Source organism: Diadema antillarum, unplaced genomic scaffold (assembly GCF_040938485.1).
Source record: "Diadema antillarum isolate AM-2024a unplaced genomic scaffold, OU_Dant_1.0 scf00000055, whole genome shotgun sequence".
NCBI lineage: Eukaryota > Metazoa > Echinodermata > Echinoidea > Diadematoida > Diadematidae > Diadema > Diadema antillarum.
The window spans coordinates 288,887-360,975 of record NW_027270944.1 but is presented as its reverse complement, the minus strand read 5'-3'; the positions used below and the strand labels follow the sequence as shown (position 1 = coordinate 360,975).

The 72,089-nt window shown below is 38.2% G+C and overlaps 2 protein-coding genes across 2 annotated transcripts; one reads left to right on the top strand and one right to left on the bottom strand.

Moving 5' to 3' along the window:
* Window positions 1-2,053: 2,053 nt before the first annotated feature.
* LOC139715787 (uncharacterized) lies at window positions 2,054-19,237 on the top strand. The gene is made up of 14 exons (XM_071627327.1): window positions 2,054-2,154; window positions 6,702-6,819; window positions 7,735-7,809; window positions 8,482-8,570; window positions 9,507-9,580; window positions 12,485-12,657; window positions 13,210-13,277; window positions 14,163-14,240; window positions 14,583-14,643; window positions 15,774-15,903; window positions 17,172-17,281; window positions 18,183-18,245; window positions 18,482-18,544; window positions 18,881-19,237. Exons 1-14 carry the CDS (start codon window positions 2,054-2,056, stop codon window positions 19,235-19,237), a joined length of 1,560 nt encoding a protein of 519 aa, XP_071483428.1.
* A 15,799-nt stretch (window positions 19,238-35,036) lies between these two features.
* On the bottom strand, window positions 35,037-59,471 carry LOC139715789 (proton-coupled folate transporter-like). Its single transcript, XM_071627329.1, has 6 exons — window positions 59,335-59,471; window positions 41,978-43,082; window positions 41,544-41,675; window positions 39,920-40,003; window positions 37,636-37,792; window positions 35,037-35,460 (listed from the first exon to the last, which is right to left on the bottom strand). The coding sequence occupies exons 2-6, from the start codon at window positions 43,011-43,013 to the stop codon at window positions 35,361-35,363; spliced, it is 1,509 nt and encodes a 502-aa protein (XP_071483430.1). The 5' UTR covers window positions 43,014-43,082; window positions 59,335-59,471; the 3' UTR covers window positions 35,037-35,360.
* Between the last annotated feature and the right edge of the window lie 12,618 nt (window positions 59,472-72,089).

The window sequence follows — 72,089 nt, the reverse complement described above, 5'->3', positions numbered from 1 at the left end:
CTTGCACGGCAAAGCTCAGTGTATTGTATCTTTTATTCCTATACTCAATTTCATGTTTTATTTGGGCTAGAAAGGTGGCAAATAACATTAGAAATAGGAAAGGTTTGTAAATCACTTGGCAGCCCGAAACAAATAGGCTGCACTGTGTAGTAAAACATGAATCGCTTACTATTTCAGGAAAAACAGAAATATAGTTGTAAGACTAGTGTCCCTATTTTCTGACACGTCTCTCATGAAAAAAAATACAAACAATATTCCGAATTATGTTGAAAAAAAAAACAACACGTTGGTATAGAGAAAGGACTTTAAAAAGAAATCACTCGCTATTCATTTTAGATACACTCAATTTTAATCAGCCAAAATGACAATATATAACTGAGTTACTGATTAAAAAGTTGAAAAGATTGATTGAAGAATGCAGCGTGTTACAATTTGGAGAAAACAAAAATCCACAAAACGATCAACATATTTACTATAATACGTGTCTAATCCAATGCAGAGGACTCCAATGCAAAAGCCAGCTACATTATTTGTAACATTATTTGTATAACAACCAGGTAGAGAAAGGGATGACGCTCAATTGTTAGCAATTCATTAATTTTGGATTGGTCATATCCGGGACTACGAGTAAGAAAAGAAAAGAGTTAAAGCGACTGTACAGTACTGGTTGAGGTAGGGATTCATGTTTTGAACATTCCTAAGCGAGATAATGAAAAGTCTCTTTTGAAATATGAAAGAGCATGTAATTCTAAAAAGGATTCAACGTTTATTTGATGAAAATTGGTTTTCAAATGGCTGAGATATCCAAAAAAGTGCTAATAATAAAAGGCGACATGCCCCAACTTTATTAGTATCTCTTTGTTTCACCTTGTTTTTGGATATCTCAGCCATTTCAAAACCGATTTTCATCGAATAAACTTTTGATACCCCTTAGAACTGCATGCTCTTTGACTTCTCATAGAGTGGTTTCTGAATATCTCACAAAACGTTAAAAGCTAAATCTTCACCTTGACCAGAACTGTACACACCCTTTAAGTTCCAATCCTTGACAGAAACAATTGACAATCTCACATTCACCTGAAATTGTAAGCCTATTGTCATTCCGTGGTTTGTATTTGCTCGTTACCGACGACATTATTTGAACAACCTTCGATTATGATGCCACCAGAAGGTTCGAAAAACCGCTACTCAAAGGTTCTCAATGATGCCCTGTCGAGGTTTCTATTCTGTAGGGGGAAAAAAATAAGTAAGAAAGAAAACCGAGATACCTAAGCGGGCATGAAGAAAGCGGCTTATACGGCAGTGTGGAACAAGGAGGGGAGGCAGGACCGTGCGAGGGATAGGGTGTTCTGTTATGAAGACCAAAAAGTTTGTTGTTTTTGTTATTTTTCTTCCTCTCTTCATCTAACAGTGCTGGTCTAAGCCGCTTACAGACGGGGTTGAAATATTTACCGAAAGGGCGCCGCGAGATGCGGACCACCGCCAACGGAGTTCCCGTGCCTCTGTGTCCGTGTATGTCTACAGTGCATTTCAAACTGTAGTTTGAGTTCTTGTCTGATGGACAATCCTTAGCGAAATATTGACTCATTATTTGCCTGTTTGTTTCACTGATATTTCGTCTCTTCCACAATGCCGTTCACAGCGAAAGAGGTAAGTTAGACATTCAGCCGATTGTAACTTGAATTACATTTCCGCCAAACTCATTTTTCATAACAAAGCAAACTGTAATTTATATGTATGTTGTGCCTGACCTTACCGATGTGATGGCTATTAGGAGTGAGACAGATACATGTATATGGAAATTGTTTTAGGTAATACATTTTGGTTCCAAGAGAATCAATGTACCTCATGCGAAATATCACTTACTCACAACGTGTCATTGTCGCAGTCAATCATATTCCTTCAAAAATACGTCGTTAAAACGATGGAAAAAGAAATCACGATGCAAAAATTATATATCTTTTTAACGTACAAAATGCAGTAACTGTTTTATTCAGCATGCAGAAACTGATTACTGTACAAACTTTTGACTAATGACAATATAGATAAAATAATGACGATTGATCGCAATTTTTGCACACTTTCCTTCATCAAGGCACGATGGAAATTTATTCGAGCTGTCCGAATGATCATCATGCAAAACTCCATGAATAGGTGAGTACATCGGCTCATCCATTTCCTCTCATCTTTCTCCTACTTCTCCTCTTCCTCCTCCCTCCATATATCTTCCCCCTTTTCTTCTTTTATTCTTCTTCAGCTCATCATCATCTCCATGTGTGCTCCCTTACAAAATGTTGATCTCACCAGGGGACCGTTTCATGAAACTTTTTGTCAGTGATTTACACTGACAACTGTTAAAAGCTAGTGAAATCCTTGCGTCTGATTGGCTGATAGCAAATTTGTCGGTGAAAACCTCCGACGAGCTCGTTGATGAAACGCCCCCCTGATCTGCGTATAAGTGCCTTACGTGAAACAGTAACAATATTTAGACAGACCATGTTTAATACAAATACAATTTAGCTCCGATTTTATCAACTGTGTTCATATCATATTTTCATGCTCTATTCATAGGGGCAATGTTTGAAGAATGTGGTCATTGTTGTGCGTGGAATAGGAATTAAAAAATGACAGTTTCCTTATAGTTTTCAAGGTAATTATGAATCGTATAGGGAAATAACATATACTGTTTTATCAACTGGTGAAGTGTCTACGTATACTCTATAGTGATTGATGATTGATGTCATAAAAGAGAGTTACAGAGGAGAAGGAAGAAGAAAAGAGTAGTATAGTAGTAATAGTAGTAGTAGTAATAGCAGCAGTAGTAGTAGTACTACAAGTAGTAATTGTTGTTGTTGTTGTTGTTGTTGTTGTTGTTGTTGTAGAAGGAAATTAGATAGCCAGAGAAGAGAGGGTAAAGAAAACAGGAGAGAGGAGGAAGAAATAGAACTGGAAGAGGAAAAGAGAAAGAATGAGACAGGAGGAATAGAAGAAAAAGAGGAAGATGAAGAAGAAAGAGTAAAAGAAGACAGAAAAGATGAAATCAAAAAAGAGAAGAAAATTAATGCAATAACTCAAGAGAAGAAGCAATGAACAAAATGACGTTAAAATGCATGTTCAGAGAGGAAGGAGGAGAGTAGTGAGAAAGAGAGAGCTGGGGCGTCATCTTGCCAGATACCTAATAACTTTTCTACTTATTTTTTTGGCCAAACGAAAACGTGAGCTGTTGACATCGTCTTTTCTTAACAGCAGCATACTGTTCTACCAGTCTCTGCTCTCTATCCTCGTTTATTCAACTTCTGTTTTTCCTCCGATGCCTTTCTAACAATCGCATGTTTTTTTTTCCTTGTGTGGTTCGTGTACGCCTGCATCTCTCTCGTATATATCCATTCTTTCAATTGTCACAAAAGATTTTCTTTTTTTCCAGTGCCTTTGTGCCCGCGTTGATTACGAAGCCGTAGAAATCTTTCTTGCCATTTCTTTCTTGCGTTCATTTACCCTTCTTTACACCGGGCTTGGCGGCGGATGTACTAGTAGCTCTTGGGTGATCAAGCAACCCATTTATCGCTGTCACCATGTGTACGGGGCATCGTGGCAACTGGGATAAAGCAAATTGGTATATTTGTAGCCGTCTGACGAGATCTTTTTCGTCACGTGAACATATTGCGACATCTAACCATCTACTGTCGTAACGTGATATTGATTTGATAGACTCAACTTCCCTTTCTTCATCATAATTCGACCAGGGGAATGTATCAAGCGGACAAAGGAAATAAAACTTTCGTACTAGAACGAAACAAAGAAATTTTATTTTATGTCATGAACGAAAAAAAAAAAACATAACAGAAAACTTGAGACATCATATTGTATACAAGCAAACTACAGCTTTATTCGAAAATTTTCGGATACTGTGAAGGATTTCGTGTTGGTTTTTTGTTTGACTGTTTTGTTTATTTGTTTGTTTTGTGCTTGCTTTTTGTTGCTAATCTGTTCTTCAACTGTTCTTTACAATATCTTGGCAGGAACACTAACCCATGTTATTTTTTGGATCAAAATGTATACGAAGGCGAAACAACATTCAAAATCAGGTGAGTCATAGTGTAAAACAGACTCACGCATTGATGCACTTTTACATTTGTGCACAATTACGACATTTGTGATTCTAGTGAAATAGGTGAATAACTCTTTCCGTGTGAAATGGGTCGAACTTTTTATTGCGCAATAAGTAAAAGCCACGAGTAAAAGTTTCGTGTAAAGCTACACTTTTATCACCATCATCTCAGTGACATAAAAAAGATCCACCGCCACCACTATCATCACTTCAAATGTTGTCGTAATCGATGTCTCCTGCTACGTACACTCGTTATCGTATCTTTCTTCGTAATATATAGGCCTACATACCAATCTTAACAAATCTCAGAGCCTAAATTCTTGTCATAAGTGTCCTAACATTCAGCTCTCCCGTCGTCAAATATACCTGTACGTTATATTGTTTCCTCCTCTTACACGTCTAGTTTCAACCGTTACATCGATCGATGCGTGCGTCATCATTTCTTGTTTCGATCCCTTTCCATTTCCTACTTTTCCTTTAAATGCTCTGACTTCCCCTCAGTCAACTCGTTCTCGTTGTCAATCAAGTTGTAATCTAGCAATTCAAACTTTGGTTTGTTTGGGGCTTGTTTATTCTTTCTTTTATTCAAAACCGAGCCAAGTGGAATGTCATTCTCTCACAGACGGACTAATCACCTGTAAACCGGGGGTGAAATGTTACACAGCTCCTTCTTGTAACCCCTTGTTTGCACCTCGACCGACTGCTTGGAGTCACCGATTTTAAATCTTCCCTTCTTTATTTTTTTCGCGGAGTATCATTTTGACAAACGTTTATAAAGCTCTTTTCTCGAAAGAAAGAGAGTGAGAGGGCACTGGCGTTCTCTTCACTCCGACGCGCAAATATTTGCAGAGCTGTCGCCGAGACCGACATGGTTTCATTAACGTTGCCATGGCGACGTATAATGTTTGCGCTGAGCACCTGTAGGCCTGGTAGAGCAAAACTCTATACTAGCACCTTCCCAGCGCCAACAACTCCTTTTACAAACAAAACGACATAGAAAAACACACATCGAGACAAAACAAGAAGCGATTTCGAAATTGTTATCACTGTTTCTAAATGTCAGTCGTCATTCAGTGACTTCAGTAAGTCACTCAGTAATTCAGTAAAGAGCTCATTAAGTTCTGATTTCATATTACAGCATCAGGCCATGATGTCATATATAAACGTCATGAGAAGAACGGATAGGAAATTCACCATTTGGGTATTGTAAGCTCTGACGTAAGATGCTACCTGCGTCCTCGATCTCTGCCAAAAGAGTTGGAAATATCCCTAAAAAAACCTTTCGGGTAAAAGTTTTCATGGAACATTATTATGTGTTGTTGAAACATTATTCAGATATCCAGTCATCTTATCTTGCGGATGAATCTGAGCAATCTTAAAGACCCGCTTTCATGGAGGACGGCAGTACACTGTATTTTGTCCCCCCCCCCCCAAAAAAAAAAAAGAATCCCACCAGAGACCAAGAATATACAATACACTGACCGACAGTGTCATTTTTTCTGCTACTCTTTGTTGAAGTGTTGCCATTAGTTTTGTGGAAGGTTTGGGCTAGAGATGGCATAGTCTTGGTTGAGGTGAAGATTAAGCTTTTAACATTTTGAAAGATATTTAGAAACTACTCTATGAAATGTTAAAGAAGGTACAACTCTAAGGGGAATTAAACGTTTCTTCGATGAAAATCGGTGTTAAAATGACTGAGATTCCCCCAAATGAGGTAAAACAAAGAGATCCTTATAAAAGTCGTGGCCTGTCGAATTTTATTACGATTGTTTTTATGTTTTTGGATACCTCAGCCATTTCAAGACCAATTTTCATCAAGTAAACTGCGAATTCCTTTAAGAATTACACGTTCTTTCATATTTCATAAGAGGTTTCTAATCACCTGCTAATTATCTCACAAACACACACACGCACACACACATACGCACATACACACACACACACACACACACACACACACACACACACACACACACACACATACACACACACACAAGTTGGAAACCTGCAGTCCCAGCTTAACTAGAACTGTAACATCTAATTTTAAACTCTACCGTAAAGTGTAAGCTTAGGAATTGATGTGCACAATAACAGAATGCGTGCGTCAAAGCTGCTTTTGACATTTTCCTATCATCCTATAATAGTAAAATAAAATAGATGTTTTCCGGACATTCTGTCGATACTCTACAAAGGTTAGGGTGCCGTGGTAGAGTTGATGCGGGTCTGGACTTCTACGCAAAGGTCATGGGTTCGAAACCTTTCCCTTGCACTCATCCTCCGAAGAAAAGACAGTTTAGCAACAATATCTCTCTTGCTCAGAATGACAGAGTCCTCGTATATGCCAGTGGCAACTTTGGAAAAAAAATCCCCCATACCATATCGCTGGTTATGAATTTTGTCATCAATAACAAAAATACTGAATCGTCTAATTTAACACAACACGTGCCTTATTTAAACAAACGTTGCAAGTCAAAATAGTGTATGTTGAAACCAACAAATGAGCGCTTGGTTTGCTGATGCAGTATCCAGTACATAGCATTGACCTACCATCGTTTCTCTATTTCTCTCCTGTTGCTGTACATGGATACGACAGGAGTACCGCAGAGCTCGAGGAAGATGATCAGGTTCTCTCATTTGTGTCTCATGTCGATGGCTCAAATCAACCGGAAGAACTAACGTTCGACAAGAAGTACTTCCAGGTCAAGACAGAAGTACGTAGAGCGAGGGTAAAGGTATCATGAAAGAGTAAATCAAAATTGACTTTGATATGAACTTTGAAATAAGGTTCTAACCCTGTTTTGTCAATTTTCTGTTCTCCTATAACAGTTTTTTTTTTCATAATCATGTCATCTCTCATAAACATCATTGCACACAAACCTTTCTATCTATTTTCTTCTTCCTTAACAAGAGATCTACCACGTGATTGTCAATGTGCGTCTGTGTGTATGTGTATGTGTATGTATGTGAGTGTAATACTCAGTCTTTTTTCTATTTATTAGGCGATTTCCCCAGTTTTATTTCAGTTTCCCAATTTGATTTCTTTTTTCCACTTTTTTAATGAGGGGACTGCATATTACAAGCTATACTTTTTATCAGTCCCCTCCATTTCCAACAACATTGTTTCGGAGTTTACCATAAAGCATTTGTTTGTATCGCTGTTAACAATTTCATGTTTCTTTTTTACATTTTATTATGTTTATTAAATTGTTGTACTGATCTTGTGTCATTATAGTATGTATACTAACATATTTCATTGTATCATCAATTTAGAGATTTAACAACTTGAACTTGAATGTGAAGTATTTATAAAGGTATTTAGTAGTGTACAAATATTCCATCTCTTACTGTCAAATATTTTTTCGTCGTTTTAATTTAATGCCCTTAATATCGTTAACGAAGCTTTTAAATCTATCTGACGAGATCATAAAAAAAAAAACCGGCAGATGAAGAGAAACGCGTTTTGCTATCAAAAGAGCAATTACTGAATCGCACAATGGGGAAATATCTTTTGAGTGCATGTACGTGTACATGTTCAGTCAGCAAAGTTTAGCTAGATGGAAAATAATATCTGATGAATATATTGAGAGCCATCATTGAACCACATTCTTACGCCATGTTCATTTCAGATCATGATGACCCAAGAGGTCAAGAACGCCCTCTCTCTGGAGCCAGAGGAAAGACGTCCCGATCAACTGCGGCTGGTAAGTAATGAAAATATGGAATTTTATTGGACAGGTAAGTTGCTATGGTCACCTTTTTCGGAAGTGCCCTCAATAGGAGGCCCTCGTCATATATCATTCAGACATTTAAGTGGTATGAAATTAAGGGTGCACACAACTTGCCTTGGTATTCCTTCTTGGTCTTCTTTCGTAAATGTGAAATAGATAAGGCTTATTATTATCTCACATTTTCGATTGAGATTCGGGTTGATTTTATTTCAGTTCACTTCAGTTTGGTTCAGCTGATTTCATTCTAACTCAGTTCATCACCAAGCTTCCATGTGGTTACTGTTTCACATTGTCGATTGAGATTCGTGTTTATTCTTCATGTATTTCATTTCAGATCAGTTTTGTGTAAGTGAATTCCTTCTCTGAACTGATTTAACTGAATTCAGTTCATCATCTACATGTAGCTTCCATGTCTCTTTAAATATATCAATCAATCGACTGATCCAAATTTGTCAGTTATATCGTCTCCATGTCTGCCTGTCAGTCTTTCTGTTATATCACGTATACTCTTGCACCCCCTTATCATTGATTGAGTGATTGATTAAATAAATGAATCAATAAAGTAATGAATTAAAAAAATAGTAGATTTCTACCTGCTCCAATAATTTCGCCTGTCTTCTTCTTGCCTTTATACCATGTTTACAGGCTCTGAAAGGACTTCAATCCATATCATCGTTTGCAGAATATCCGCTTCACATCCAAGAGAAGTTGGTCCGAGTTGCTTTTTCGTACAGGTACTTATAAGTCTACAAAAATACGTCTTACGTTTTCAATCCAGGCGTTCGTTGTAAACAATAGTATAACTTCCGGTGACTGCATATCAACTGATTCAAGCTATCAAGCGTGGTCAGATTCGACCTCGTTATGACAAAGAGTGCATTAAAAAAAGGCGTCCGTGCTCAGACACGTCTTGGGAAAATGAAAAGGAGTGTAGCAGTTACGAGTCGAGTAGCACGCTGGATGGTGACATATGTTGATGCAAATGTTACACCATCAGGAAAAGTTGCTTTAACAAAATCGACTTTAACCTGACGTGAAATCGGCAAACCTGTTTTTTTTTTCCTCACTGCTTCGTCGACCTTTTTCTATTCTCTTTACGCAAACAACCCTGTCTTTCGGCTAAGATCAAAACAAACGTGAGAGTCTATTGCCTTGAATTCAAAAGTTCCTGAAAGATTCCACATAAGAGAGATTGACCATAGGTTGTTTATCTCTCTTTATCCGTAGTTGTTGTGATTTAAAACAATTGCTTGAAAGAAATAAACAAGCATGACAAGAAAAGCAGTACTTAATTTACACTTGCAGAACGTAGCGCAAAATCAAGACGTGAAAACCTGAGACCGATGACTTACGAACTTTGCCAATTATTATTTTACGTCTATAATGCCGGTGAGATGTCTGTGTGTGTCTTAGATATGATAATCTATGTTTCCGTTTGCAACATTTGTCATGGAATGTTAGAAGACATTGTTCAGCAGTATTGAAGTGAACATCTTTGTTTTGTTGTGTTTTCTCTTGAATTTTTGTCTATTCCGGGAGATGCTTGAAGTTGACACAATGATTGTTACATACGCCTGGTAAATGAACGTTGGAAAGGATGTAACGGATTGGGAGAAATTTCACTTATTATCTCTCTTTTTTTTTTTTTTAATTCTACTCTGATTTGATAGCGTCCCGGAAAAGAAAGTTATCATCCGACAAGGTCACATTTCCGAGAATTTTTACTTCCTGGTTCAAGGCGTCGGTGAGTTTACTTCAATTCAATTCAATTCAAACTTTATTTTCACTTTTTCTTTCCAACAGAATGTACAAGATACAACATTTTGAGTTTGACATGGGAGTAACAATAATATACATAACCAGACAGGATTAACAACATGTTCATGTTTGTTTGTTTGTTTGTTTGGTTTATTTCTGCATTTTCTTTCTCCGAATACAATTGCAAATGAAAACAAAATGATACAGATACATACAAATCAATACAAAGAAAAATCATTTGCGTAACAACATTCAGTCTGAAGTGGCATAATTAAGAATCAAAATAACATATTAAGGCATACTGTATCTATTAACAAAGGAGAAATCAATACAGGGGACCGTCATCATAAGCAGAGCTTGACGTGGATGAGGCCCTATCTGAATATGTAATACCAATGTAATACAACACCAATTATATATGTACTCATAAAACTCTTAATCTTAATACACAAAACACATTTTGCTACAGAAAAAAAAACAGAAAAGAAAAATAGTGACTTGGCGCTTTAAAACTAGAAAAAAAAAACAGCACGCAGCACCATTGACTGCTGCATGGTATAGTAGACAATAAAGTGTAGGTGTGTGCGAGTGACAGTGCGTTGTGTGTGCAGGTGACAGTGCAAGAGAGAATAAAGGCTGTAGCATGCCTATTTTGGGGGTAAGGTATACGCTTTAATGAATGTATGCAATATCATTATCAAGGAAAGGAACGGGAGGGAATGAAAAAAAGATTAAAAAAAACACTTTGCATGGATCAGGGCTTACTGAGACTTCAGAGAAAAAGAAGAAAAAGTACATTGATCAAAGACTTCTAACTGGAAACATATTTCAATAATAAATACTTTTTTAAATGAGCTTTAAAGGAAAACAGTGAAGTACACTGCTTTAATTGATCAGGGCCCCGTTGCTAGAAACTTTGCGTTTAAACGCAACTTGTAACTGATTGTCACTGGCCAATCAAAATCATTGTTGCATGCATGTCTTTGTAATAGGGCAGACCCTGAGCCAATCAGAATGGTTGTTTCAAAATTAGCAATTATTTGCAATTGATTGCAACTTTCTTGCAACACCCCCCAGGTAGGTTATTCCAGACATCGGGACCGTAATGTCTAATTGATTTCTGAGCTAAAACAGTTTTGGGGTTTACAAGGTGAAAATCTGTCGAACGGCGAGTTGGATATGTGTGTATATTCGAATTTAAGTAAAAAATATTATGAAATAAAGAGGGAAGTTGATTTGTTGCATACTTGTACATAAATATACCTGTTTGTAAAATGTGGATGTCCTGAAGCTTCACAGTATGCAAACGATGAAATAAAGGATCTGTATGAGATAAATATGTGGAATTAGTAATAATACGAATAGCACGCTTTTTGAGTAAATACAATGAATTCAGTTTAGTAACACTACAATTTCCCCATACAATATTTGAATACAATATATGAGGCAAAATTAAAGAATTATATAAAATAATCAGGGATCGTTCTGATAAGAGATCTTTCAACTTCCAGAGTACACCAATATTTCTTGATAGGGTCCTTTGTAAACAGGATATATGTTCGCTCCACGTCAAATGAGAATCGATTGTAATGCCTAAAAATCTAATAACCTGTTTCTCGCAAAGAGAAAACCCATCAATTGATATGTTGACATCAAGATCCTGTGAGTAGGGTTTTCTAAAATGAACAAATGTCTACATGATCAATACAAAAAAGATACATACATTCTATATACACTCTGCGAAAAAAAAAGTGGAGGTACCCACTCAAAAGACCAGGCGTGTATCATGTGGGTACCTATGACAATGTCTGAGGGAAAGGGGAAATAAGGGGGGGGGGGAAGCTTACAACTACAAAGAATGCGGGAAACTGGGAAAGTCGGGAATAGAGAGAGAGAAAAAAAGCAAAAGTGTGAAAAGAGGAAACAAAAAAACTTTCCACATTGCTTTACATGTATTGTAATTCACGCTCGACAGAACATGAATTGGACAAGTTTCTTGTCAAATACCAACTTGAATTGCTAGTAATGGCTTGTAATATTTGCCTTTTCCACTATGCTTTCCAATGTACTTTACTTTTCTAACATTATTGTTTGCATTTGTATCAGTGCTTCACGACATTTCACCTTTTCACCTGTTTGTACAAATCGATTATGCTACTTTGCAATTATTTTGTATTATTTGGATATGGAAAGAAATAATGACATGAAATAAAATGAAATTAAATGAAATAATGTTATCGGATTTCGGGAATCAAAATGTAAATTCAAAGATTACTTAACCTTCTACTCTTTTCCCTTCGGATTTTTGTTTGTTTGTTTTTTTTCATCTGTGATACCGCTTTCGTACTCTTGCTCAGACCATCAATGTTCAGTAATCCTTTCTTTCACCCGTCATTTTTTTTCTTTTCTGATTAGATTTGATTTGCTTACACTAAGTTTTCTTAAGTGCTATAATTCATCTTCCACTTTGAATATTGAAGGCAAAATCGCTTTGGGAATATTGTTGGGAAGATGGGGGTGGAGCCGAAGGGAGGGACGTGACAGGTACCAATCGATACCTTTATCATTGTAAAAGTTGAAAAAATTATGACTAATGACGAATGATTGTGGAGATTATAATTTTCTATTCCCCTCATAAGTGATAATTTTCATTCAACAAAATTTGTTGAACGATCGATACTCATGAAATTCTAGAACCTATCACCAAAGATAGATACTGTAGCTCGGAAGAAGGATAGTAGAGTTTAAATATCCTAGCGAAAGGCGATCAATAAAAATGATGAACTTCGCAGGCTGCATCTTCATTTTGTTACTCATGTTGGCTATAGTTTCTTATTTCAACATATTACGGAGGCCTTCGTTCTTTGCCCCCTACCTCGACCTCCTCAAGTTTCCGTGAAGAAAACCGAGTGCGATCCGATGAATAACGAAGCCGTCACGACAGAGATCGGCAGGTTTCGGAAGGGCGACTGTTTCGGGGAGCGCGAACTCCTGCACGGGGATTTGAGGCCCAACACCATCACTGCCGAGACACCTTGCCAGTTGATCGCGATCGAGAAAGAGGTAGACAGTTGTCTTGGGAGCGACTTGTTACCAGGCTTTTTATGTTGTTCTTCCATTGAAACGATTAGATAATGAGAAATAAAGCAGAGAATTGAAAAAGAAACAAAAAATGTCTTTCGGATGAGCGCATGTCTTCATCAGTCAGTGTGTATGTAAAGCAAGAAATTGCGGTCTCCGCAAGTTGATAAAAAGCAATACTGTAATACAAAAATTTGAAGTCGGTCCCTGATGTAAAATTCATGGGTTGTCTGGTCCACATTGTGCTTTTAGTAAGCAGAAAAACTTTTACACAATTTTTGGTAAAGACCTTTAGATCGGAAATCCCAGCTCAACTATTTTTGAAGAGCGAGAGAGTTTGATACCGCTGTAGACTTTGCATTAAAACATAATAATATCTATTTGTCCTGTGTCTTAATGCTGAGCATGCATATTATGCTCCAGATACAACACGAATCAATTTCCATCGCACTTAATGTGCACTTTATCTCCTCATTCTAACTCATTCCGCACTGAAGTCAAATGTTTCCATGTTTGCCATTCTTCCTTGTACAGGATTTCCTCGATATGTTCATGGGAGAAGGAGAAAGCGGAAAGGAATTCGAACATCTCACATTTTTACGGTAAGCAACGCCGTTATTGTCTTATCGCATGTATCTCACTGCAAACGCAAGATGGCGTTGTTCTGCATCGTGCCAGAACTCGTGACTACATTTCGCCCCAGACCTTTTTTATGTGTTGAACGTTATTGACTGTGGCAAATACAGATTATTGACACACTATGCTGAATATAAACCTCATCATTTGCAGAGCATTTGAGGAAAGTAACATCAAAGAGCGTTTCTAAAATATCCTTTGTCTTCAAACCAAATAGGGACATTCGTGAATTTAGTCATTGATGGACCCAAACCATTGCATTTCGATGCTTGCATACTGCAAAAGAAGCTCTATATGTTATGGTACCTTCTACAGTTGATGCATATCATCAGAATATTATACTTTATCGTGAGATATTTAGCCTTTCAAAGAATTTTCATACGCTGTTAAAACATCAGGAAAACACGCAGTACTATTCATGAACACTGGGACTTGTGTGACGTATTTTCATTTATGTATTTCCATCGACTTTAGATATGAACACATGAAACCGATAGTGGTAAAAGTAGTTGCAGTAGTAGCAGTAGTAATTACTACAGTTATAACAATAATGATAATAGTAATAATAACGATAGTGATGATATCATTATTATTATCATCATCATTATGATGATAACAATACTAATAATGATAATGATAATAACAATAATGATAATAATGATAATGATAATGATAATAATAACAATAATAATAATAATAATAGTAATAATGACAATGATAATGATGACTAGGGAAACATTTTCACCGAAAGGATGAACGAAATTATTTAGTGCTCCGTCTATCTTTTTATTTTATTTTTTTGTATCGTGATATAAACGGTCCTGTGTCTATCATTTTGTGTTGCTGAACAGGACGCTGCCCTTTCTAAAAGGCTGGCCGGTGACGAAACTCAATCATCATCCCCAGATGTGCCTCATACATTTCTTCAAGTAAGTTCCCCGACAAAACTTCTACGCAGAGACCAACAATGCTATTATTATATCATATTATATCATATTATATCGTATTATATCATATTATATTATAATATATTATGTTATATTATATTATATTATAATATATTATATTATATTGTATTATATTATATTATATTATATCATATTATATCATATCATATTACATTATATTATATCATATTATATGGATATATATATATATATATATATATATATATATATATATACAGAGAGAGATACATGCAAATGTTTTAAAACTGTATACTATACACTAAACTTTATATCTCTACATGTATTTCATCCTTTTTTTATTAGAACCGGTTCTGTGATTGTGAAAGACAGCAATGCGTCGGATTGGCTGTACATTATCAAGTCAGTAAGTTTGAAGTCAAGAGATGTGCATTAGGTGGCATGGAGATCCTCCCAGGTTTGATATGTGTAGTAGTAGTGATTGTGATGTTAGAACTGATTCATCTCTACAAGCTGAAAAGATCGAGCGCAGCAAGCCAGAAGAGCAGTTATCGTGACAGACTCATGATCCCAAAAAGAGAAAGAGCAACAATATTCATGACATTAATTGCACATCTGTCAATTTATAGAGAAGAAAACTGACCAGAAATAAATATAATTTATCAGCGGAAAATGAGCAAAGAAAATGGGATTTAATCGGGATGCTCGGGTTTCTGGGACGAACGCTGTACTAGAGCTTTCTACAGCTCAGTCGAAAGAGCACAAGACTGGCAATCCGGAGGTCTCTGGTTCGAATCACGATGGAATCCCATTGTCTTTGCTCATTTTTCCACTAATAAATTATATTCATTTCTGGTCAGTTTTCTTCTGTTTGCGTTTGTTACATACTCAAAAAGCTGCATCACTTCGGTGATCCCTCGCATATATCCCAAGTTGAATTATCCTTCGGGTTTATGCCAGGTTTAAGTGTGTGCGTGTGTGTCACACACAAACACACTGCTATATAGCTTCTGACCATCCGAGCATTTAGAATTTAGGGTTTCTGGGAAGAACATTGTACTAGGGCTTTCTGTAGCTCAGTCGGAAGAGTACCGGGCTGGCAATCTGGAGGTCTCGGGTTCGAATCCCGATAGAATTCAAGTTTCTTTGCTCATTTTTCCACTTATAGTTTATATAGAGGTTACGGAACCTGAAGGGTCTGGATATGGTGGGGGCCTACCTATTGTGATTACATCATGAACAGAGCTAACAAACTCTTTGAAGTTATCTACAGTCGAGTTATAATTTAGTTGATTTGTTTTCAGTCACTCCTTGTCTCTGTTGGTAGGGCTGATAAATCGTCAAACATGTATCATTCTTTTCAATTGTTTTTCCTAATTGTGGAAGACAATATCATGGAGAAGACTATTGAGGAATTTTGGACACCTAAAGATCTTTAAGTTGTTACAGATTTTCATTCCTGGATCAGAACTGTAGAAAAGAAAAGAACAAGAAGAGACACACTATAACTGATTATTGTTTCAAATTGCTCCTCAGGGATCCTGCCACGTGATCAAGCAGCTGAGGGAGACGCAGAGTACCGTTTTGGCGGGAAAATCACGAACGCTTTTCACGCCTGACGCGGACAAGTCATCATCATTCAGACCTCGTGATGGATTACACATAGGTAGGACGCCCCCTCGTCAGACTAACGGGATAGAATATCATTTACCTAAGTGCTTTCAATTTGCAGTTTCAGTTGACCAATTGTGACTCAGGATTTAAAAGATTGGAGGAAAAAAAGCAGTGATTGTTGACGACTCAAATAAAAGGGAAAGAAAAGATTGGAGGAAAGATAAGGGAGACTGTCTTGTTATCTGTCTATCTATCTATCTATCTTCTATCTATCTATCTATCTATCTATCTATCTATCTATCTATCTATCTATCTATCTATCTTCTATCTGTCTATCTATCTATCTATTTATCTATCTTCTATCTATCTATCTTTCTATCTATCTATCTATCTATCTTCTATCTATCTATCTATCTATCTTCTATCCATCCATCTATCTATCTATCTATCTATCTTCTATCTATCTATCTATCTTTCTATCTATCTATCTATCTTCTATCTGTCTATCTATCTATCTATCTTCTATCTGTCTATCTATCTATCTATCTTCTATCTATCTATCTATCTATCTATCTGTCTATCTATCTATCTATGCTATGCTATGCTATGCTATGCTATGCTATGCTATGCTAGTATTAAATTGGGTTACATCCTTTGTCAGGGAGGACACATTCCAGTATTCTACTTATGTTTTACATTAATCTTATTCATATCAAATTTAATTCAAGGACCTACATTTTCGACGTTTTGGATCAGTGTTTTCTGATCTCTATCAAGGAGAATATTCTTATCTTCGAAGAAGAAGAAAATATCTAGATCCAGACATCTAATGAACCGGTCCAGACTTGCCAAGACCACACTCATTTATAAAAGAAAGGAATTAAGGTGGTTACTGCAAACCAACTGAGCTAGACCCTCTCCTTACATAAACCTTCAGTGAATACTGGATTAACTTAACAGTGATACATGCATACAAATTATTTGTTTTGTCACTTTTGTAAACTTTCCATTGCGATATACTATCTACCATAAGACAACGGGAAACTCCAGTTTCAAAAAAAAAATATCAAAATTATATCAAGTGTTCAAGTGATCATGGATCACAATTTGGAAAGAATTTTTCATGGTTTTTTTTCTTAATGGTTGAAGATATTAAGTCTTGTAATGATTTTAAAATATGACTATATTTTCACATGGAAAATCAATAAAGATAATTTGCAATGATGCTCGAATTACACACACGCATATATATATATATATATATATATATGTATATACGATTAAGGATTTAAACGGATATTTTAATTTCCCTTTATCTAGGTTCGAAAATCGACAGCAGAAGACGGAAATCATCGATATCGTCCGAGGCTCCGTCGATCTCGATCAATGACATGACGCCACGACGAAGAAGATCAAGTCCTGGAGATGAGGTTGGCTTTGCTCGTGACTTGACATTAGATGTATTTGTACTGTGTTTCTATGTACATACATGAATGATTATTCATATACACGCTATCAATATATCTATACCAGTTCTATCTCTTACTCGTAAACCAAGATAATGTTTGATATAAAACTATTCCTAAATATGATGTGAAATCATGTCAAATTTTCAAGTAAAACAAACACAGTATATATCATTATGTTACTTTGCATGAGTTTGTTGGAAAGGTTTGACGAGCATACAGTGAATAGAGATACTCGTTTCAAAGTTCAAACCTTATTTTCATTCTTCTTGTCAACTGAATAAACAAAATAATGATTGCAATTAAACATGCATTTGAATATTGTATACGCTATTATATTCGCGTACAGATATTTTCACAAATGAGGTCAAGGACATTTTCGCGAGATGTCGTTTTCGCGAACTGACACAGAGGCCTTCATAAGTACATTACTACCCTAGCGCATTGTGACATTTTCGCGTCTTCGTAATGCACAGGAAGCAAAAATAACGGTATGTCCATGTCTATGATCGATGCAGGAAGAGAGATATGATATGAAATGAAATGAAATGAAATGAAATGAAATTTATTTACCAAACAAACAAACATCGTCAACAAAGTCACAACAGTGAATAGTTGAAATATAGTTTAGCAAAACTATACAGACACAGTTAATATATTCCACGACAGAAAAGACACCCGCTCACTGTTTTGTTGACTCTGGAATGCACTTAATATACTGACATAAAGATTAGGTCAACGTCAAGTCAACTTCGTGCAGAAAACCGCTTCTCATCAAATTAGCTCATCTCAAGTTTAAAGTTACTTCCTCCTTTACAGTGGATTGCGGCCTCAGATATCTTACTTACTGTTCATTTCTCTGTAGGTGAAACAGGCGGAGAAAGTGGTCTTTGTGCAAATTGACGTGCTACGCCAGAAGGACGTCTTCGTAAGTAACAATAAGAATATTGATAACGATTGTAATATTACAGATATCAAGAGAATAACAATTACGATTGTGTTGACGGTGGATTTGTAATTTTGGATAACAATGATGATGATAATGATGATATATGCAAATGGCAACAGTAATGATTATGATAATGATGATTATATCAGTGATAATAACTGACATCTTATGAATTTGTTTCAAACAAAGTTTCTTTGTGTCGTATTTCTCCACAGGGTCTTCCAATGTTGTGTCGTGAATGTGGTTTTATTGACGTGGATCAGCCTAGCTTGAGCTTGGTGAGTTTCCAAAGGAATGACAGTCTTCTAAACCTACTACCATCACTGCAACTGTATTATGAAAATATTCTACACATTTTATAGTCACTGAGTATTCATATCATCGTCGTTGTAGTAGTAGTATCTGCTGTTCTTATAATTATAGAAGTAGTAGGTGTTCCTGTTCTTTTAGTAGTGGATGTAAACTTTAAGTGTCGACTATTTAGCTTAAAATGATTTTCCATTTGACGTGATAGTAAATGAGTTTATGACTTGTCGTTGTTGCTGTTGTTATTGTTGTTGTTGTTGGTGGTGGATTTAAGATTCTACCTTCGCTTTATGTTTTCCCCTTGGCAGGTCAGTCGGGGTGCCGAGTGTATCATGATCAACAAGCGGTTCTTCCTCGAGCAGGCTAACCAGTACGTCTACCGACACCTCAAGGAGATCGTCCGGCCATACCCGCTGGGGGAGACTCTGCAGGAACACCTCCAGCTCCACACGGACTGGGAGGACTACAAGAAGCGGGCCGTGTCCGACGTCCTCGCCTTCAAGGCGACCTTGAACTCATTATCCGACGTGTCGTCAACCTTCACTTTTTCTCCGACCTCGTCCGAGAACGGAAGGATGTCGAGAAAGCTGTCGGTCGACAGCAGCGTGTCATCGACGAGCCGACGCAAGTCAAGGATTAGTGGTCGAAAACATTCGACGCCGTAGATTCGATCACGGCCTCCATGTATACCACAATATCTACCTCTTAGTTAAATCGCAGTTACCATCCTCACAAAGACACCACATAGATCTAAACTGTCTGAATTGCCTATTCTTTCTAAATGATAATAGAGTTAGACCGGGGGCCCAGGAGGTTTATTCAACCGAAAAACGACAAGCAACTGACCTCATAGGAAGTTTACATGGAACCTCATGTTTCTCATGGCGGAAACTGTGTAGAACTGAGGAATGACAACAACCAACTGCAAGCAGATATGCCGAGTCACTTGCAAGGCCATCATAAAGAAGCTAATAGGCAAATAGGATTTCAAAGGGCAATATCTTGGTGAGGTCCAGTGATACAGACGTCTTCATCATCTTGCTGTACTGTACCAGGTCGGATGAAAAAAAAAATGATTATGGACTTTGGTTCGGGCAATAACTGAAGGTAAGTTGATGTCTCAAAAATTGAAGCAGTTCTAGAAAAGAAGCAACCTGCCATTACCGATGCACTTATATTGGTCTCCCTGACAGGTTGCGATTTCACTTCACGTTTCCCCAGGAAAGGGAAAGTGAAACCCTATCAAAAGATGAAAAATAGTGCAACACACATCAAAGCTTTCCAGTCTCTCTCAAACGAGGAAGTAGATATTCTAGCTGCCACATTCTTCATCTGCTCACTGTATGGATTTGCAACATCCGACATAAACGATGCCAGATATTATACAATGTCTTCAAGCGAATGAGCAGTGAAGATGACAAAGGTCCCCTTGCAAGACTGAAGAAAATCAACTGCTCTTCTCTTTCTGTGCCACAGCACTAAAACATCACATCCGAAGAGCTCAGTGTGTGGCCAGAATGCGGAAGAGAGCCAGCACAGCAGTCCTTTAGACTACGGGTGGAAATCTACGCAGAACTACTCTGAGCAAGACTGGTATACCAAGGAAGTGCAGTCCTCGCATCTCTCGAAGGCTCATCGTTGAACCCCTCAGATAATGCAAACCGAGACAATGAGGAATCCGAAGGGACATGGGTTGAGCAAAGCGATGAGAGTGATCGAGGCGTCAGTGAAGACATCTGAAGGCTGTATCGCGTAATATTGCGAATTTAGTATGACTCTTGATCATAATGATGCAAATACTGTTTGCCCATGTACAAGATATAGATATTGCCTAGTTCCTTTACTCTCTTCCATAAATCATCTAGAAGCTGTAAGTGACGGGTATTATAATACTCTGACGAGATAGACAGTTTTTCTTGCGCATTACGAACTTTAACCTCCAACATGTGTCCATTAATGCTTTGTTTAAAAGTTTAGTTTTTGTGTTGCAGAGGTTCGGATCACAGAGGGCGCTACCCTAAATGATGGAAAGGTTATATTGTTCAATGTTTGAACAGACTATACTTATCTCAAATCACAAGAAGGGCTGGATATAGATTTTTACAACAATCAGACAAGATTGCGATATTTATAGAGAGTATTGACAATTATCTTCTAAGTGATCAAAATCTAGGTGCCATTTTCTGTAAGACAGCGACGTCGACACTGATTGCCATGATTATATTCACCCTCAGCAGCATCACCACATAGGAAATGAGCAATTAGATGGTTAGAATAATTTCGATTCAAATATCTGTCCTTATATATTTCCTTATAAAAACAGTCCCAATACATTCTGTTGCGATCTGCCAATTTTGCACTCTTGAAATGACACAGGGAATGCGAATAATACCCTTGAATCTATTTAAGGCCGTATTCATTTGTAGCCTCCGGAATCAGTATAGATTAATGACCAATACATCACATATATGTACATTATATACTTTCATGAGTCATTCACAAGCAATCTCTTCCACACTTTACCCATCAGATCTCATCATGGATATAATACAGAGAAATTGACAAGGTTGATGCGTCATTCTTACCTACGTTCAGAGCACATGTTGCCGCCAAAGAACGTGCCACTTTTCAAATTGTGTTAAACCCTTTAAACGAGAGAGATCTTCTTGATTATGTGCCTTTCTTTCTAGAATTCCAAGCAAAAGTGACTTTGAAGCTATCTTTGTTGTTTGTGGAGATTGTTATGTTAAACTCCGCCATAGGGTCTAGCTATAAATGTATTTTTCTTTGTTATTTGGCTTGACTTGTAATAATTGTCTACATGTTTGAAATCGGAATGATTTCTATCCCAATCTTCCATTCCCTCATTTGCTCTTTGATTTAAGGATTTATCTGTTTGCATGCTGGCTTTTTAAATCATTATATCAATTTCCTAGTCACCTGTCAACTTGTAACTTCGGTCTTTTTAATCTCCTTTTTTTTAATGCATGACACTACGTAAATGTCATAGTTGATAAATATTGCCATGTCTTGCCAAATTGTTCTCCTGAAACTTACTTGTAAATTCTAAATAAGCGTTCTATAGATATATAGAGAAGCACAGTCAAATCACACTTAACTTCTTTGGTTTATTGCCAATTAAACAGGACAGAACGCGCACGAATGGATACGAAAGACCGATGATATCTCCGCGTCAATGTTAAATGAAAGGAAGTATATGATCATTGGGGCCCATTATAGAACGCCAAACTCCCTGAGTTTTCATCGTCTACGTGAGACAATTTGTGGAGAACGTTGGCTATAAGTACATATTTTTTGACAGTTACATGTTATTGAAATGCTCGAAGAAAGATATGAATTGTGATCATACACTGTCATGTGCACCAAACTGAGTAAGATTGATCAGATGATATGGAGAGAAATAAAAACATTATTTGCGTTATGCACTGCAACTGGAAATGACAAAACAAAAATTAAACTAACTGCCGGATTTCTTACTTTTTGTGGTAATTTTGAGGTGATTTTATTACCATTCATATTCACTTCAATATGTCTTTCATTTGCCAACAGAACAGCTGAGAATAAACAACCAAGACATGTTTACGGTCAGCTCTATAAGAAATATACATCACTTTTCATGCAGTTTTTAATTCTCTATTTTGAACTATACATACTTTAAAAAACCAGACAGACCAACTAAACACCAATATAGTAAATCATGGATCCTTCAAATAGAATTTATTACACTACGAAATTAAGGACTATGGGACCAAGAAGAGAAAGTACAAGATATACGGATGGAAACCAGAAAACACGACAAAGACTACTATATACAAGATAGAAACACGAAAATAACACAGGGACATCAAAACCGAAACAACGGTATCTGAAAGGGAAGATTGGGGAAAAATATCACCATCACATGTACTTTTCCTGATACTGTTTATTCAGTAGAAGATTGATGGACAAATATATTAGCACATATGGGACGTAAATTCACAGGGGAAAAATGACAGAAATGAGGACGGATGAGAGGAAGGAGGGATGAGGAGAAGATATGGGGAAAGACAGAATGAGGGAGAGGTGAGTAAAGGAAAGTTTAGAGAGAGGAAAAGATGGAGAAATAGATAGATAGGTAGAGAGAGAGAGAGAGAGAGAGAGAGCGAAGGAGAAAGTGTTCGCGTGAGGGAGCGAGGGAGAATGAGAGTTACACTATTGGATTTCTGGGCATGATTACATGGTAGAATTGCTCGCCAATTATATCAAATCCACTATTCTTTTAAAAGAGGTCAACGCAAAGTATTGATCGAAGTGGAGCGATCGATCAGCCTGCCACTGATCAATGTTTTAATTAAAAAACGAGCTGACAGTTCATCATACTATCGCTGATAATCATTCCGCTCGACTTATCAATACCTCAATTCGGTGAATAACTCTTCAAGGTCTGTACTCCATGCAAAACAGCCTCACTTTCTAAATACTGTACTTTAACTCGGGCGTATGCGTGCCCCCTCATTGGTCGGAGCTATGTTCCGAATGCTGCCCGACGATTTGAAATTGTAATACACCGGTTTATCGAATCATTCATATTTCTAGCATATACGTTTACACCACAAATTGCTCGTGACAACTATGCTGACATACTGTGGATTGCCCAACATAGGAACTGTTAATGTGTGCGCACCAAATTCCCGAGCATCACCTTGTGTTGAGTAAGAACAAGGGTGTTCAGAACTTCGGGTCATTTTATCCATATAATTATTAATCTACATTTTGTCATCCTATTCCACATGGATCTCGTAAGGAATCATCCAATGCAGTTCTTCTCAAAATATGTTTTAACTCTTCGAATTCAGATTATTTTTATTAGTTGCTGTTATAATTGGCAAACCTTCAGCGTTCGGGGGAATCTTTCTGGTTGCCAGGAACAACCTGCTATTTTTCAATTCAATTCAATTCAATTCAAAGGTTTTATTTTCACTTCTTTCAACAGAATGAACAAAAATTATAGATTCGACATGCGTTTGAAGGAATGATACATAGATAGAAAAGAATAACATTTGTCAGTAGTCATTACAAAGTAAGGCATTTTTCATACAAACATGTACATTCTGCGAAAAAAAAGTGGAGGTACCCACCCCTATAAAGGTGTATGCAATTAATTTGAAAACGTCATAAATAAACATGTCAGTCGAATACAGATCTTTCTAAAGGATTTGCGGAAAGAAATATCCCTACATTTGATGCATTGCCTTCCATAGCAGGTCCATTCAGAGCAATGTCTATACAACTCTTGAGTTCATTGTCATAAACAAGATAGTAATGCAAGCAGCTACCATTCGGTTCGGTGCCAATATACTTTAGTTTCCTGGCATTGCAATTTTACAGTGCACTTTTGGTTGATCCAATTCGCTCACATTTTCAAATCTTCTGGTTTTGTGTGCTAAGTCATTATACTTTCTTTCTTTTTTCGTCTTGTCTAATATAATTATCAGCAACTTCCTATACTTCAGGCGAAGTCTCCTTTTCGATGAATGATTGATTATTCCTCAGCCGACTTTGAGATCTGTATGTGCGAATATACTATGACATCGTCCATGCGACTTGCGAGGAAATGGCAAAAGTTAAACGTCATAGTAAATACTGTTCGGCTCGTAGTAACTGCAGGACCTTTTGTAGCGAAAGTGCGTGTAGTTTACCCCGTGACGCGTGTCTGTGTTCATGTAGCACTTCTTCCAGCGGTAGTTGAACGAGCGGCACCCCCTCGTTCGCAGGCAGACGACGGCGCACTCCCGCGTGGACGAGGCAGAAAATGCTGAGGTCAGTTCATGGTCTTCGAGGCAGTAGTCGCTGTCTGGGTGCCGCTTGAACAGGACGACACTGTCAGCAGAGCCAGTGGCTGTGGGTTCACCAAAGTGAAAAACAAAGTTCGGTAATGCGAAAATGAAATAAGGTCCATTATTCCGAAGGTTCGCTATTCTGAAACACCCAAATTCCGTGTACATTAGGTGTTCGTTAATCCGAAACTGACGCAGGGCTCATTAAACCGAACGCTGTGGCGTTATTCGAAAGGTTCGAAAGTTCTTGAATCCGAAAATGAAATAAGGTTCAGTATTCGTAAAAGGGGTTTTATCTGGAAATGAGAAAAACATGCGTGCTAATGAACCTTAGGAATTACAAACCTTTCTTAGTTTTTGGATTGACGAACCTCCTGAATAACGGTCTTTTTTCATATTTTCGCATTAACGAACCGTTGGAACCTTGTTTCATTTTGGATTAACGAACCTTCGAAATAACGAACTGTAACGTAGATGAACAAGCACACAAAAGCACTCTGTAGTGGAAGCACTGCTCAGCGTTGTAATCTTCTTTTTTCTTCAGGACTTCCCTCATGTTAGTTGACAGTAAAGATATTTTTCTGCACAATTACACAACACGGTTCAGATGAAAATAATGGCAACTCTCATCATCATCATCATCATCATCGCATTACCTGTTATGATCATAGTCATAATCATAATCATAATCATACATCTTATCCAATAATGAAAAGGCCTACATATTTCTGTAAATGACATCACGTCGACTTTCTTTTTAACTTTTCAAAGTTTATTTTCTTCATCATGACCTTGAATCTATAGTTATGGAACAACCACAAGTAAGGAAAGAAGATTTAATTTTCCATTTATCATGTGTAGTTATACATCTATAATTACTTACTTACTATATGATAGTCGTGAGATAAATAGGTCGAATTGGAAATATAGTTAAGGACGATAAAGCAGAGTTTTACCATGTTTGAAGCAGACGACAAGAGCGGTAGCATTACCATAGGAGACCGTGTATTCTCCCGACTGTACAGCAATGGTCGTGAAACTCTTGTTCGTTCCAGAAATATCAGGTTCGCCTATACCCCAATCTGTTTGGTAGGATGTACAAGGTTTACATGGGCATACAATTACGTATAGAATTTGTGCAACGCCATATATGATCCCGTCAAGGCAAGACATTTCATTTGGAATTAAAAATGGTTATGAAATTTCAGACGAAATGCAACAGTCGGCGTGTGTGCGTGATGACAGACAGCCACAAATCGATCATGTCATCGTATGTAGTAACAGGGTATAATTTCATACATTTGTTTTAAACTTCATATATTCTTAAATGTCAACATTCACAATTTTCGGAAAGTGTGCAGACTTTGAAATGAATGGAACTGACATTTATTTCCATTTTCTCTTACAACCATGACACAGAATGAACACATTGAAGTTTGGAACATAATCGTAAATAATTTACACATATTCAACACTGATCTAAACAATAAAGAAGGAGAGAATACTACTTTAGAAGTAAGCAAATACAACTGTCTTATAGATGACGTTGAACATAAGACATAATTCGGGGAATGAAACGAAACTAAATGCAACTAACTAAATCTTACTTAAGCAGGAGAAACCTACTGAAAAACTGTCAGGCTTTAAAAAAAAATATAGGTCCCTTAGAAGAGAGAGAGAGAGAGAGAGAGAGAAAGAAAGACCTAGACTGAGAGAAGAACGAAAGTAGAACGCGGGAATATAAATATTAATACAAAAACATCCTTTTTTTTTTTTAATTCTTGACCCTTTGTTTTGTCCTCGCGGTGAGAATATCCTCACCATCTGGAATCTTTTGAGTGAGTATAATGGACTACACGTGAAACAAGTGTGCTTTTTCCTATTTTTTGGCCACATGTTTGAATTACACTAGGTAATAGCTTTTATACACTAAATACTAACGTGTAAATGGTGTGAAAGTCATTCGTCAAAATGTTATTTTAGTAATGCGCAATGTTCAGAAACTTTCGTAACTGCATTGTTATGGTGTTTTATGTCAAGATTACAATCAATTTGGATTGCATTTGCACCAACCTCTTTATTTCATATTTATCTGAAATAGCTGCATTGAATAAATGAATTGAAAATCTTCATTAATTCATTGACAACACACATTCACGTTGATATGCCACCCCAAAGAAGAAAAAAGTCAGAAAAGAACCTTATAACCATGCCTTTACCTGCGTATTGCATATCTAATCCATCGAGGCAAGTAAACGTCTGGGACCACGCCAGGTTGTCGCAAGCATTCCACACTCGTGTCCCGCTGTCGACAGCGACAACGCCTACGATCACGCTTTCCACCGTGCTCCACTCTTCCCCGGAGCGGACGATCACCATGGCTCCCCCGAGATCGCTGCACACCTGTAACCCTTCCTGCCTTGTCATCGCCTGCGGTGTGGGTGACAGGCGGTAGCAACCTCCTCTCCAGTAATCCCATTCCGGCAGGCAGGGCGCTGGGCGTCATCATCCACATGAATAGAATATGAAACAAACGAAGATGACTTTGATAATGACCCCAAAATTGTCCATGATTATTAGAATTATAAAGGTGATAATCCCGGCAATGATAATAATCGAAATTTTGCTTTTACAAATGACTTGAGAGTGCCATGAGTTGCACGTACGACAATTTTCCGACAAAAAGAAATCGTATGGTGGCCGTTAGTCTAACGAAAGAATAACTCAAGCTAAGGCATCCTTACGAAAAACGTAGGAATTCTAGGGCCATTGTATAACTGAAAATCATTTCGTTTCTCTAAAAGGTCTGAAGTTGTTCTTACGAAATTCGTAAGAAGGCCGTAAGAATCTGTGTCCCATCTACGAATCTCTACGAACTCCAGAATTCGTACGAACAGTGACATTCGTGCGAACGCATTGTTCGTACGAACCTTTGTGACCGTAGCTTTAAACGAGCGAGTAAACCTGTGCCCATTATCTATGATAAAGATCAGTGCAAGTCATCTATACGTCCTTCTTTTGATGTTATGCACAAAATAAAAGATCATCGAAACATTAAAGAATACGAGCATCACACCACGTATTATTATACACATGCTGAATGTCAAGACAATCAGTTTTCAGAATAAGATAGTAGCTTACCAAGAAGAGAATGATGAATGTTCCCCAGAATCAGATACAGAAAGGCAATCGTAAAATGGCGGGAAACACAAACTTCATCTGGAAAAACCATGTTTGCTCCAGTTAGAATATCCTGTATTTGTCTCCAGAGAGGTAAATCCTGAGTTTTTCTCAACAAGCGAATGTTTATCTATTTACCTAAAGATATCCAAACAATTTTGATAGTCGAGGTAGCTAGCTGAATCTATGACGTCAATTTTCTACTGAGAGGGAAGTAATTCGTTTGTCGATTAAGCAGAATAAGCAGTCTTACTTTCATCGATAATTATCACACGGGCATAGGCGCATATATATGATTATGTACACACAAATACACAAACACACACACACACACACACGCGCACACACGCACACACACACACACACACTCACCCACACTCACGTACACGCACAAACACACAGACACACACACACTTTAACATAAACACACATACACACAATCACACACACACACACACATTAACATAAACACAATCAATTTTACGTAAAGCTTCTCACTTGCGTGATAATGATTTGGAGTACAAACTCGCCTCATGTCTTCTGCTTATTGCGCATGGTCAGTGTGATGATTGGCCGGAAATGAAAAGAGTTTTTATCAGCTTGATAATGCTTCTCTCTGCTCTTGAAATGCGTCCAGTGAGCCACAAACTGTGAGTCAATACGTATCAATCGATCATAATACCGTCAATCGACGTGCTTTTCCTGTACATTGTTCGTACTTCGTCATGCTATTTTTTAAGATAGCAGAAAGTGTCGCCACTCACTTACGAATCGATGACGTACATGTATTGTGATGGAATGCAGGTCAAATTTAAACGATTGGCAACCAAACATTGTTGTTTTTGTTTTGTTTTGTGGCTGTGTCTTCCTAGGGGCATGTTAAATCATATAAAATTATCAAATTTGTTTTATAGCAGAAATTACGAGGGAAAAAAGGAAATCACTAATAGTATAGGACCTTTCATTCCTTGTCCACTCTAAGATGCACTTAAACATAGACATAGACTGAAAACGAGAGTAAAACCCAGTGCAAAGTGTATCTTTTTTTTTAAAAACAATATTTCATATTATGTTCCGTTGTATTTTCATGTTTGTTCTCAATTACACAAAGTGGACAGAAAATGAATACAAATCCCATGCCAAGGCTATTAATTTATTGTGAGAGGCTAGAGATTGGGAAGAATAGACCATGAACTGCCCTTCAATACAAAAGTTAGCCTTTTAATGACTAATTGCTTGCGCCTCCTACATAACCATGAAAAATAAAACCTCGAGTCGTAAAAGTGCCGAGACTATACCGTTTTCTATGAAACATCTCCTAAGTACAGCACGCTTGTGCCGGATTTAACGTTTGCCCATCTATCTAAATTGTACCCATTTTTGATACTCTGCAACGAAAGAGAAAGGAAGATTGAAAAATGAGAGAGAGAGAGAGAGGGAGAGAGAGAGAGAGAGAGTGAAAGAAGGAAAGAACGATAGAAAGAATGAAAGAAAAGAACATTACTATGGAGGTGATGAGGTTAGAAACAGAATATTTCATACTGACATACATCTTGACAAATACGTTGTAAGAATATGCTATCGACGCAATTTTGACAAAATGGTAAAGTTCATTCATAATGGGTTATAAATTGGCATCAGCAACTGAATATCAACAATTTGAATACTCTACAAGGAAAAGTAATTCTAGAATCACACGTAAATTAGCGCCATCTTGCGATCACGATGACACAGCTAGATCATTGAAGCATGCATGGGGACAACTTGTACAAACTTTGGGATGCGAAAGACAAAGTTAGAGAGATCATCATCAGGAACGCTACAGCATCGAGGAAAAACGTGTGATGTTCATGACAAAGTGTTTGTACCTTTACCTACTGAATCAACTCAAGAAGGAACTAGTGTTGTGGAATGATACATAACATCATAATCTCTAATGTCACAGGTTTACTTAAGGTGTTTGGGTTCACGTTTGAAGTCAATATGATATTTGCCGATGCTGAATATGTTCTTTGAAAACTTAATAAATGAATGAATGATTACATGTATCGTCTCTCCTCTCCTCTCCCTCCCCGGTATTACTATATTCAACATCTTTGTTGATCCAAATAGCCTACCCCCAAAAAACACATGAAGGCACTTACGCACACACACACATTTTACTCCACAAAGGACGTATGTACAAACATGAAAGAGCGTTTAGTGGTTTAGTGATTTAGGACATGTTGTATTGTGTGCCACTCTGGACTGTCGGACGGGAGAGCATAGGTTCGAAACCTTGGACGAGATGTCTACCATACCGTGCACTATATTGTGATTAAGCCAGATGTAGAAAATGGGTATCTGAACTTGACAATGCTTGGCTTTTGTGAAGTTGAACAGATACCCGAACAGTGTATATATTGGTAAGACCGATTTATTTTAAGTGAAATGATTTCATTTGCATCTTTTTATTCATCATTTCTTAAAAACTGTAAGAACCAATTTTCCATGACAATTCTCGACACGTCCGAAGTTTTCATTTTGTGAAATATTGTACGTACCATCCAAATGACGCAATTGCACTCTATCAAGCTGAAGTTCAAACTGCAGAAAAGTATAGATAGCGTGATATCTAAGGACTAAAAAAGAAGGGGGCAAACGCTGAACAACATCGTTCTTAAGAAAAAAAAAACAACTACTACACTTAAATCACGAGGTCTTCAGCAGCATGACGGATTTGATATTGTGGATTATATACGTTCAATGTGTTAACTTGGTTAGTGCACGTCTGGCAAAGGTAAGTGACTGTGTATGCGTGTGTGAACAATCGATCAATGTGTCAATGTTTTCCTATACCACTGCACGTTGTTTAAATTCTGTGATGTAGGAATGTAACACAGAAGCCGCTGCCGAAAGGTAATCACACAGGGAGAAATAAAAACACACCAGACACTAACACTCGTTTTTCTTTTTCCAGTCGAAGTAACGGTTCATTTTTCTCCAGAATGGAATAGTACAGCATTTAAGACTTTACCCTTTCTCAGTCTGCCAATGAGTCAAATGCGCATTAATTTTACGTACGTATTACCTATGGACAAGATATCAATGTGACACGCAGAGAGTTAATTGACAATCTTTAATGACAGAGATCGGAATTACAGAAAACCTTTCTCCCTTTCCGTGAATCCCATCATTCATGATTATAATTATTACAAACGGAGAGAATGTGAAGGAAGCTTAAAAGTAATTTCTTAATCCATTATCTAACCACAACAACACAAAATATATATATAACACTGAAAGTTTGTCTCAAGAACACCCATCTTATCTCATTGAACTCGAAAGTAGAAAAGAATTCTCAACTTTATAAGGACAAAAAACATTTATGTTTATCTCTTCTTAAACATTACCTTTGGTCAGGCTGAATTTAGATCTATACAGGGGCAAGTAGTCCTCTCGGGTTTCTTTTTTCTTATTGTTAGGCAAGATACACACACACAGACACACACACACACATATAGAATGTCTATTTCCATGTTCACAATAAAAACAAACAAAAATATATTGAATATTTACCACACACAGTTTCAATTAATTTCAATCAATATAAGTCATGAAATCTAAAAAGAGAAGTAGAAATAAAACAATAAAGATTTAGGAGTGTAGAACCCTTCAAAAAAAAACATACACTTTAGCAAGCATAATGACAAAGAGCATGTAAAAGTTCATTAAATTGATTATATATTAATCCATGGTCTCACTGATCATGAGACAAGGTGCGCTTTTTTTAAACTGTTTAGAATTGAAATGGCGCTGACGTTCAGATCAAGCCTGCAAAACAAACTCTGAGGTTTTATGAGTCTTGTTAAGACGCAAATAATGATTATATGTATATTTTTTCTCTCCATAGATATTGTGATTTACGGAAGCATCTAAGAGGTATTTTTTAATTATTGGATTAATTGCGAAGATAAACAAATCAAATATACAAAATATTCAATGTGATGCCGTATGATATTGATTTTTTTTCTTCTTATTTTGCCCTCTAGCAACTACGAATCATCACTAAATACCCCATGCATTTAAGTATACAACATAATCAAATATGTACCGTAAAAGGTATATTATTCGATCCCTCTTTCTCTTCGACAATTCTCGGCAAGCCCGTGAGAGCCTACCACTCTTGAGAAAAATGGCGGTTTTTTTTCTTAACTAATGGAGACTGTCAACTTACCAGATGTACGTATTTCATACGTACCTTATACATTAGAAATTGATATTATCATTAATTTTTCAATAAAATTTTACATTGGCTTATTCTTATTGAGTTCTCTACTTCTAAAGTAGTTAAATCCAACCTTACAACTCGGTACAACAAATCATGATCATTTAATACTGACAAGATACCTACTAACTACGTAATCATAAAATACATTCAATGTTTTAACAATCATTTCTGCGTTTTATCAAAACATGGCCAAAAAATGCCCCTGTTAAAAACCGCTTTGATTTCGGAACAGCTGATGACGTTGCACGCGATGAAAAAAAGTTTGATATACATACATAATAAATCATTGGCAAATATACTTTCCATACCACCAGACAAAATTCGAAATTCATCCGTTCCTATATAAATCATTGCTAATGCCTTTCCCCAAATATATCTGCGACATGAAGAGACATGAATATTTTGAAAGCGCTGTTCCGCAAATGAGCATTTAAAAATGCTAGCTCTTAGCGTCTGATTTCAACAATACAGGAAAAAACCACGAAATGCACATGTAGAATTAAAAGTTCCCCTGTGACGACATTCAAATCTAGATTAAAAGGGATGCTCACTTATTCCTCCCTAGTTCTTTTTCTAAAACTAACGGCGTAACATCACTGGTAACTGGTTATCATTACCATCATGATGACGATACTTTGATACGTCATTCTTTGTAGTTATATCAATATCATAATATCGTCATGCGTCACTACAAACAGAGGATCATGATTCTTTAGTCGAGCCCCCACCAAGCTCTTTTGTCATGAATTCCTTTAATTTCGCACAACACCGATTGTCTTCACAAAATCAAAGCTCACTATAAATTGCCATGAATGAATTTTATTCTTCCCTTCGTGACACACTTTGATTCTCGATGAAAGACTTTTGCAATATATCATGCTCCAAGTCTGCAGTACAGTCAGGTGATACGTATAGTCATTGTCAGTTCGCGAGTCGTAATAATTTGGATCCCCTTTTCGAGATAATCAAAGTCAATGGGCATTATTGGTCAGGTGTTATCTACAAACCCTTGTTAAGAAGAATTTAAGTCAAGCAAGCTTTCAGACCGATAACGTGTACCAGGTTTTCACGGTAATTACATGCGAATGATGTGGATGTCATTATTATCCAGGTGATGCTTTATTTGGTACTCAACATAAATTCTTTTAGTAGTCACAGCTGAGAGATACATGACATTGAATAAATGTTGCTCGGCTTTATAGTTATACATGTGGATGTCAATTATTACGACAGTGTACGATCATCATAGTTATTGTTTGTTGGTTTGATCTGTAACCTGGATTTGACGCAAAACCCCCTCAAATACTCTCTCAACACTGGCGATTATAGTAAGAGGCTGCAATATATTTTTTTTCAGCATCAGTGGATCTCAAATGGGCTCAAGGAACCTTTGAAGTAAGCATAAAGTCCTGTAAAGTCTGACTTTTACTTTGTAATTTAATCTAATTAATAAAGTTTTAGTTCAAAACAGTTCATTTTCAAATCGATTACATGTTCCACTATATGATGAAATATGTTTCGATTTTTTTTTTGCTTTAAAATTTCAGAGTTATTTTCGTGTTGTGGTTGCTGGAAATAAATGTCATTGAATCGGAAATGAATATATATAAAAGACATTTTTAAAGGTATACATGTATACCAATACTGAAAGAGAGCGAGAAAGAGCGCGGTAGGCTAACAAAGGGGAAGAGAGTGACCAAACCAAACTATTTTATATCGATATTCAAAACGCAATATTTGATAATATCCCCATCAAGTTGTTTGAGTTATGAGTTTGAGTCCGACGTTTGCAACAAAAAAAAAAAAAAAAAAAATGGGATTATTATTTGTCATTGTCGTCCGTACAAAAAGGAGTCAAAACGCGTCATCCGGAGAAGTCGACTCGTTTTCTTCTACGTATTTGAGCTACGAATATGTAAACATTATGTTACCATCATCAATCACACAAAAACATAAAACTGTCTTTTTTTATACCTTCGCATTGCAGCTATTATCTCCACCCACCCCATCCCAACTTTTCTGTGTCAAACATAGCACACACATCTACAGGATATAACTTTCAAATTTAGATATTTGAACAATTAATTATTTTTTTTTTTAGATGTCAAATATATTCATCAATTAATCAATATATATACGATCAATATCTGCTTAAATCTAGCATCCCTGGTTCAGTCAAAAATATATTTTCATCTTCAGAACATCATGTATATACATATAGAGTGATCTTATGTACACTTTCATGACCTAGGTATACATCAATAACAATAACAATAACAAACAGTCTGAGAAATAGAATTTCAACAAACAGCTAAAAATGTTTCAATATACACATATATCATTTCACTGTTCTGCAAATTCTAAAGTGTTGCTTTTTTTTTCTAAAAATACAACGAATCTAAATATTCACCCAAAGAAGTGATAGATTACCATTCTCACATGCAGTATTTCTATTTATACAGATATGGTACATCATTGTGATGGATGAGAGTTGTCAAGTGTAATCATTAATTTTAATCTAAGTCTCTTAAGCTTGGCTGAATTTTGGTTGTAACACTCTCAATCGGTATTTCTGTTTATACATGTATGTAAACTGGTCAGCACCACCGAGAAATGTCTACATAATCCTAGGAATTGAGCACGTGTCTATGACATAGGTATCTTGTACGGGAGGTTCTTTTTTTTCCGGGATTCGTTTTTTGTTTTCGATTTTCTCCCTTTTTTGACGTGAGTGCGTGCCCGTGTTTTCTGACATAGATATACATACACAGCATACAAAATGAAGGTATATACAAAGCCTATCATACAGTTACAGTATAGAAATATTGGTGCCATGTTTCTTTTACATCTCTAACTATGTGACTGATCCCATTGCATTGCAGCGCATAGCATGTCAGAGTATTGCAAATTAAAAGTTCCCTGATGAATAAACCAGCATTAATGACACTCTATGTTAAGAAAATCCGGGTTGGTGTTTGCGTATTGGCGGAGTACAGTAAATATCAAAGCACACTAACTCTGGAACTAGTCAAGATTGCACGGACGCAATATGTGAATAGCACCATCTCACGCTGGCGGAGGTATATCTGCATCATAAACCAGGTCTAAATTTCGAAAATTAAAGGAAAATAAAAACTCTTTTCTTTCATTTTTAATTTTGAGTAAGTCCTACTTAAGCTACGGCCAGCTGCGTTAGATGTCAATGTCTAGATCAGACGAGATAGCCCTACGGATGAACGACGAATAAAGATATTATTCCAAAATTGGTGCCTTTTCCCCTGTCATAAACAACAATTATTTTGACATTTATGTAAATTAAAACATGTATGATTCAAACAAAATAAAAAGAAAATAGAAACGAGATGACAGAGTATGAGAGAATACAACTGGAAGTTTGAGTGACCTCGCTCCATGTGTGGATGTCCATCAAGACCGTCGCAGGAGATTTTTTTTTAAGAACCAAATTCGCAGATGACGGAGGCTGGTTAGGAGGATGACAAGTTACTGGTCCCTCTTCACCAGCTGGAGTTTGTCTCCCGTACACTCGGGGTCCTCTAGTTCGTCGTAGTCGGTGACGTTGTTTTTGAAGCACTGCAGACCGCTGCGAGAGATGATCGGGATGCGAGAAGAGACACAGAATACAGTTATAGACGTGTGTATGTGCGTGTGTGTGTGTCTGTGTGTGTGAGGGGGGAGGGAGAGGGGAGGTATGGCGGTTCAGTGGTTAAAGTACTAGACTCTCAATCAGGAGGTCTCTAGTTCGAATCTCTAGGGGGTAAACTTGTCAATGCTGGGGTAATGATATCAGGGACTCTTTTGAAGAACGGTGAGGACACTGAAGATAGGGGATACTCTAGACAGATAAGGTATTTTTTACTTACGACTCTTCATCATTGATAACTATTGGTATCATAACTATTATTATCACGTATATATACGTATTATTATGGATTGTAACAAAGGGATATTATGTTACACATATAATCATTATTCATGTATTCTCGAATACCACGAATAGAGTGATATGTGCTTACATAAATTCATCTGTTATGAGGGGTACGGAAACCAAAAGAGTACAATGGTTGTCTTTATTCCGTCATGCTTGTGGGGTACAGGTTTTAGTAGGACAAAAACAATACAGTTATTGCACAAATCAACGTGTGTAAGCATGTGTGGCCCGAGAAAATGGTGTTTTCCCCTCTGCCATCCTCTGTTGCTATAGTACAATGGCCATGAATGCCGCTCAACTCGCCAGGCGCATTAATATCGCTTAATGCGTGGAAGGATCCGACTTGGAAAGGGTGCAGCGAGAGAATTTGAAAGCTCATTTACGCTCCGCTATACCCAGCCATGAATGAGCCGAAAATGAGTCGACATGGGCTTGATTACGGAGGACATAAATGGTTCATCAAATTCTAATTTAAACACCGCTGCATTGGAGAGTTCGGCATCGGGTTCTAATTGAGCACAGCCAAACATGAAAAACGGCGGAAGAGGCAACAATATTATATCCCTCCTCCACTAGCAACTAATGGATAAAAAAGCGCGATACTTGTCTTATTGGCGGATGGATGATAGTATGTTGGTCTTTCCATTGTGGTTGCTGCGCGACGTGTGTACAAATTAGGGCTATCGCCAGGAGGTCTCGCTTTGGAAGCGCGGTAAAAAAAATCTGGACGAAGACAGCTCATTCACGCAAATTTTACGACGTGTCAATTCACCGCCAAAGCGGAATTCAACTAATGGAATAGGTGTTTCGGATCAATTGTATTTAATGCCAAGAGCTCATCCATTTATATATATCTTTCGACTCTTCGTTTGAATAGGATACGTGCATTTGCCGACAAATTTAGATCTATGCTTTGACTATTCGTTGTTTACATAGGCAATGCGTTAATGAGAAAAGAAAAAAAGATATACCAAATGAATATAAATTGTAATTTGGGAAAAGTTAAGTCATGTCTAGGTCAAATGGTTTGATAAACATAAAAGACAGGTGAGACTGTACCAAATTTCTGAAATTTGAAATAAAATTAAAACACAAGTTCATTACCACTCATCTGCATAAGATGTGGATGGTTGAACACACGTCCTGGATATTATCTATATGTATTCACCTTGTTTAATCATCACTCGACTAGTGCTCATTCAATTAACGACACGAAACCTTGTCGTATCTGTAGCAGAAATCCTGGTCAGTTAGACATTGTAGAAAAAAAAGATAAATATGATACTAATTCTAGTTCCTATCAAGTATTTGCTCGTTTCTATTAGACGGAAACCGCTTCTTACTGACCTAACCCCTTGTGAACCTTTACGCTCTGCTGCATTAAGCATCATCGGATCAAACACATATAGGTGAAGTCTTATTTCAGATTATGCAATGGTGTTGAAATGATTCAACATCGCTAAAATAATCAAAGTACACTAATACGTTTACAGTATTTTTGTTTTTGTTGCTGTTGTTGTTGAAGAAAATCTTATGGAATATGTCAGAAGAGCTTCCTTGTTTCTTACCGCTACACGGATGGGTATAGGATCAGTTATGATACCGAGGCGGGATTAAATCTAATGTCGGAAGAGTCGAAGTTTAGTTGAGTTTTACAGCAGTTGCGGAGAGTATTGGTAGTTGTAGTAGTTTGGGGGCTTTCTAGTCCATCCAAGTACAGTCATTGTATCTTCTTTGCTATGGACGTTTCGTTGGTACGCTGCCTAACAAACGTGAGTTTGGAAGGGGTATTAGATACTCTCATAACGGCATATAATCTATACTTACCAGGTTATGACAATCGGGATGACAACGATGATTGCTAGTACGTAGAAGGTCAGGGTCGGCTGGGTGTTGACCGTCCCCGCGTAGATGGCAAATGCCATCACTTTGGCGATGAACTTCACCGTGTTCCCGACGCATCCCGCGTACGTGAAGACGGATACTGGGTTATATAAAGATCGGATGTTGAAGGTGGAGAAGGAGGAGGAGGGGGATGATGATGAGGAAGAGGAAGAGGAGGAGGAGGAGGAAGAAAGGGAGAGAGAAGAGATGAAGAGACGATTTATGATACCGGCCAATGAATACGCACCAAGCAAAACGAAAACCATATCTTTATGTACCGCACGACAAGAAAAAAACAAAAACAAAAACAAAAACCAAACGAACACATAACAAAAACAAAACCCAATTACTGGTATATAGTAATCCAATGAAGGACACATTTTCACGCGATGGCTCTTGCGTAAGTTAATCACATCTCGTGACATACATACATACATACATACATACATACATACATTTACATACATAATATATAATCAGTAAAAATAAACGTTAATGTGTACAGAATAGAGTGTATCAAGCTTGTCCTTCTGCTTTCCTAACTGTTACGTGTCAAATTTGGAAAACGAAAAAAAAAATCCTGCAGTGGTCGAAATCTCACTACGTTTAGATTTGCTTTTTAAAACGTGCCATTCACAAATACCACTTCACCTTCTTTTGTATACCTTTATGCTTGCGCTTGTTTCTTTAGTAATTTTTCTTCTTTTTCTCCTTCTTCATTCCTTCCTAGTAGTATTGCTTTTGTTGCCAATAATACAAGTTAAATCTATTTCTTCTTTTCCTTCCTCTTTTCTTCTTCTCTTCGTGATAATTTCCCTTCACTATTTTTTTCCTCATCATAGTGCTAAAATCTGAAAAATTCGAGGCACAACCCAAAACATCACTGTACACGACTTAAAGCTGATGTGGGGAAAGTGTTCAGGTACATTGAACGAATGAAAGTCGATAAACGTCAACTCTTATCTGGTAAATCTAGTCAACCCAGTTTTGAATTCGGGATTATGCCCCATTTGTGCTTTGGTCCAATATCTAATTTCTTTCAACCTGACACATGTGAAATGTAATCATGTCTTCACACGTTTTGAACTCTGTTTTTCCCCGAGTTCTCCCCGTTCTTCCCCTATCAGTTTTGTCAAAATTATACACTGACAGCGATAAGTCGTTGATGAAATTCTAGGTCAATATTCGCAGCTTAAGTTATCAAGGCGTGAAAGAATGATGTTCTCGGAAATATACAGGATAATTTGACATTCCCAATTCGTGAAAATCTGGACCGTACTGTATATGACTTTGTCATCCCTGCGAACAACGGAAGTGGTTAAGCTGTTCCTTAAGAATGCGGAAGTGCAGATGTATTACAAAATGGAGAATGGTAACTTATTGGAAACCATTTTAGTCACGTTATGACAACACTACACATCTCGCAAGTAAAATCAAACCATGAGAATACGTGTTCTGTAATTCAAATGCGTTATGAAAACATCTATTGATAAAATAAAGTCGCTTTATTTCCCCCTTTATTTCCCTCTGTCTCCATTATGGGAGAAGTCCACCCGGAAATTAGTTTGTGTGAATACAAGCAATACATTTAGAGGAACAGGACAAGGACAGCTTATGCAAATTCTGATCAACACAAAGAAAGTTGTGATAAGTTGTGTCAGTTGTCATAACTTTCTCAGTTTTGCTCAAACGTTCATTCTCCTGTTTTTTTTTTTCTTCTAATAACCTGCTTCTATTCAGACGAACTAATTGTCGAGTTGGAAGGTCGCTATAAAGTACAATTTTTTTTTAAAGCTAAGTGTGGCCGTGCTTACACAATCCTCCACCACGTTAAAAAGAAAAAGAAAAAGAAAAAAAGACTATAACGGTGTATACTTATAGGCCTACATACTCAAATGTTATGCCCACGTTCACAGCAGAGGCTGTCCCTTTAAATAAGAAAGCTTACCATTGTCTTGCCGAACGTGGCAAAGAGTAATGATGTACAATTCATTTTACGTAGAGACATGCTAAGAGGACAGATTGTAAAAAAAAAAAACCAACAACCTCATATATAGTCCTCGGGGGAGATATAGATCCATGAAACTGAACTTCTATCAATTATCTGCCGTGTGAATTGTAAAGCATGTATATACTAATCCCAGATGACACTTTGAATATGAAGCAATTTATCATGTTTTCTCTTTATCTATTCATTTTCGTTTCTTGCCGAAGCTCTATACAATACCTTGCTCGTGCTCGTTGACCATCTTGGACATGAGACCGCGGACGAGCGGAGCGATGAAGCTGGACATTGCGCCCATGACAAGGCCTGCGCAGTATAGCGAGAAAGAAAGAGGAATGAGGTATCAAAAATCATCTGACGTCATGATGTCGTCATTAGTCCATTTTAAAGGGCGTTACCTCATGGAGACAACTGATGAAGACAGATCAATTAAATGCATTCAGAGCTACAGCTGATCATTACTATGTCTCTCAATTCAATTTGTTATCGTATTTTTTCTGTCGTTATTGGTAATCCGTAAAAACAAGAGCTTGCACTTTTCTTGAGAGATTGTGCGTTATATTTTCCTGTGCAAAAAGGTTGTCATCGAATGATTTGGGGTTTTCCCCACCGCAAAGTAGTTTCTGAGATCGGAAAAGTTGCATGCATTTAAAAGCTGACAGATAAACTGAAGAGAAAGAAAGAGAGAGAGAATGTACATCATGATTGATGGTGTAGTTACATTTAACTTGAAATGTGATGATAGATAACACTAAGAGACTAAAAAAAAGGAGAAAACTAGTAGGATTGAAATTTGGTAATTGTTGTTAAAAAAGAAATTAAAGAAAATCACTATCTTTTATATGTTCTGGCAAAGAAATATTTCAATACAAGCGCAAAAACTTTATTTATTTGCTTATACATCACGCACTAAGCAAGCTCTTCTATTTTTTATGTGTGTTTTTTATATTTTTGTGTCGCAATGATAGTTTCAATTTGGATTTCGTAATTTTGGAATGTTCAACAACTTTCTCATCAGTCACAATTTTGCATTTACTTCATGGATGCAACAAGGAAAATTGCATTTCCGTCTAATTAGTTATCATATCATCTATTAGGAATGATTTCATTGACCAATGTCATTAATGATATAATGTCAAGCACATTTCAGCTTGGTCTGTTTTCACTTTGTTCTGTCTGCGGAATATCAAGAAGGATCTATTCATTGAATGAAAATGTAGATTACATCCAAACGTATGGGAAAGGGAAATGTGCGGCTCATTATCTCGTAAACCAATAATGCCTCAGACAAGAACGGATTAGCGCACTTCATGTAAGAACATCCTTCAGTAATGACGTGAACGAACGGCGGAAACCCACTGCAGCGAAATCAAATATCCATAGCATTGCATCAGATGAATGAATAATCACTTGTAGCGCTGACTTGAAAACAAAGGAGAAAATGAGGAGGAGGAGGAGGAGGAGGGGGGGGGGGGATCGGAGATGCGGAAGATGAAATATGGGGAGACGGACCAATGAATATACAATCATACGTGGTTCCTAATATATAGAAATTGGAGGAACAATTTCTGAGGCCTCTCTGATTCGACATTGATGAAATGAATCTGGTTCGGTTTCTCGTCTGCTTCAGCTGAGCGAACAGACAAAGATTGAGTGTAATCATCCCGTTTACTCTACCGTGTAGATTTGATTGAAGAAATACAAGCCAACCCTAATATATGAAATACCGTAACTCTGAAACCCATAATTGCGTGGGAGGAAATATTGCTTGGCATTACAGAATGAAGGCACACTCATGTCATGTAAAGCATGTAGGATTAAAAAAAACAAACAAACAAATTCTTACCGGCGTAGAGGACAGGCGTAGTCTTCGCTAAAGCCGTCGTCAAGCTCATAGCCATGGCGCTGATCAGACTTACATGCATCATCCAGTAATCATTGTTGAAGTGATATACAAATTGGCCACCAACTAAAGACCCTGTTAAAAGAAGAGCAAGAAATGTGCTGATAAAAATTTGCCTGTTTTTTTAATGTCATAGGCAAATTTATTCTTACTTCTTTTGTATTTCCATGTGGTTAAAATCTACTAGTACACACTACATTTGACATTTGCAACATTGGAATATAATTTGTCTATATTTTATATATTTTGATGTGACACGTGGAACTCTATTATCATCTTTATGGCGTCATTGAAATTTCAGTCCAATTATTCCCAATCTCAATCAACCCACTGACTCACGGAGAAGTCGGTACCCCGAGTTCTCTCGATTGTCTTACCTACACCGGGAAGTATTAACGAAACGGCTGTATAGAAGCCCACATCAACGGGCGTCCAGCAAAACGGCTTCGCCAAACCGTAGAGCACCACGACGCTTTGGCAGCCGGAGACGCTGATGAGGGCGAAGAGGAGGACGCTACCAGCTGCTATAAGTTTGATGTTGCGCCTACCCTCCGTGATTTTGAATAGATCACAGGCAGTACACACGATCTGTTTAACAGTGGTAGTACTCTTAGTCCTGACTTTGGTTTCTTCGTCGACTGTTTCTATCAGTAGAAATGGCGATGTAGCGTATAGGAATGCAAGTATGAGTAGGACCAGCGAAAACCAATACGAAGATTCGTATCCGAAACTTGAGATAAGGTAACCGTTGGAGATCTGGATGGCTCCGTTGCCGAAAAAGTACACGCCCTCCGTCACTGCGATGCGCAGAGTCCGCTGCCGCTTTTCTGTGGTGTCGGCTATATAGGCGTGGGCACCAGCGAACAGCAGGGCGACACCACCGGAAATGCCCTGTAAAAGTTCGGCCAGAAAGAAAGTCCAGAGAGGTAAATGGGTGTAGGAGATCAAAAGGAAGAGAACGCACTGGACGATGTAACCGAGGCAGGGTACCATCATGGCCACCTTCCTTCCGGCAAGGTTGCTGATGGCGCCCACGAGGATTGTGGTGAAAAGCGCGGGAAACGTGGACATGGCGTAGAGGTACAAACTCCACACAGCCGTCTCTTGCTGTATCTTGTCCTCCAGTGTATCGGTGTAGTTATTGTCGTTGCACAGGGACGTCACGGAGAGGTTAGCCACGATCGAGTCGTAATGGTGCTCCTCAGCGATGCGGGACTTGAGGTACTGGAGACGTGTGATGACCATGGCTTTCCTGGCCAGCGCGATCAGCAGGAGGATGGGCTCCACTGTGATCCACCTCGACCGGGCGCGGTCGCGGTCCGTCCCGATGATCGCGCTCTTCTCCGTCTTTGTCCCGCATGACGTCAACTCCGTGGCCGCGACGCTCCTGTTGACTTCTCCGTTCACCGACATGGCTGTCCGCCGGGCTGAGCTGGCCGCCGAGTCTTGGTGTCTCCCCTGGTTTCAGCTGTCCTTGTATTGCTGCAAAGACATTGATACGAAATGGACAATAAGATCGCAGTCAAGTCTGGGTTCTTGTAGAACAAAGAGACATTATTCTGGAGTGATCCGGATATATATCTTGGAGCTCGAAGTTTGATGCTTATTATTTTCAAAAGATCTATCTAATTTACCGAATGGTGTTACTTAAAAATCACGCATGATTCACGTCATAATCTGATTTCAAGAAAGAGGAGGATGATTAACTAAGAGGGTATCGAAAGACATCCCGCCTTCTCTGAAATTTGTTGTTACATTGATAGAACACCCACATCGGCCTACGCGTATTAAATAAAATGGGATGTCAGCGACATTGAGTCTATATGTCCGTTCAAAGTTCACACCCAGGGCCCAATTTACTTCTTGTGGGTTGCTAAAGTATACATTAAGTCTGCGAACACATTCAAATGTAGTTTTCTTGCGGCAAAGCTAGGGGCAAAATGAAGAGAGAGTACCAGTAATGAATAAAACGAGAGGACGGTTGCGGTCGGCCAGACATTAAGGGGGCAGAGAGGAAGAAAAACGGAGACCAGATTATGTTAACATCAGAGTAAGATCACTTCGATATTCTTCGAGATACTTCACGCAATGTAATCAGTTTCCAACGACAGGCGAGGTCCTCGAAGGACGCACCCCCCTCTCAACCACTTCCGGTCGTAGTCCCTTGCCCCATTTATGCAGCCGGAGGGAACCGAACCCCATCCGTTCTACCCCCTCGCCGCTTCCCCCCAAAACCAGTGGCAGCGTTGTAATATAGTCGAGCGCGGACCGCCAATTTAAGGCAAATCTATACTGTCCGATCCACTTTTTCTCGTTTCCAGAGGGTATTAAAGCGCTGATGCTCCCCCACTATCTCTACCTCTGTCTATCTATTATCCACGTCCCCGTCCGCCTGATATGTCCGATACGTCATTCTTGGTTCTCCGTTAAACATCCACTCCGATTTGTCTGCAGGCACTGTCGACTTTTGCGCCAGCGTGTGCGCGTCTAGTTTTTGACCTCGAGGCAAAATCTGGTTTTGCCATCTTCTTCGCGACAAGTATACGCCAAATTTATTCTGGGGCAATATCATACTGTATAAATGTGGAATATCGAAAGCTACTTTGATTTAACCATGGACCTACATGGTTTAACGAATACAAAGTGCAAAATCATTGATGTAGTCATGGAGGTAGATTCTACCTCCATGATGTGGTTAATGGCGACAGCCTATCACACGCAAACGTCAATTTCACTCGACTTTCTCCGGAGTTACGTAATAAGGGCGCGCGACGAGGCAGAGAAAAATCGAAAGTAAATGTCGAAGGTCACAATTAGGAAATCCCCATCGATTCTCTGTAGGTGTAAACTCGAGCAGAATAAAAAAGCGAGCGATCTTTACCAAGGGTTTCAAGGATGTCATTGGCCAGGCAGTTAAGTAGATGAATTAAGTTAATGTGCTTCGCGTTGTTGTGATAATTTGAGTGGGTTCTATATTGTAAACGGCCTCAAGAAGAAGATAACTTTAAGTGATATTAACGTCCACGTACACACATTCTCTGGAAGATATTTCAAATCACATGCTAGTGAAATCACGGGGATTGTGACATTCTGAATCACACACGCACCAATACCAACGGGCGTGGATGTCATTATATAGGGCGATAATGTCTGGGCAAACAGTTTGTGGACATGGCTTTTCTCCAAAAATCGAACCATCGCGCCCCTGTGTACACGCGTGTACATTATCCGGCTTCCACTCTAAACGGTACCGCAAACCTCCGTTACAAAAAGCAACAGATTAGCTCTTTGAGCACCCCTGCTGTTTGAATGATGTAGGCCTAGGTTATCTCACATAACCCATTGCCTCTGGTGATGACAGAGTTAATGGATGGGAGATAGCTTATTGTTTTAATGGCCGGACTTGTCTTGCGGGACTTGCTGTCTTTACCGTCCTGGTAACGTTCACCACATGAACGTTCACATGTGCACAATAAACTTCTCAATAGTTACACCACATTACCATGTTACCTTTATCATTTTATGCGATAAACTACCCTTATTTATATTGTTAATACGTTAATGGAAAGCGTCTTCGGCATCAAAAGAAAGAGAGTTCCTTCTGCTCGAAAATCCTTTTGAAGTAAAACTACTTCTCGTCCTTGTCTCATCAAAATAAAAGCAAGCGAATTACGAAGCAGAGGAGAGCTAGAAAGCGCTCCGCGGAAAATTATCATTTTTTCCTTCACCGCCTAGATTGGCATATATCTGACCGATGTTTAGATGTTTGTTACAATAACTCAATCTTCTCACATTAGTTGATGGTTATTTTTTGGGTATATTCAACCGACAGTTTTAAGAAAGTTTGTTCAAGGCCTGTCATCATATCTTGTTGTCTTCGATGAAACATTAGAACGACAACACCACCACCAACAACATCGATAAAATTACTGCTCATATCTACGAGCTTTTTCTTGAAAAAAAAACTGTAGCCTTGATTGTACTTTAATATTCTACACTGTTCTAATTTTGGCTTTGTTTCTGTAATTGAGAGCTATACGCAATTTCAGAGGAGGATTTTTTTTTTTTTTACCAACTATTATATGACACGATTATTAGGGTGTGATGTAAGACGGAATTTGTCCCTACTCTGTCTCATATTATTATTGCATGTATTTAGTTTTTTTAGCGTTTGCCAATACATTGTTTCATTTTAGCAAGTCACGACTGTGGGATCTGGAGCAATTATCTTTTGAGCGGCTATTATCTGCCGGTTGTGACTATGTAAAAAAAAAAAGCTACACACGTTGCTAATAACAAAGATGGAGTTAATGCTTTTGGCAATGTCAGCTGAATTGTCCACTACAATGCAGATGCCTTCAGAGAAGAACAATGAAGAAAGACTACAACTACCGGTACTCCGATACCGAAGAAAGATTCAATATTTTGGCAATTATCTCTTCCTCCTCACTAAAAAAAAAAAAGTCAACGAACCCTACGATCTGCCAATTATTTTCGCATCGAGGCATGTGATGTATGTCCTGTCGCGCCAAGGAATTTAAACGCGCCCCGGTTACATCACCGAACGTGCTGGATGGGTGCTCCCTTAGCCCGTAATAATCACTGGCACCACAATTACTTGCTAAAATCCCGGAGTTAATCAATGTAATTGAGCACTCATTTAGCCCATTGAGTTCTTCCTCGAGACATTCTTGTGAAAGCAGCAGCGAAAACGAGCTTAAATGAAAGCAATTAGTCGACAGTTCTTGCCTTTTTTTTTCAGAATGTTCTCTCCCAGGGTCTGTTTGGACACTTTCGTTTCCCTTAATGGACGTCAGCATCTCAAGAAAACAGATATCAATAATTTCTCATGCAAAAACTATGGAAATTTTCATAGTTATTTTTTGTAGTTTAAAAGTTTAAAATGTTCACAGTTTCAGAATTTCGCATTTTTATATATCTTCGATAAAGGCTCTGACATGTACCTTCGATGGGGCAAACTTAAAGTACACACACACACACGCACACACACGCACGCACACACACACACACACACACACACACACACACACACACACACACACACACACACACACACACACATACATACAAGCACATTATATGTGAACACAGTAGTGTATGAGCAGAGATTATAATAACCCGATGCGCACGTTTCTGTTTCCGGTATTTTCCCCTATTTATTTTCTCTCTCTCCCTCCCTCTCTCTCTCCCTTTCGTTCTTTCATCTTGACAGCTTTGTCACTTCTTATTGATATTCCTGTCATTCCCCGGAAGACCTGAGTTATTGTTGATTTTTTTTTCCAATCAATTGTTTTTTTCTTGGAAGCGTGATGTCTGATTCTCAGCGAGGAAAATCTCATGGTGATGATAGCAGTAAGTGACGGTAACAAGGTTGGATACGGTCGACTACGGTATGTGACATTAATTATAATTTTGTCGCAATTACGATAATGCCTGAATATCGATCAAATTGAGGGCTTGAAGGTTTCCGCTGAATATATAGAGTGAATCAACCAAGAAAAAAACCCAACAAGACACAAAAAGAAACTGCATGAATTCACTGTGCTTCAGCTCACTCAACAATCATCACTTGGAGATGTGTATCGATTGATTCCTCTATGCAGATGCACTTGCGCTTCCGAAATGATCTAGCAGTTAGGCTTTAAAGTTTGTGCTAACCGCATTCAAATTCCGGTGTCTTTTTAAAGGACTACAATCACTTCTTCGAAAACTAGGAACAAAGCGGTAGTTCCAAGACTCAACAGTATGCAGAAACTACAAATCTTCATGTAATCTCATATAGAGGACAAGTCGAGAGTCAAATGATCAAATTTAATTGCTCTGTAAACTCTCAGGCACCATTGACGCCTCGTTTCATTCACACACCCGGATGTCTCCTTAATTTCAATGATCAATCTGAACCCGTGCCGTGAGATGGGCCTTGACACAAATCTGTGGTATACATGCTATAGAGAGGGCAGAGAATTAATGCAGACAAATAGAAGTAATTAACGTTGACACCAAACAACACAATTGGAACGATGATTACGTCGCTTGTCACTGCACATACTCTTTTTTTTTTGTCGGATGACGTCAGGCGCAGGAGAAAGCAAAGATGGGGGAGAGGAGAGCTGTATCGGAGTGATGTCATAATTAAACATCGCCAGCTGACAACACCCACTCCGGAAAGTGGACCTTGATTTGTCGACATAATTCGTTTAATTGTTGAACTTGAACTTTAAGGTATACGGTTCAGAATGGTAGATATATATGACAGATATACAGATAGACGAATGTTTAGACAGAAATAAATAGTTGCATTGAGGGAAAGGGGTATATAATATATATATATATATATATATATATATGTATTCATACATGAAATATATATTCATTACATATTTATATATACATACATGTATTTATATCTATATTTCTGTAAATATATATATATATACATATATATATATGTATATATATATATATATATATATATATATATATATATATATATATAAACATGTTGAGAATTCACGTATTGGCTCCACGAAGAAATGAAGAAATAAGCTGGTAATTTTTTTTTTTGGCCAATAAAGAATAAGTTTTATCGAGTTGAATTCTTTATTGGCCAAAAATGCATTACCAGTTAATTTCTTCATTATATATATGTATATATATATATATATATATATATATATATATATATAATGAGAGAGAGAGAGAGAGAGATGATAGACGGTTGGAAGAGTCGGGGTCATCCCCCTAGACCGGCACCCACGAGTCATACAGCCCACGAGTTCGACAGATACAACACAAGGCTTAATGTGTCGGTCTCGTGGGCCTTGCTAGCTTCGTGTCGAACTCATGGGCTGCATGACTCGTGAGCTGTATAACTCGTGGGTGTCAGTCTCGTGACGTGCACCCGAAGAGTCTGGCGATAAACCTATATAAGATAGTGTTTAAGATTAGGTGACAATGAAAGAATAAGTCTTCATGATGGTTCTGATTTTAGCAAGAAATAAATCTGATGAAGATTATGAACTAGATAATACGCATAATTATGTCCCATGTAGAAATTAAAAAAAAAAGTCTAAAGACAATCAACGCCATAGGTAATCGTTAACAAAGTAATGGTACACTGCAATACATAGACTCACATCGATAGATTAGCAACTGATTTTTCCTGTCTTAGCCTGTTTGCGCCACTTTTGCCCACGCACGTATGTTAATCTGCGAATGAGTTCGTCAAGACTGTCTGTAAATTGCACAAAACTCTTCGGCTAATAGTGTGCGTCGTTGGAAAGATTGAGCGTCAAATTATCTGGCTAATTTAGGTGAGATTTGTTTGCGAAGCACTAGACTTATGTCATGTATGAATGAAATATAAGCGCGCGAGAAAAAAAGGGGGGACGAGAGACAAAAGATCGTGAGCTGAATCATTGCACATTTATTATCCCGACTGTTTTGTTTTCCCGAATTGTCGTATTGGTCAGATATTGAAGGATGTCATACGGATGTCAAGAAGTACGTGTTTTCTTTGTTGCTAAGGCTACTATGTTTGACATGTGCCTGCCTCGTGATTTTCGACAGCGTCGACATGAGCAGTCCGGATGAATATAAAGCGTTCCCGGCATAAAGCAATCCCATTTGATTCACAGATTGACTATAGTTATAAAGATTATGACAGTTTTAATGGTTATGATGACAAGGAAAATATGACGACGATATTGACACTAACATTAATAATAGAATTAATGGCAATAATGACATCAATAATGATTATTGTGTTGACAATGGCATTGATATTTCGTTTTCACCGCAATCTATGCACACTGTATACACGGTATAATGCAAATCGCTTTGTGGAAGATAACAATCTCAAAACACCACATAATAAGCACTTTTCGGATATTCAAAATGTCATACAATATACAACGTGTAATGACAATGAATAAACACCATCTGGTGTTATATAATCCATCTTTTGATTCCTACAATTTTGTTTAGTGCGAGACGTAAGTAGTTCTGTTTTGCCACCGTGGGCGAATATCTTCATAATATGATATAAATCCAATATAGCAAAGGCGGAAGGGGGGGGGCGAATAGGAGGGGATTCTTGAACTATTATTTCGTCGTTCCCCACTGATTACCTGATATCTCACTCAGTCTTCGTATGTTCATATGTTTCATTGTCGTTTCATCATTGCTTTCGTCAAGTTCGACCTTTCTCTACAACATGGCTTGATTGTTTCGAGAGAAAAACAGTTGCTTCGACTTCGACAGATGTGAATATATATGTATTATATATATATATATATACACTGTATATATTGTATATATATATATATATATATATATATACATATAAGAGCTTGTTTCCAAAAGGCGCTAAATCCATCATTTTTCAATGGATTTAGCGCCTTTTGGAAGCAAGCTCTTCATCTATACATAACATATATATCAACAGATACTAGTATATATATGTAAATATATATATATATATATATATATATATATATATATATATATATATATATACATGAATATATAAATGTATGTCATCATATCATATCATAATTATCGTATATATAATATAAATACCTTTGACTACCTGACTTACGAATTAGGTTACATGCTTATTATCACTATACAATTAATACTAACAACATCTATACTCTCAATCATTGTCATTATGAATATTTTCCATTTGTCATCATTTATATTGAGATATTTCTATGCCTGCATGAATGTACATCATATTAATTATTCCATGCACAAAAAGATGTACAATAAAAATGTCTACGTTCTACAGCTATGTTATCGAGTTCTCTACTTCACCTCATCATAAAACCGCGCAATGTGCGATGCACTCCGAGTAGCATGATGACAATATTAACGATATTAGCAGACAATCAAAGTCACTTAGATTTCAGGACAAGTTACAATGTTCATGCTGTAGAATACATGCCCACCATCTCCTTGCCTGAGTTTGCGTGGCACTGAGTGAGGTGCACTACATGCACTACATAACACGGAGGTGTGCCCAAGATCACATCGGTAGCAACTCGAAAAATATTGTCGAATGATGTTGCATATGAAGTCGTGGACTTAAACACAGTCATGGTTAATCTAATCGTATTTCATTCTGCATAATATAATTTATATTTAACCTCGACGAAAGATACTCTTTATCCCCGCAATTTATCTATTTCATCAGTACTTATAGACATGCAACATTGTCATTTACATTCTAACCAGCCCCGCATCTGCGCGTTGGTATAAAGGCGCTGATAATCTTGTCAATTACGCGTCTAGCCATGCACAGACGAGTCGGGTCAAACTTTTGAACTCAAATGACATCACTTCTTCGACACATCGGTATTAATTCAATACCTGGACAGTGACACGAATGTGACTAGTTGAATTATTTGACATTCGTCATGTTCGTACTCAAGTACACGCACAGTCGTCTCCGCGCCGGTTCTCAAAATTTGATTACTCTTTGTACTCGCTCTATGTAGTCGCATCTTCACCTTAGCATTACTGCTGTTGGTTGCGTACACAGAGTTGCCTGGCACAACTTCTATGCTTCGAATTCTAATTCCATGGTTTTTCTTTTCCATTCCATTGACCGAAGGAAAAACTTTACTTGAACTCCTAAGTGCGTTACATGAACATCGAAAACATTCTGACCAACAACTACGATTTATTATGTTTCTTCATGTATCAAGTAAGTCTTCCCTGCAGACAACACGAGGAACTTTGGCGATATTGGGCAAATACTTTTCATAAACACGATGCTATAAACCGTTTCGTCTGTCGTTATTGCATTTTCTTTTGGGTGTGTGTGTGCTTGTGTCTGTGCGTCATTGTGATATAGGGAGATTGGACTTCCTCGAACCAGTCCGTGACTTCGAGCGAGGGAAAACAAAAGACGCACAGAGAATCCAATATCATTCTCAAAACACAACATAATTGTAGTTTGTTTTCTGCCGGTATGAATTCTGCGAGCGTGACTACGCGGACATCTAAAAAAAAAGTCGACACAAAAATGTTGCTCGCGCGCCCCTTTGTTTACCCAATTACGACTCCGAACCCCCAACTTAGAACAACTTAAAAGCGATCCGATCATATCATGCAAACGTAAGAAATTGGCGCGGACATGAAAGTCTAACAGTGAACATGCGTTGTTGCCAATTTATGACGAGGTTAGCGGAGGGATGTTAAAAACCTAATTTGACACGAAGTCACCTGTTGTGCAAAGTTGAAATGACGTCATAGTAAGCAGAGAATGATCAAGAAAAGATTGCTTTCGAAGCTGAATAAGAATCAGGTTGAGAAAAGTGTCTGTTGCAGTCAGAAAAGACAGGTGACAGAGGAAAAAAACGCTACGCGACAGGAAGGGCAGTGGTTCATATCGCGTTATAATGGAAGGGCAGTGCTATCAACAGAGGTATAATCGAGCTAAGTACATGTAATACCAAATGTTTGGCGTAATAAGATACACACATCAGACAGGGATTTGTGTTGAAAAGGAGGAGGGGGATCCATGAATGACCCAAACCAGGTTGCTGATACTAGTTCACTTTGAAGAAGTTCCCTTAACTAAATCAACACAGAGTGATTCTCCTTGTTCATATCAGTCTCCTTCTATACTTCCACATCTTCTGTAGATGACGAAGAGGTCTAATGCTGATTTTGCAGAAAAATGATAAGAATGAGAAGAAGAAGACGATAAACACGCAAACAAAAAAGAATTTAAGGAAAAAGATAGATATAGAATATACCTCGGTATTCCTTCGCTAAATAGCATCGGAGTAAAAAGATGTAAAGCTATGACTCTGCAAGATTAATGTTCATGTTAATGAAAGATGTGACATCAGCAAGCTTTCGTCTAGCGACCGCTCTATGAGTATCGCGCCGCTATCACAAACAGAATCCAAAACATTAAAAACAGTCTAAAAAAATACGAAATGTGTTTTCTAATAATAACAAAGAATGGTGAACTAATCAAATTTTGCAGAAAAACAATGCAAAAAATACATGAATAAACTGATGTAAAACGTATAACGAGATAGACGAAGAAAAAAAAACAGTGTGCAAAGATGAAACAAATCTGCCTTTTGACGTGCAAATATTGTATAAATACAATATACGTTGTCATAGAAACTGGTGGCATTTCTATGGAACCTGCAGGTCTGGTCAGGGCGTCCATTGCAAATCACATGCAAACGGTTATTATTCCCTTCCTCCCCCCTTGCCAAAGTGCGCGCGAAGACAACATTGGTCTTTCGCATATGAGAGCTCAAGTTTTGCTCGAAATGTCTGTTGCGTATTTGTTTTAGAGTTTATAGAGGTTCGTACCATCCTAACAAGCAAAATTACGTCCGAAATGAGTTTGCGGTTGTGAAATGACACGATTCCAAAAACGTCTTTGTCTCTCCGCGGACTCCGCCGACACCTTCATTAGACCTGAATTTATTCCGCCTAGAAAAATGTTTGGCGAACAATAGAGAGAAATCGATAATAGCGGCCAAGTCAGCGCAGCGTTACTTGTCACGTGATCATGTAGCTACAATGTGGCAATCAAAACACACCTTTGTCCGCCACAACATTTGATCGATTTTTCCCGATTGGGTGTTAAGGCAGGCTAAACTCCTACGCTGTCGAGAAGATCACTCTTAATTAGGATGGCATGGCGACAGGCGTGAAGTCAGATTTAGAGAAAAGGGGGATAGACAGATAGATGGTAGATTGAAAGAGAGAGAAATGGAGAGGGAGAGAGAGAGAGAGAGAGAGAGAGAGAGAGAGAGAGAGAAGGGGGGGGGGGGAGGGGAGAGAGAGGTCTTCAAACGAAGCGATCGGACTGCGAAAGATTTGGTCCTGACCGCCCCGCCCAATTGCGGAGCGTCGTTGGGCGTTTTGAGACACTGTCCTCGCTTGATGCCGATTTCTGGAGACACAAACACGCAATCCATCTGCTGCCACGATGGATTTAAGCATGAAAATAATTCTCTGATTTTTCAATTTTGTAGACAAATGGGTTACGATTTATCAGTTGATTTGAAACCAAGGACAATGTCAATATCTTAAGCTCGCTTTGAAAATGGCTCCCAAGATTCAAGATTTTATAATCACTTTGTATCTCTCAGCGCGCGTCCTGCATAGCACACGTTTCAATTTGTTACCAAATGAGAGCAGATTCGCGTAATCTTTGATATGTCATATGTTTATGATATAAAGTAAAATCACAATGAGTAAGTCTGAAAGATCATAATTCATCCATTACACCGAGCTGTACGCACTACCACGAGCGTTCAGAAAAAGGAAAATGGTCGATCCATTTAAAAGTCAAATTCACGCAAGAGAAGGGTTGTTCGAAACCGAGGGGAGAAGCTTTCTGTGTACTCGATTTCAACTACTGAATCCGCAGGGAGTGTGCCAAAACCAAAATGTTGCTCTTTACGAATTCAGGACTTGCTCGCCTGACGAACCGTAGTATCGTGTCTATAAAAAGCTAAGAGGAACGATGTATCAACATGGAAATTTCGTTTAAAAGAGTGTTTATAGTGTCATGATTTGCATTAACACCGCAAGGTAAAAACATGTTAGCAATGATAAACGTAAAAGAAAAGAAAAGAAAAGAAAACACACGCCCAGAGAAAAAAAAGAGAATGGAATTATTATTTGTTCTTTTAAATTTGGCAACACATTCATCACCTTGTTACCAGAAAGGTTTGAGTGGATAAAGTGACCATCTTTTCGGAATGCATAATATTTCAGCGGCGAGAGACGATGATTTTTTTTTTTAGCCTGTGGTCATCCGATTTATCGCGCATGCGCAGTGATCAGGGAGAAATGAGCAACACGCAGAGCGGATGAATACTCCAAGGGTCAAGTTGTATTCCAAAATCTAAAGCTCGAAAAACCTAACAGAGAGAGAGAGAGAGAGAGAGAGAGGGGGAGAGAGACTCGCACACACACACACACACACACACACGTGCACAGACTTATATACAGACGAGAGAGGAGAACTGTGTTGTTATACCTTTCTAAGTTTTCGTTTCATGAATAGATGAATAATTCCTCTCTTTCTTCCACAGCGGATTTCGCTGAACACGATGAGGGGCCCTGATGAACAAATAACACTCATACGATTGTCACATTCTGTAACCATCAAACAGTCTATATCTGCTGAGAGTTCGATATATCTTTTACATCATTACATTTTACATTCGGTTTTGGCCTATATTCTAGTCGTGTTTGCAACGATGACTGTCTGCTATACATTTTCTCTTTTTAGTCTGAATGCGTGCATCTATTCAAGTTCTTCTATAAGAGTGATTTTATGCTGTCAATCTTTTGATGCGCCTCTTAGGACTTCCTCGTGGTTTGCCTTTCATGGCCGCACCCCAAAACTTAATTTTACTTTAAACTCGGAAGGCGGGCAGCTAGCACCAACTATATAGTGTACAAATTCTTCATTAAGATTTAGAAGATCACAATTTTACTATGTCCGCGAGGCACCAAATTCCTTATCGTAGTTAGTACGTAATTGGTTACATACGATCGAAATTCAGCGAAGTGTGAGTTAAAATATGAAACATGGACCCGCGTAATGTGGCTGTCTCTCTTCCGACGCTTTTTCAGCGCAGTCCATCACATCATCACGCATGTGGACGTTTTGTTGTTGTTGTTGTTGTTGTTGTCACAATGAATCTCCCACCCTCGTATACCGATCCAGCACTGCCATGACTTTTTATGTGCAATCCACTCACTCCTTGCTATGTGGAGTATCCAACATTCGTGTAGTTTTTGATGTGTGCCTGTGTATGTGTGTTTTCTTAACTGATTGGCTTATACACGGCAGCTTTGCTCATCAATTATTGTATACCCCCCCCCCCCCCCCCACACACACATCCACATAAAATTTCGTCATGTCGAGTCGAGCTGAAGTGTTAGGGAAATTGATTACTGAATGGGCACCATACGTACTCCTCTTTACGGAATAAAATTGAAAGTGCAATTGCAACGGGTTGATTACTTCGTGTCACAGTCGTCGCACGTTCGGTTGCTTGCCGTCATTTGCGTGTGATGTCAGAGGTGTTAATGCCGTCGTTGTAATGCATTCAAAATGCAATGCTTTTAACATGGATTGATCAAATTATCATGACAAAATGGTCCTGTAGAGCTGTGTAATCTGGAAAACATGGGCGATTTTTTTAAAGTTTTTTTTTTTTTAACGAAGAGGACAGAGCAGACGTCGTGCATTAAAGATTATCGATTATACTTGTCCCACTCAACCAATCAATATGAACAGTATGGTGGCAAGAATTGATATAAATTCAGAACGAGGACTGCTGTGAGTTTACACCTTGTCTCGGTAGAGAGACGAAAAAAAAATACCAGCACGCAACCAAACAAAATAAGCTAATGGATTGATAGCAGCCGAGTTATACTGTGTTGCACGACAATAGAAGTGAAAGGCGCTCTTTGAAAACAATATATTTCTTGAATCAATCATGTCTATCAATCTTTTCAACATGATAGACAAGACATCAGGTAATTGAGTCCGATGAACATCGCAGACAATGACAATACAGCTATCGATATCACAAAGTTATTTGTGATATCGATATCACAAACTGGCAAAGACGGCGGGAGGCAATGATAACAACAAAAAACCCAAACAAGCAAACAAAAACAAATCTTCAACTTTAAAGTTTCATCAACGCATAAGGGAGAGTTGGTTATTTTAGTTCGACATCATCCTGCGGGGAAAAATCAAATCCGCCTCGCCCAAGTCTGTTGTCGGAGTTCAAGTGGAAGTTTCCTCTTCTGAGAGACTGAATTTTCTAAAAGTACCTTTCTTTCTTCCTGCTAACAATCTTGAGAGAAGAATGATTGACCTCTGAGTGTTAACCGAAGACCCAAGAGCACTAGTAGGATCACCACCTGATGGTAACATCATTTTCAACAGTTTGTTTGAAGTTCAGTTACATCATTCATCTTTAATTGTCGCCCCATTTCTGTTAAACTTTCACTGCTTTGTTCGTCTGACTTCCACCTTCTAAGTTACAATCTAGTCAATCATTGGGTAGATTTTCCCCCTAAGTACAAAACAAGGTAGCCAGTGAGGTTACTGTGGGTGTGACATCGCCAGCCGGCATGCTGTCTAAGTATTATTAATGACAGCTATACATTGTTCATCATTGGTTAGCAAGTGACACGTGATCAGCAAAGATGCCAGGTCACGAAGCGCAGTGCTGACATCAAAGAAGTTCATTCACATCCTCCTCCTACAGGTTTTATAAACATACGCTCACACACCCACATTATTTTCGCCCCTCCCCTTTAATGTCGTTGTTTGTGCATGGTAAATATTCTCTGCTGGTCCATGGCGTAGGGACTGACAGGAGCAGACAAGACTCGAAGATCAAACTCAAATTGAAAGTTAAGATGAAGGAAAGAGAAGAGAAGGTGACAAGGGAAACGAAGATAATAACGAAAAACAAAAACATCCCTATAATGAACAAAACAATGGAGAGTATCACACACAGAGAAAACAAGAACATACAAGAAAGCGCAAGATTACATGGAAAATGATAAGGAGACGATTTAGGTATTTTTTTCTTTTATATTACATACAGTTTGTCCCTCCCCCCCCCCGAAAAAAAAATACAATCGAATTTCGCATCGATAATTTCAAAATGATTAAATAATCTTAATGCTATTTCAGGATATGAAACTATAACTTCTTATCTACGTCCTGCAAAACCTCATTCAATTTGGTCAGGCGGTCACAGAGAAATGTGAATTGTTGTTAAACATGTCATGGGTCCGTTTCTTCCAAGTTCAGCACTTGGATTCTCTTGGCATCCATAACAAAAATGAACTAAACTTGGAAGGAAGGGATACTTGACATGCTCGACAAGGATCCCCACTTTTCTGTGGCCACTGAAGCAAATCGAAAGGGATTTTCTGTAAGATGGCGGTTATAAGATATAGTTCCATGCCTTGAAACTGCAGTTTGATGATTCTCTATTTTTAAAGTTATCACTGCAGAAAGTCTCAATGTTTTTTTTTTTTGGGGGGGGGGGGGAGGTAGGGACATACAGTATATATTTGCATTTTGCTCCCTATATCAATGGATCATGGTCGCTAGCTGCGCATGATATTCTTGATACCACCTGTCCTTCAAAAACCCTAAAGATCACGAGCCCATGAAGACATCAGTTCTTCTGTCTTTCTCAAAAGCCGGTCTTTCTATAACGAGGTTCATCGCTCCTCTTGACTCCGGGTCGTCTACCCGCAGTAGGCGGTATATTGGCCGGCTGGTATAGAGAAGGGACGTACAGTGCCCACTCACGGAGAGGCGTTTTACCCCGAATCAAGTGTTCTTTCGCGCCATCTCGCGAGAAGTGAGTTCTCACATTGGATATCTCCTCATCCGTCTTTCTCACTTCGGCTCGCTTTTATACTCCTCCTCACCCCCTCCCCTCCATCCCTTTTCCCCTTCTCCAAGCTCTCTCTCTCTCTCTCTACCCAGCTATGATTAAATAATTATCTCTCTTGCTTTCACTCGCACGTGTATTTATGCCGCACATTCATACTTGCATGCACACATACACTTAAAGTAGCCAGCCGATTCGTTATTTTCATCTCAACTTCCAGATTAGATGATAATAAGAAACAAACAAAGGCGAGGAGAAGCATATTTTCCAGGTGACAGCACTGAATATACACAAACCCACGCACATAAAAATCCCACATACACCCTCCCACACTTCTGAGAATCGGTTGCAAGCGTTTTCATTACCTGCGTAAGCCTGAGAATGAATATGGTTCCACTCTCGAAGAGATATACTGTTCCAAGTTTGTCAAGTTCTTCAGGTAATATTACTCTCTCAAGGTTTGCTTAAAATAGTGTAAGCCACACTTGGCAAAAGTGACTGAGCATAACTGCTTTCTATTATCTTCTTACAATGATATTCATTGGGGAAAAAGTTACTTAAAGTCATGTTTCACTATCATCTTTTACATATTTTCTTCTCTTTGCTTTAAGGTAAGTTGACGTATCTTTGTTTATCCTGGTCAACGTTGAATACGATTGGGATCAAAGGAAAACATCAGTCATAAATTGTCAAGGAGTCTGTTCGAACTTACGCAAGCAGAAAAAATCAATTTTTGTTTTCTAAACGAGTCTGGATTTTATACTCTCATTTGTGAACAAGTCTTTAATTACCGACTCTAATTTCGCTTCTATACATAAACCTATAAATGAAGACTGTTCTGAAAATGAAGAAACTTTCAAGAGAAGGGAAATATTCGCGCAGCATGGAAATCATACATCGATCTCACCAGTGAATCGTAATTTCATATTTCTCTCACTGGTTAAAGCTTACTTTCGCGAGAATACACTCAGTGATGAAAGATATGTTCCTTTTACACTTTTCTTTTTCTTTTGACCGACGAGTCTGTTTCTTCGTCCAATATACATGCTCGTGTATTCTCGACTAAGCCTGCCCTCGGAATAAAATCATCTTGTAGTAAAATCGAGACTTCTCGGGATGGTAAGACACTGGATACGGAAAAACACCTGTTTTGATTCAGATGCTACAAACGAGAAGGAGTAAAAATTATATTTTTAGGACAGGTGCCGTCGTTATTGACCAGGTCGTGTATGTCTGCGATATAGCTGGGCATGAAATATGAATTACAGAGTCATACTCACGTTTCGCTCGGAACGAGTCCGCGAATGTGAAAAAGAGCCGATTATTCTCCGAAACATAAATCACAACATTGCCACTTAATCTTCTGGTCATCCCTCCGAACTCACAGGGGTTGCGCCTCGTACCAATTATATCTTCCCCCAACGCTGTAGAGAATGCTAATGCGAAGCGCTCGTCCTACCAGCGTGGTATTTAAACCCCCCACTCCGCGTGTTAAGCACCATCGATACGGGAGCAAAAGTTGGGCCTTAATGAGCAATAACCCCCTCTCCAATCGAGACTGGAAAATTATGAGTTCGTACGTCTGATTTGGAGGCGGCGTTTAGCGCGAGGCATGGCGGTGCGTCGACTCAGGTGCGTGCGCACACCGGAAGAGAATGCGTAGGTGGTTGGTTGTGGTGAAAAGAGCTAGTAAAGAGAAGTATCAAACAAACCAGTTCGTTGTAGCGATGTGGTCCGCTAGATCACCATCTGGAATGGGATAGCTTACGTGTATTATAGGCCAGAGCAAATCGACGTAGCCTTGTAATCCAAGCTGCACTTAAGCCCAAGGCTGCCGAGCCCGGTGCGCGGTATACAGAAAAATTATGAGAGCTTTACAGGTGTAAAAGCGGGTAGTGTCAACTTTATTAGGGTGATTTGTACATGGCATTATTAATTGTACTGTTGTGTTTTTTTTTAATTTAATGAATACAGGTCTCACACGAATGGACAGCTATGTGCTTGTTTGTTTGCTTTCTATAGACTGGATCTCTGGAAGTTTGATCCTTGTTTGTATGCATCCTGACTTTGCTTATGAATGATCGCCGGTGCATATATCCATGTACGATATTTGTCTAATGTCCCCCTCCCCCTCCCCCGCTTTCTCTTACTTCGAAAAATACCTTCTAAGATAATGCATTCGTGAAATTGCAAAATGTTTATTGTGGATCCTTACCAATGACCATACTCACATACTTCGGAAGTTTAAGTGTGAAAAGCAACTTCAACTCGAATTTGATAAGTAGTGGAAATAACAGCAACAATCAGTATGACAGAAATTTCACTACGTAGATCGTAGAGTAAGAGAATTAAATTAGTCCCAATTTTTTCTTTAATTTCAATTTATGGTGCACTGATGTGTCGCAAATGTGTCGCAACCCGACCACACATGCAAATTAGATGAAGTGGTGATATTTTCGCCTCATAAGTATCCCATTTGTTTCAACATTAGAATATTATGATGTCATGTCATATATATACATACATATATATATATATATATATATATATATATATATATATATATATGTCAATGATACTAAAACAAAGTCAATCCCCTCTCACTCTAAAATCCTTATCATAGTTACATTCACATCACTGATGCTTATAAGGTTACTCTACGACAGTATTAGGTATAATTTGAATAAACTTCTGTGGATCATAACGGTTTTTAAAAGATGATATTGCATAGTTGTGTCATCATAGACATTTTCTATATATGAGTATGTTACATTTTTTGCTCTTTCGAAGCGAACGGTGTCGAGTTTGAAATTAACCATCACAAGATGGGAGATTGATTTATTACAATATTTTGGGAGAAAAAATAACCTCACCAATGAATCACGAAAATGAAGACCAATAACTTCTTTTGCAATGGCGAGTTTCTTCATGAGATCATACACTTGATTATGAACCCTACATTAAAAAAAAAATAACAACAGCTTTTAGATTATGTGCTTCGGTCATCCTTGAGCCAATATTTTGAATTCTTTCTGCTAAAATGTGTTTATTTGTTTGTTTGTTTGTTTGTTTGTTTGTTTGTTTGTTTGTATGTTTGTTTGTTTGTTTTAATCAAGGGGTTAAAAGCCCTCAATCAGCCAAGAGGCTGTTTTTCAGAAAGGCCCTGAACAAAGTATTTGACATAAACAGAACAAATCAAAGATACAGAACGAAACAAAATCAAATCAAACGTAGAAGTAATACGAATATCAAAAAAAAAAAAAATAAACATACTCTAAAATCAATATCTATGTAACAAAATAACGATAATCATCTGAGGCGTTTATCTTCATTCAAGTTGAACAAACACTTAAATGTATACTCTGAGTACATTGTATGAATATTTTCGACTGAATCAACGGCATTTCCAAAGGAAGTGAGACTGTCTAATATACTAACATTTTCGGGGAGATCATTAGAAATACTTATGTCAGTATGGAAAATCCCTGTTTCAAAAAATGCTGTATAGGTTTTTATAGTTTGAGGATATTGCATGAATTTCTTAAATAATATGCATTCTGTTTCACCGTTATTTTGTCACATAGAAATGACGGCAACATAATTATTATGCTGGAGCTCAAAATAAAAAGGGCAGCTTCCTTCTTCAAGCGAATTTCAACTGGTTCAACTTCAGTTAGGTTGTAAAGGGGGGGGGGGTTTGCTGTTCGTTTTTCCGAAGGTTCGTTATTCCGAAGATTCGTTATTCCGAAGGTTCGTTAAACCGAAACACACAAATTACCTATACCTAGAGGTTCGTTAATCCGAAAATGAAAAAAAGGGTTCGTTAATCGGAAAATGACACAAAGCTCGTTATTCCGAAGGTTCATTAATCCGAAAATGAAATAGGGTTCGTTGTTCCAAAGGCTCGTTGATCCGAAATGAAATAGGGTCCGTATAACGAACCTTCGGAATAACGAGCTTTGTGTCATTTTCGGATTAACGAACCTTCGGAATAACGAACTGTAACCGTAAGGGGATTTACTGCTGAACCGATTGTCTACCAGTAAGACAACACGATTGATTCATTGTGTCACCATTGATTCACTGTGTCACATACCGGCAAAAGGATAGTATAGATATTTGCGATAATGCTACCATATATTTTAGGATTTTGGTAATCTGATCTTTCTCCATAACTTTCGCTAGTTTAACATATCACTGCATGGTTTTGTCCAAATTCTCGTTTTTGCTTTTAAGTCTTTGCCAATATTGCTCCGAAAAAAGAAATGACATAGATTGCAAACATTTGACATTAGGGCTCTGGAAATGAAAGTTGAATGAAAACATACAAATAGAATAAACGTAATGAAAATATCTTACGGAAGCATACTCGCTTTTTTTCCCCTTAACAACTCTTGATAGTCCTCATACTGGTCTATTTTCTTTGATTTTCCTTTGAGCAGATTTATATAATAAGTTGATTTTATCTTTGTACTTATTGCACTTATGGCCTTGAGGAAAGGTTCTTTGTAGATTTTGTATTCTCCTTTTACGACAAAATCATTGAGCTGTTATGCAATACGGTGTCTCAGATCCAGGCTACACCCTCCTTTTCACCGTCCTAAATATTCGTATTTTGTCTACACTTCAGGCGTTTTTCCTCAGCTCCGAAACTATTCCAGTGTCTTAAATATTATTCCACATGAATTCCACACTGCAATTTACATCTAAACATCTATCCACAGATCAGAAAAGATCCTGTCAAATGAATGCCTATTTATAGTTTTGAAATATCACAATGTATTGTAACATGATCATAGCATACTGTGACACTGAGAATATAAGTGGAGATCTGAAGGTTCTACGCACAATTGAAGCGCTGTAAACAGCGCCTTTCATTTTCGTCACTTTAAACGATATTGCAAAACATAAATAAATAACTATATTGATGTGATGAAGAAGATTTTGTAACAGAAAAGAAAACCTTTGCCCATTTGGACGGGGAATTAAGCAGTTCTGAATTGCAAGAAATGTCAACAAGTTTCATCATTCTAATAGATAAATCGCTCCGATTTTTTTCTTTAAATTGCTTCAAAAAAAGTACTTGCGTGACTCTCCTCTAAAACCAACAATGCATCATTAAAGGATGAAACATATTCAAGAGCCACTGTAATATGCCTGCATACTTCAACACATTGGAGAGACATTTTTGCGGGTAATTATTTACTTCTGGATGGAAGCCAGGCCTTTGACAGGATTACTGATCTGCTTTCAAGCGTGTACTATCATGTCTGTTCTCTCTTATTCTACCCCCCCCCCCCCCGCCCCCGCCCCCGATTCACACCACATTCCTGGTCTCTTGTCCAGCATTTTTTGTTTCAGTTTATTTCTATCATATGTTTACTCATCAGTTTAAATTAGTTCGACCTCGCCTAACCCAATCCATGAATTGGTACCATTGTTAAATCAAGATGTTGTGACGCTTTGCAGTCTATTCAAGGTATTTGCCGTCTGTGGTTTGATTCAAAGTTTACACCGTTAAAATGCCGCTTGTGCATTTTTTTTTTTGGTTCTAGAAGCATAGCCATATCTAATGTGATTCGGTTGTTTTCTTATTATGTATGGATATTGGCCCTTGCCTGGCAGTCTTTTTCATCTATATCAAAAACTTATATTTTGTTCAGTAAGCCTGAAATGAAATTTGCCATTGTAAGGTAATTTCATTTGAAATGCCGAATCAATATCGACAACCTTGTGTTACAGGAGAGTGAAAAATCAGAACGCAATGGTCAGAATGTGAAAAAAATCCCTTAGTTAGGGAAATAATTATTAATGCATACGTTGTACTTCGAAATACAAGCTTGATCTGATTCTTCAGATGCAAATTAAAGTTCGAGATGGTTGACATTTACATTGTGTTAAAGAATTAAGCCACGATATCAATATTGTTTCCCGAAACCCTGAATAAGACTGAAAATCGCATTATCCCGGGGCGCGATAATTATGTAGGCTAAATATGAATTGAAAATTTTCCACAGAATCACCGCAGCTACTATATCTGGGTAAATGAACAACTTAATGCCTCGCAGTGACACAGTGGGCGTAGTGGCGTATTCGCGCAACACGACGCGACCTGTAGCGTGTTGAAATATCTGATCATCCATTTTGGATGAATGAGTGATATCTCACGGCTAGACTTATATATCCGCCTGCACCCTTACAGCAAGGACCGTGCTCGCGACGCTCTGCCGCGAGAAGTTAATTGGCAATCTATGTTGACGTTCAACAGGGCGAAAGAGCACTTACCGCGTGTATTACGGAACGAATGAACACTAATTCAGGCAGGACGAAATTGCGCTAATTCTCGGGACACGATTGGGCTTATCACCCGAACCTCTTTAATAAATAATCATTTCTCCTTTCTTTAAGTGTAACATGCTTAATGAAAAAAAAAATGATATCTACTTGCTGGTCCTTGCTACTACGTTATTCATTAATATTTTGTAATTTGGGGAAATCTGAACGTGTTAAGGTCATAGAACTCCGTGAAAAACTCACATACACCTACCCGCTTTTGCGTCGAAGAATGTGTACGTTAAGAGCAGGCATGAATATGTGTTAACAAAATAGGCAAATATGAATCCAATATTTGCAATAAGCAACATGGCGTCCAGTCAGCGAGAAAATTGAAAAAAAAAAGAACCAACCTACATTATTTCCTTTCAGTAACGTATAACAAATGACGATTTGAACATACTATTTTCTCAGCATTAGTCAAAAACAAACCTTATACCTTATCTCATTTTGCTTCTGATGGGTGTCTTTCTCGCATTCAAATCTTGTTCAGTGTTGGGCATGATTTAATATTGCTTCTAACTGATATTTAAAACGTAATCTGCATACTAGAAAATATGACTAATCTTCGGATCAAGTTTAAAAGGCTCTGTTTACAGAAATGTAATAAAAAAAATTCGAATTTCTTGTGAAATGAATATCATGTCACGTTTAGACCATCCCTATGTCATGGACAGTAGTTTAAGAAAGGGGAATTCCATCCTAATATCACGTCGCCTTGTGTGAAAACAGCAAAATCAGAGTGAAAATTTGGGAAACAAATCAGGCACACACATTTACACACACGCAAATATGAACCGCCCAAGTATATTGACCGGCTTTTGGTATATGACAAGAGCAATACGTTCTTGTGTGCCCCCCCCCCCCCCCAAGTGGATAAGTTCTTTCTGTGCTCAAATGTGGAGAAAAATGAAAATTAGTGCTATTTTTCGTACATAACATCTAGAGCTGCTCAACACATACACAGAGTTGCCAGTCTGTCGTACTCTAATATTAATTAATCTTCCCATATTTAATATCTAATTAATCTTCCCATTGATGTTATTATTCCAGAGGGGCCCACATTCTACAAGCTCTGTCTTTTTAGTGGGTCTCTCCATTTTTCGCACTTTAAGCAAAGTTATACATGTACTTCATTTCGATCACTTCTGTTTCTTTCTTACTACAATGTATAATTACTATAAGGTTCTCAATTGTTGTACATTCTTTTTGATACATAGTGTTCTGTTTACCTTATTCTCTGTTGTCAAAAGAAGTGTAACTTATATGTTTTGTCGAAAAATGAAATAAACTTTGAATTGAATTGAAAAAAATTGAAAATATATTTTACAACGCATAACTTCTATTTCGAATGAAGAACAGCTCCATCATTGTATCAGCCCTGAATGAAATAAATGGATAACATACTGAGTAGTGCATGAGGCAGCCGTAGAAATGGTTTGTGACTGAATCAAAAAGAAACCTGCAGAATGTCACGGCTAATGGTCTTTAGTTACGGAACATCTCTCAACCTGTACTACGACATATCATTATCGTTTGCAACATAGCGCACATGAGGTAAAGATCTTAAATATTGATGATGACCTCATGTTCAATGTTTCACGTGTACCCGTCGTCGATTCCCTCGTTGACCGCTTGAGATGAAAAAAATGGGGGAAATGAATGAGATGGATTAGTAAGGCTGTGGACGACACGTCGACACGACGCATGCGCAAAAGTGTAGTCATGACGTAACCATATCTCTGTCAGTGTCGTCGACGATAGGACCAAGAACTGCAACTTTAACCTAACAGACTTGAATGAGAGCCCATGCAAGCTTCATGCTTCTCTATATACGTAATATTGGGTCGGATGTGTTCAGCAGCTGGCTGTATTAGGAATTGATGGCATGACTCCGCGGTTTGCAACGTGAGTTTCAGTTTCTTGCAAAATATAAATACAAATAAATCAATAGCAACACCCGCCATACGGGTTTGTGTAACGGCTGCGTTCTAAACGTGAAGTTAATATACATCATCGGGGCTTAGTGGCTACCGCTGCCCTCTTAAAGAAAAAACAGTCGAAAGTGTCGCGCGCCGAAGTTGCTGCAGTGACAGACATCATGTAAGAAGGTAGACAAAGCAGGTAGGAAAGTCTATAGAATCTATCACATGTCAATCACTCAATATCTTCTCATGTGAGAATGATGCCTCTCATACTTTTTGATAGCAAGGGTTTACCACGTATGTGTGCATATATCAGTGATATATTCGGCGGGTCCTTAAAATACGCTCTAAGCCAAGCAAGTATGCAGTCTCAAAATACAACAACAACAACAACAACAACAACAACAACAACAACAACAACAACAACAACAACAACAACAACATCAACATCAACGACATCAACAACAACAACATCAACAACAACAACAACAACAACAACAACAACAGCAAAACCCCAATCATTGCTAATTAAAAGCGCGCTCTTTTGCAAAGAGAGAACCGTGTTGCCATGACAATGGCACGTTTTTCCACTTTGACCTGATCTCGTCACTACATAGACTTAAACTACGGGTTGTACTTGGTATTGTAAAGAGCACCAAAACATGCCTACAACGGGCCTGTTTACAGCGATACAAATAACCAGGAGGCTTACAAGTTATTGTTCCTGAATCACCGGCGCTTTTGTCGAGACGCACCACTGAGCCTGCAGCTATTTTTTTTCTTTTCATAACTAACACAATGAATATTACTGAACGATTTCCACTGAGTACCTTGAGTCCGGGACACAGAGAACTTGTAACAACTGAAATCATTGTAATCTGGATATAAACTAGCACCTTTAGTTATACATCTTTGTTATTGGTATTAATATGAAAATGTCCGGCACACTCCCGATGCACCCTTGCAGCCAAACCGGGCATAGCGTGGGGGGGGGGGGGGGAGGGGGGAGGGGGGGGGGGAGGGGGGAGGGGGGGGGGAGGGGGGAGGGGGGAGGGGCAGGGAGAGGGAGTTGTGATGGGGCGCTTTACATGAATAGGGAAGTTCCAGTCAACGCCAAAACAAGACAAACAAACCCTGCCAGAACACACTCATACAACCAAAATCCAGTATTCTTCTTAAAACCAAAGAGTCTAATTCGTGTTTGTTTATTTGTTTGTTTGTTTGTTTGTTTGTCTTTTGTAAGTATAATCATCAGTAGGACTATACTTTGCACAGATTGATGTCGTTCTGAAGTAGATGCGAGAAACTATAGTTCCATGGTTTCGGTAATGGGTGAGCAAATATTGGGAAACCATTCAATATAACACTTTAAATAGGAGCCGACAGTTATCTTTACATTTGGCAGACCCACAAACACTTTTATTTCTTAAAGTAATCATATCATCGACACCCACTTGTATTTTCCCATTCCCTTGCACGTTTTATCATTCGTAAATATGTCTTCAAACATTATTCCCTGCGTTCTATACAACCTTATTCACGCCGGCAATGATACCTGTTTCCCAAACATAAACGAACATAAAGTTATTTATTGCTAATTCTACTTTTTTTTTTTACTTATCAAGTACAAAGTGTTAAGCAATTCTGTGCCACTGCTTTCGTGTGTCGTTATATGCAGAAACGTGGCTGCAAACGACAATATCCGACAAAATCATATTGCATACTAAAAAGTGGAACCAGTAAGGATACTTTGGCACGGAGCATTTGCCCTCTGTCGCTTCCCGATATAAATGAGGTGGAAGCGAGACATCAACAAAAGGTTGAATCACTGGGAACATTGCACATGCACTTACCCGTTTGGACTGATAAAATGGCACGTTAGGAACAGCCATCAGGTACAACCGACAAAAGCACATTGGATCTTCTTCATTATTCCTGGCTTCAACAAACTCCACATTTAGAAGAGTTGCGGGGGAATTTTCAACACCTAGTTAGCGCTCTGACTATTTGCTTGCTTGATTGCGTTCTGTGCTTGGAGTTGAAACCCCCGCAAATTTCCACGTCATGCAAAGATATTTTGCAAATTTGAAAGTCGTCGTATCCTTTTTGATTGTATGCGACAATCGAAACAATGTACTATCTGCCTGCAGGCGGATAAACTCACTCCTAAAAGAAGTAGGTCATTGCTCGCTAATGACGCTAATCAAATCTCCTTCAACAAACAAACAAACAAACAAACAAACAAACAAACAAACAAACAAACAAGCAAGCAAGCAAATGAGAAATCATGATCTTAGAGTCTGCGTGGTATATTGTTGCCGATATTCTGCTGCGCCTGATGTATGAATTTGACAAGAAAACATTGTTTTTTTGTATTTAATAAATGCGGTAAAGGGGTAGGGTGGAATGATTTTTTGAAGACAGGTAAATTATATAATATTGATTAGTTTAATTTTGAAATTCATTTATCAATTACATAAGTGAGTTGGGGGGGGGGTAGGGGTGATCAACCTCCACTTGATGATTTCAGTCTACGTCCTGCATACTGTTGATTAGCTTGTTTTGTTTGTTATCTTTTCTTCTTATGTTTCTTCTTCCTTTCTGTAACAACCGAACGTTGTATGAAAAGTATGTGGGAATTAAGTTTTGTGCACCTTTATGATTTATGTGTATTTCATTTATGTGGCTGTATTTTGTTCTATGCATGTGATTTTTTAATGCACGTACTGTCCGCAAAACAACCATCTGGCTGAGCCCAGTACCGTGACAAAATGAAATGAAATGAAATGAAATGAAATGAATGAATGAATGAATAAATAGATCAATTAATTAATTCGGCGGTTACAATTCAATTGTACCCTTCGGAGCACATGACACGTTACGAAGTGTTTATCTTTTCATTGCCCATTGGATCCTGAAAAAGCGAAAAGAGAAAAGAAATACATGGGCATCTTGCAAATGCAGTTATCATGCCCAATGGAGCCCAAATATTGTTATATTCTCCCTACATCTATTGTTCAGACTTTTAACGTATTGACAGTGACCTGTTTGTTTTTGTTTTGTTTGATTTTTATTTTTCACACACACGTTAAAACATGCTGCCGCTGGGCTGAAGGATTGTTTGCCTTTATTGTGGGCATGTTATTTTGATTCTTACGAAGCAAGACGGTAGGACCTCATTGGGTTAATTGTATCGTACAAGGGCAGGAAAGCAATTCAGGACTTAAAAAGCGGTGATAGCATTCACAGCAATGACCTAATATCATGTATATTAGAACGATCGCGTTTAGAAAGATGTCCTAAGTCTCGCCACTTCATTCTGTGCACAATTGAGATCGATTGTCATTGTGTGTGTGTGTGTGTGTGTGTGAGTGCGTGTATGTGTGTGTGTGTGTGTGTGTGTGCACCTGCATGAGAAAGCTGAAAAAAATGCTTCAGCATTGTAAGCACAATCTCACCATTTGTGAAGTGGCAGGAAAGCGTGCGTAGAGGGTTTTTTTTTCAGTCGTAATGCTTCTCATGCGTAACAGCATACATTATTTGTTTGTTTGTCTGTCTGTCTGTCTGTCTCTCTCTCTCTCTCTCTCTCTCTCTTTGGATTGAACAATTTTAGTGCACTGATTGTTTTTTTTTTCAGTCGTAATGCTTCTCATGCGTAACAGCATACATTATTTGTTTGTTTGTCTGTCTGTCTGTCTGTCTGTCTGTCTCTCTCTCTCTCTCTCTCTCTCTCTCTTTGGATTGAACAATTTTAGTGCACTGATTGTTTTTTGTGAATTTGTCCTTTTTTTATTATTCAGCCCATTGTTAGTGTGAAATAATTGCCTGTTTCAACTAAACAGAAAGGAGGAAAAATATCAATTAAGTATGCATGATTGTTTGGAGGGTGAATTAACCAAGTTTGCGTGTGTGCATTTGTGTGCGTGTGTGGATTTTGCATGAGTGTTTGATGACTAAACTTTATCTGAGTTTAAAGGTTTGAGCTTTTGTCTGCAGGCAATGTGTGTATTGGGTGTATGGGGAGGGAGCAAGGAGACGCAAGTGGCTCAGTGCAGAAGACAACGGATGTCAACTATCAGGCTCCTGGTTCGAATCCCCTGACAATTAACAGCGGCTGTGCCTCTCGGTATTATTTACGTATAGATCCTTTATCCTTACTTTCTAGTCCTTCTTAAGGGACTTACAGCCCGTATCAGGACAATTACCACATAACCAGGACATTCACCCACAAGCTAAATACCGGTTAGTGATAGGGTTGGAGTAAAAATTATGGGTTAGGTTTAGGTGTCAGAGTAAAGATTAGGGCAAGGATTAGATTTAGGGTTAGTGTTTGGGTTAGGGTTAGGATTAGGTTCAGGATTATGATTAAGGTCAGGGGAAGGGGAAAGGTGTGGGGAGGTTGTCCAGGGGGTTATTGTCTTAGTACACTTACAACCAACATCGGTTTCAAGGTCGCTTGCTTACTATATAGCTGCCAAGTAAAACATCGTTATTCAACCTATTCAAATTAAATTATTTCTTTTTAGTGTTTTCATACTTTTTTTTTTAAGATTTTGAAACTGGAACTATGTTTGTTTGTTGTTGTTGTTGTGTTTTTTTTTTTGCATTGCAAAATATCACTTGGGCTGTATTTTGAAGTAGGAGAACGAAGTAGAAGCGAGTTGTCGTTATTGTTTGCTGTTGGAACGTAAAAACTCTCAACTGAGTTGATGAGGAGCTAAATTACGCAGCCTTATCGCCATGACAGTATCATCACGATTTAACAAGCGATAGTAGAATGCATTAGCACAACCAGACACACACACAAAGAGTCGTAATAATCTTCTGACCTTTAGCTTGTGTGTCGGCAAGCTCTCGAGTGTGGGTTTGTGACGTCACTAGGATTGCTTTTCTTTTTCTTTTTTAACGAAGGAGGGGTGACGGAAGGGTTGTGAGAAGGCCTTGCTAATTTCGAATGAATTTAGTGGATTAAGGGGGCGAAACTATGTGAGTTTCTGGAGGGCCGTTTACTAATATGCGGGAGGTAGATGACCTCCACAAAGTTTCGTTTTGTGTGAAAGAGACTACTTAGCAGTGCACTGACCTGCACCGCTTTGGACCAATCTTTGGTAGTTACGCGCGCTTTACCAGAAACTATCCCCCAGCCATCGATTCTGATTGGTCGGGCTGCGTCGCTTGGCATCAGGGAAGCTATGGATTGATTGAGCCGTCTGCCAGTGATTGTGGAACAGACGTCACAGACAAGGAGGCCTCAGCGCTCAAACAGAACTTGTACGTTAGTGTGTATGTGTGTGAGGGTGTGCGTGCGTGTGTGTGTGTGTGTGTGTGTGTGTGTGTGTGCGTGCGTGTGCGTGTGTGTGTGTGTGTGCGTGTGTGTGTGTGTGTGTGTGTGTGTGTGTGTGTGTGTGTGTGTGACAGTGATTACCGGACGGTAATTAGCAGGTCGACCACTTGAAATATGTGTCAATTAAGGAGGACTAAATATAAAACAGTAGAAACATAAAGAACCAACAAACAAAACAGCCAAACTGAAAGACAAAAGAAAAGCAAAGATATTTGCTGTACATTATAATAGCTATACGTTATCATAAAGATAAGAGGTAATGATGACACTTGTGTCTAGACAGTTGTCTTGCATGAGTGAACAGTAAATTGTCAAAAAATACATTGTGTATGTGCACAATATACAATAAAAGGGAAAATCCAGACGATTTGCACAATTTCCCATCTTAATTGACAGCTCCATGCATAGATTTGCGGAATTTATAGTGGCCCGT

Excerpts from the sequence above, each read along its gene's own strand:
- LOC139715789 (XM_071627329.1), bottom strand. The coding sequence starts at position 43,013 with ATGTCGGTGAACGGAGAAGTCAACAGGAGCGTCGCGGCCACGGAGTTG. Across the intron at positions 40,004-41,543 it reads TACGCCTGTCCTCTACGCCG|GCCTTGTCATGGGCGCAATG; the intron begins GTAAGAATTTGT and ends TATACTGCGCAG. Across the intron at positions 35,461-37,635 it reads ATCCCGATTGTCATAACCTG|CGGTCTGCAGTGCTTCAAAA; the intron begins GTAAGTATAGAT and ends CATCTCTCGCAG.
- LOC139715787 (XM_071627327.1), top strand. The coding sequence starts at position 2,054 with ATGACGATTGATCGCAATTTTTGCACACTTTCCTTCATCAAGGCACGA. Across the intron at positions 6,820-7,734 it reads ACTTCCAGGTCAAGACAGAA|ATCATGATGACCCAAGAGGT; the intron begins GTACGTAGAGCG and ends TGTTCATTTCAG. Across the intron at positions 12,658-13,209 it reads TGATCGCGATCGAGAAAGAG|GATTTCCTCGATATGTTCAT; the intron begins GTAGACAGTTGT and ends TTCCTTGTACAG.